This window comes from Lichenostomus cassidix, chromosome 2 (genome assembly GCF_008360975.1).
Source record: "Lichenostomus cassidix isolate B80296 chromosome 2, HeHo_3.0, whole genome shotgun sequence".
Classification (NCBI taxonomy): Eukaryota; Metazoa; Chordata; class Aves; order Passeriformes; family Meliphagidae; genus Lichenostomus; species Lichenostomus cassidix.
In genome coordinates, this window is record NC_139482.1 from 67,756,155 (window position 1) to 67,817,102 (window position 60,948).

The 60,948-nt window shown below is 39.0% G+C and overlaps 1 protein-coding gene across 5 annotated transcripts; it reads left to right on the top strand.

The window, feature by feature from the left end:
- Positions 1 to 32,784: 32,784 nt before the first annotated feature.
- Positions 32,785 to 59,950, top strand: ECI2 (enoyl-CoA delta isomerase 2). Of its 5 annotated transcripts, none has more exons than XM_085051983.1 (11): positions 32,839 to 32,934; positions 44,283 to 44,462; positions 48,131 to 48,293; positions 49,567 to 49,665; positions 51,339 to 51,530; positions 52,260 to 52,329; positions 53,669 to 53,771; positions 55,337 to 55,457; positions 57,530 to 57,619; positions 58,450 to 58,593; positions 59,400 to 59,950. In XM_085051983.1, the coding sequence occupies exons 3-11, from the start codon at positions 48,171 to 48,173 to the stop codon at positions 59,553 to 59,555; spliced, it is 1,098 nt and encodes a 365-aa protein (XP_084908109.1). In that variant the 5' UTR covers positions 32,839 to 32,934; positions 44,283 to 44,462; positions 48,131 to 48,170; the 3' UTR covers positions 59,556 to 59,950. The 5 variants fall into 5 exon arrangements, with proteins under 5 accessions (XP_084908108.1, XP_084908109.1, XP_084908111.1 ...); XM_085051985.1 differs by having other exon boundaries at positions 48,157 to 48,293; XM_085051982.1 differs by lacking the exon at positions 44,283 to 44,462 and having other exon boundaries at positions 32,785 to 32,934.
- Positions 59,951 to 60,948: the final 998 nt, after the last annotated feature.

A 60,948-nucleotide genomic window follows, 5' to 3' on the forward strand; every position in this document is an offset into this window, starting at 1 on the left:
GTTTTCACCATTACAGTCAGGACGAGGATTGTTTGTCAAACAGGGTTTTGTTCCCCCCACGCCCCAAGGGCACACGTTCCTGACACGCTGTGTTAGTTTGCTGAGGCGGTGAGGGCTCTTTCTCAGAGGCCGTGCATTTTCTGGATGAGGTAGGGAGGGGAAGGACATAGTTTCATTCCCACTGTGGGTTTCAGTCATTCTTTTTACCTGCTACGCCATCCATGTTGTTTGGGAGCAGAGACCCAAAATGACAGACGTGACTGAGGCAGCTGCTGGAGCCAGCACAGCCTCCTTCAAACCTCCCTGATCCGACACAACAACAGTGCAGCGTGCCGGCAGCCCTGGAGGATTACAGCATCACCGCTGGCTTGCTGTTAACCCTTTGGAGCCCACAGCCAGCCGAACTGTGGCATCAACTGGCCCGTGATAAATATCGCCAGCACCCTGCACCCGGAGGCAAAGTGTCTCTCCAGAGACATCACCTTAAATAGCAACACATTTGTACAATACCTGTTGCTGGTGTGGCACAGCCAGCTCTACCTGCCTTAAACCAGTAACAAAACAGGAAATTGTCATCCAAAATTTTGCAAATGGAAAGAAAAAACACAAACAGGTCATGCCAAGACATTTTGTGGAGGTAAGAGCAGTAAATTCAAAGGTTATCAATTGAGGAGTAGAATTAACATAAATTATTTGTGCATCCACAAAGGGAAGTAGCATGGGCATGTTCTGGGCAATGTCATTTAGACTGAATACAAAACATTCGAGTGTAATGTGTTTGACTGCTGAGGAGACTTCACAAACTAGCGGTTGCCACATTGAAAAAAAAGTAGTGTTTAAGAGAAGTGCTGAACTGAAACCCATAGATACTAAGAATAATCTCAAAATACATCTTTGGGACTGTGAGAAGTCTGGAGACTTCTGTGCCACAACCATGTCATGATTCCAGGCTGCTCTCCCAAAGTTAGGTGAATACTAATGGGAATCATTATGATACCTCCCAGTTAATGGCAATCACACCTCTGACTGCAATAATTTTGTACTCCAGAGCAAACACAGAGTGGCAGTGCTATGTCTACATTTTGCAGGGATTAACACCCCTCCCTGACAGTTCTTACAGGAGAACTCCACTGGCAGCCTGAACAAGGACCAGGAAGATGGACTTTTGCCCGCAGCAACCCTGAGCCGTTTTTGACCTTGACAGGATAGGCTGTTTTTCTCTTACTATATGTTAATTATTGTATCCCCTGTACTAGGTAGTGCAATAGAAAAACCATGGACGTTTGTTACAGGCTGCCCCTGTAACAATCTGCAATTCACGATTGGAAAAAAAAAGGCTGTTCTCCATGAGTTTTCTGTTTTCTTAAACAACCCCTAGAGAGTTTACAGATAACTAACATGAAAAGTCAAGACTATCCTACTGTCAGTCCTAGAACCTGTTTGGTTTCAGAAAGTGACATGTGATATAACTGATACCTTTACCCTTGTTTATTTGCTCTTCATCCTCTTTCTTCCTCCTTCAACACCTAAACATCACATAACAGCTGGTCCTTTTAAGTCTGTCATTCAACATCTTAACCCATCTTCCTTTTCTTTGAGAAATTGTCTCCTCTTCCCTTTCTATATGGATGATAACAAGGTTAATTCCCCCTACCAGATTTTTGTACTTTTTCTTTTCTACCTCTCATCTGAAACTCTAGTAAAGATGACACAAGTGATGTTGGATAATGCTGGTTGAACAATGCCACACTATTAATTAGCTATCTGACATGCAAAACTCCTTTATTCTTCTGTTTTTATTTTATTTTATTTTATTTTATTTTATTTTAATTTGAAAAAGAAGACCTTTTCCCCAAACTCCCAAATGCACTAGTCCATGAAGCATTCCAACAATAAAGAAATTAATATTTAATTACTTTAATTCTACTATCTTACTGAAAGCACACTTTCAAAGAAGTTCATTTTGTATGTGGCAATATTGAGGCAGTTGGTTTCAGTCCGCAGGTTTTGTCACAAGTGCTGAAGCCAAGAATAGATCTGGGTGCAGGTTGCATTGTTCCAATACATTGAAATTCTGACTGTGTCTAGTTAGCATTGTTCCTAACAAGTGAAAACCAAAGCTCATCCTGTCCCTTCTTTAAAAAAAAAAAAAGGAAGTGAAGGCTTTGCACATTTTTGTTGTGCATAAACTATATCGCAGTATATGCAGAGCACAGATACTGATTCTGTATTTTGTCCAACCAAAATAGGTCAGTTAGGAAGCACTCCAAAGTTGCACAGAAGTTGGCATTTCTGATTATTCGGGCTGAACAATTCCAACGGGCCAGTTGTCAAGCACAATTTGCAAAGGCTCCTGGCACTCTGGCCAGGGGGGAGTTCCCCAATTTATGTTATAACACAGACAACAGCAGTAACATTTTAATCAGATGGTGGAGCCTGCTGGGAAGCTCTGTTATAATCCATTGTTATGCCCAACAGGACTGCAGTTGGATATGGCTGGGGAGTCTACAGTGGGCTGTGGTTCCTTAGTGCAGCCACTGTGGATGTCAATGCAAAATTAAAGAAAAGATGTTTCCCTTTTCCCTTGATACTTACACACTACAGTAAGTGACTGTAGTAAATTATTTCTTCTGCACACTACTCTAAGCTATTTTAAGAGCTATCTGCTGTGCAATTAGATCAGGGAATACCTTGTATGTTAACAAGGGAAGTCAAAATTAGGAAGCAGAGACAGAGGTCTTAATCTGGAGGACTCACAAGACATGGATGAAATATGGATCCTGAGAGCTTACTTTGGGCACTCACATGCATGTTAAGCCTGAGTTCTTCATCTATACCAAACTTCTAAGATATGGTAGTCAACACATTTTTGCAATCAAGTCTTTAAAAACAAAAGTAGAATTTCTGATTGGCTTTGAAGTCAAAACCATTCTGTCTTTTAAAGGTACTGAGGAATGGAAAGGCAGCAATTTCAGCCTTCATCTCATGGTCTAGTTGAGGAGGCCTCAGTATAAAACCAAAAAGACTTCAAGGAAAAAAGAGGAGAGGCAAGAAGAAAGAGCCATGGAATTATGGATTTAGCAGAAAAAGAAGTAGTGTATTTTAAAAAAGCCAAACAACAAAACACTGTTCAAATGGAATAAAAAATATATAACCTTGAAATTTATATACTATAAGTACCATAGTTCCTAAGTTTAATTACATGAACTAGTATCTTTCTTGAAGCAATTATAGTATCCCTAATTATATTGTGGGTCTTTTACAGTTATATCAATTAGCTCTTTAAAAACCGCATTATTAATTTATCAAGAAGACAACTTGATAATATAGTGAAGGCAATGAAATAGATCAGTCTGTAATGCCCACTGCTAGAGGGAACAGACTTCACTCAAAAGTAAAGGGACGGTGAATCTCCACTAACTTCTGAGAAGCTCCACAGATTCCCCCCTCTCAGGATGGGAACTGCATTCTTAACATTAAAACTTTCTTCTTTATCTATTTTTTTTTGCCTGTTTTATATCCACAAAACCATGAAGAAAATCATATTGTCATGGAGTATGACCTGTAATGAAGCCACATTAGAGTGGTTTTTTCTCTGATGTGAAATGCATCTTAGTGTGTTTGGGAAGAAAAGGGCATAAAACAAGTTTGGAGGGACAATAAGAACTGAAATTAAAACAAACAAACCAAAACATAATAACAACTTTTTCATTGAAAGGTACTTTAGAGACTGACAATGAAGTTTGCAGATGCTCCAGAAAAGAAAGTTGCGGGAGTGCGTTATCACGACTCACAAATGGCCACCCCACGCTGCAATGTGGAGGGAGTCGCCCGTGGCCAGAACACGCCAGGCAGACACGTGGCTGTAGCAGGCAGTGGAGCTGCGGGGGACACGAGACTCCGTGAAGGTGTGGCGATGGGAGAAATGCAGGATCACCATCTGGAGTTTCCAGGGATTTATTAAGGTCCACAGTTGATGGTCAGAGAAGGATGGAGAAGGGCAGAGAGGAGGGTGGAGAAGGGCGGAGAGGCGGGGGAGCATTTGGGATGCTGGAAAGCCAAGATGGTGAACCCTGAGTTCCGCTTTCTCAGCAGGTTATCAGGAGAGGGAACAGAGGCGTGGTTACTCAGAAGAGCCAACTAGGGGAAGCCAGAGGGGAGGAGCCAGGGAGGAGAAAGGGGTAAACCAGTAAGATTACAGCATGGGATGGTACAGGTTTCTGCTAGGGAGAAGTCTCTAGAACAGCATAAGCACACTACAGCAGAAAGTAATATGGGAATACCTCTGGAAAGTATTTCTGAACAGCAAACAGATGGTTGGGATGGGTTGTGTGTGTTTGACAGCAGCTATTCTATGGAGTAATAACCGAATACTAGACAACTGTTTGATCTGCTGGTGGGTTTGGATGGCAGAGATCCGTCTGCACTCAATGTGGCACTACTTCATGGGAAGGAAAACATACAAATCCTCTGAAGAAGAGGAATACAAACAAACAGTGCAGAGGGAGAAGTATGGCAAGCTTCCCCTGGTGCCACAGAATCATGCAGCTCCTTGTTTACCAAGTTATTACACTGGCAACTGTGTTAAGATAGAGATAGAAATGTTAGTATTTCTCTCAGTTCTGTTTGTTACATCTCATAAATTTCATTATTCCTTTGTGTTTTTTCTTTCAACCTTATTTCTAACATCATTTCCTCTAAGCATTTTTCTAGAGATAGTTTCTTCATCAGGGCCCCATAAATATCTTCCTGATTTGTGAAAGTGTCATCTATATTTGCATACATGTTTGTGGGTCAAAAACCAAGCTCCAAACCACTTCAGCATGTGCCTGCAAAGACTTGCTGATGTTGACCTACACCTGGTTTGGGCCATGCAGAGAAAGTGTAATGTAGAGCTCCATCTGCTGCTGGAGGGGCCTCTTACTTGGATCATCACCACACAGATCCCTGCAAATGCATTTAGGGACAACACAAAGTTTGTGCCACTGAATGGTCTACACAGAGTAGTTCTACACAGTCTGCCGTTCATGTAAGCTTCCACATGAGCCTTTCTGCTTTGCTCCTATGCCCAGGATACTTCAGCATCATTAAAAATATTGTAGATGAACCCAGTCTCTAACAAATGAAATCTTTGGAGTCACAGAATTGGTATTTTCTGAGGGAAATAACTGCACAACTGGAAAATTTCTCATTCATTTAAACCAAAAATTCAGGGTGTTTGGTGACAAAAGTCACCTGAATCTTCTGTAATGTGATGTAGGAAAGTGGTTCCCTCCCTTCCAAATATCTTTGAAAGAAATAGGGGTAGGCAAAAGGGTGCAGGCAAAAGTTAAAGTGGTAACTAGATATAAGAGACACACAAACTGTTGCTGCAGGAGCATGAATAATGCATCAAGAAAAAACTAGACGGAAATTTAAAAGATAATCTTGCTTTGTTAAAAGTTTCTTCAGGAAAATTGTCTTTCCTTACAAGGAATCTCCTACCTTGCAAGACTATTCCCATTCTATTATGGTTACCTGAAGAGAAATGAAAATAAAGCTATAAAAGTTGAAACTACATATTTGGAAGTGAGGGTTTTGTATGCTAATTGGTCAAAGCAATGGTATTGAGGAATCTAGATAAAAATTTTCAAGGACAACAGGATTTTTGCAAGACTTATCAAGAATTGTGCTTTCTAAACAATAGTAATAATAAAGAAATACACCATGCCAAGGTAGAAAATTGTTTTCCTGCTTTAAATTTGAAAATAATCTCAATGTAGAACAATTACTTCAATAAAGCTGAAACAATCTTTTGTCATCCATGACAGCATTCCAGATAAACAGATAAACTTCCAATACTTCCAGGTTTGGATGAAAACTAACATTTCTGGCAGGTTTGACCCTATATAGAATGCATAAAACTCTGTATCTTTAACCCACATATTGAAAATTATGCATTTAAGCTATCTTGTTTTGCAGTTTAGTTCCCAAACATGACTTCTCACACAACAGGATCCAACAGGATCAGGAGGTGTTAAGACTGTGAAAGACCTCTCAAGTAGCACATGGCCAGTCACTATCACAGCGCCTGGGATTGCAACAGAAACTTATGCAATACACCAAGAAGGGGGATAAAAAGAGGAGAAAGACCTACTAAGCTGAAATAAATGGGATAAGTACATAAATCAAATGCTCATTGCCAAACCGTTTTGACCAAATCCAGGAAAGATGGAAACAATTTTGCAAATGGCAGACCTCCAAAACAGTGATACCTTACATATGCTTCAGGGAATGTTTCCTTTGAAGTTAAAAGGCAGCCAAGTGTGAAATCTGTGATCAATATAGGAAGCAGAAGGAAAAAGCTAACCAGACACAAACAAAAATTCCTGATGGCATTTTAATTCTAAATGCGTTAGACAGCTCCCAGGGAAAAGACCAATAGCTCTATATACTTTAAATAAACTGCATGCAAAATCTGTAGTGTTCATCCTTAATAGCATACCTGTTTCCCTTATCAGTTAGGAATGCCTTCATTTCCATTTTCTTTTTATTCTCTGAAGTTTTGAAAGAATGAGATTTTATAAAATTAAATAAATTTACTCTTCTTTGCTAAGGAGTATTGCTGGTATTTTTTAAGCACATTCAGGAACTTCATGTAACTACAAATATTCAGGAACTTCATGTAACTACAAATATTTGCTCTTGAAGCATTTTGCAACTTCTAAGAAGTATCAGCAATTAGAAGAAGAATGCATTAAATCTGGAATTAGACAACATAAAACTATTCCGACTGAAATCTCTCATGGTGAAATATTGGCTTCATGATTTCAAGAAGGCGTGGATCCCACTGATACAAATAATCCAGTTAGGGAAAGCTTGGTGGATTGTCTGAAACTGCCTAAAACTAATTTTCCTTTTGCTTATCTTTCAGAAATGAAGTATTCCCAGCCTTGACTACAGATCTAAGAAACAAAGTCTGGCTCAATGTTCCTCAAAATATGGCAAACTTTTGGGCTTGTTTTTCTGATTTGTTTTTGGAAAATGAGATACAAAATTAGATGTTTGAATGTGATATCTTCTAGCTAATACCTGTTGTGTTGCCATTTAAAATGGGAGTGCTTCAGCATCTCAACTGAACACATATTTAATATCCTGTCCATTTTTCAACAGGCGAACAGACTCATTGATTTCAATAGTATCTCATATGTCTTTTAACGAGATAGAGAACAGAAGAATGGCTGACCTTCCAGGGCAAGTTCAAAACATCGACAGCAGTCCTTTCCAATGTGCACTAAGCTGAGTGGGCATGGCAGGAGGCTGCTTTGGCCAATGTCACTCCCCTTTGATGAAGAGAAATCTGGGAACATACAGGCTGGTCACCCTTGTCTCAGTTCCTAAAAAGAAAATGTAGCCAACTTTCCTGAACATCATTTTTGGACAAATGAAGGAGACAAAGGTGATGAGATGTCTGGTTCAATAAATAGGAGTATGAAAGTGTATGTCATTTACCTTGACTTTAGTAAGGCTCTTGACACAGTCCCCCAGAGACATTCCTATCTGGAAAGGTGTGGCTTATGTGCATGGAAGACAAGCTGGACTGCCCACTTCAAAGAGCTCAAACTCAAAGGGTAGTCAGTTACTAGAAAAGTTTCTTAGTGTTGATCTGGGTACTGGTATTGCTTAACATCTGCCTTAAGAAGCAGTGCACAACCAATCACTGTCTGCCACCAGCACACTACTGGCAGTAGGAGTAGTCTTGGCCACAGAGCCTCAAGGCTCCATGGAGTTGGACACCATTCTACTAAAATGCTGTTGACTGGCACCACTAGAAGGCCTATACAATAAGTGCATAAAGAAACATAACAACACACATGCAATACATATAACTTACTTCACACTGACCTAAATTAATTTGCTTTTCATCTGCCTAGACAGGTCAAAGCAGGGAAAAAATTGACTTTTTTGGGTTTTTTTTTAAACCAGTAGCAAGTGTCTGTTGTGACTGGGATCTTGGGGAACTATCAGATGGAGCATGTGAAAGTACTAACAGCCACAAAGTAGGAACCCTTTCTCATTTTCAGAAAATGGCCTCCTTGATTTAAGATTAGAAATCCAGGGTGGGATTTTTTTTTATGCCTAGGAAGACTCATCAAAAATGTTTCAGATCTCTCAAATTTATAATATGCCATTTAATTTTCATGGATTTAATGCACGGTTTTGACATGTTTCTGTTGCAGAAGTAAATCCTAAATAAGCTAGATGAAAATTATCACTTTTCCTTTGTCTTCCTTCCTCTGTTCCAGTCTTTTGGGTAACTGTAAGTGTCCTGAACATTTTCTAAATATGAGTTGGCACTGTGCTGTGCAAGTCAGGGCATCATATTTAGTTCGTGTAACTTCTCTATGCCCAAGTGACCAAGTATATTTGTTTATGAATGTATTTTGTGCATATGAAAATACATATGAAAATATGAAGGATTTATTGCTATTTTTCCATTTCTTTAAATATGTGAATAGTAGCCTAAGATATTCTATCAAATGTTAATGGAAATGTAAGGAAGGAAATCTCTTTAGCAAAGTTCTTTTTTTAAAAACCAGAAAATAATTGGTCTGGGAATACTCTTTATTACTCTTGGGGAAGAACAAAGTACTCATAAAAAACCAACCAAACAATCCTAAAAGAGACTTCATGCCTCCTGGTAGTGTCTGCTGTGACTGAATAGAAGTTGTATGAGACATTGCTGCATGACAGATGGTGTTGGGCACCCCTCTTGACACATACCTCTTCAGCCTCTGAGAACTGTAAGAGACCTACAAGGGCTGGTAGCAAATTAATTTGTGTAGGTCTGTTTGGTGGTGCAGGAGCCCTGCAATTTTTGCTTGCTCCCTTTGTTTCTGCCCTAAGCCCCTAAGAAAAACACATTGTGGGCATTGGATCAGCAGTTCCTCAATGCTACAAGTATCCAGCCAGCCTTGAGGTGTATGCAGCTCATCCTAAAGACCTCCTTAAAGCCAAATAGAGTCATCTGCAATGACACTTACAACAAATACATTTTGAGACTGACAGGAGACTACTGTGGAGGACACTGTGGATGAGAAGTATGGCATTCATATCCAGTTTTAGGTTTGCTTGCTGACTTTGTATCACTGGTATGCACTAATGCCCTTACTGAAGAGTAAAAAACATGGACACAAATCACAAAGCATCTGCTGCTGGATTCTACTGGAATGGAGTTCCCTTAAACTATAAAATAACAACCCTCCTAATTTTCCTATCTTGCTTTAATTTGAATTAATTCTTTCAGGAAGGAATTGAGTCCGATCATCGTTAATGCAAATAAAGGGCTCCTGCAACTAACCACTAACAGCAAAACCAAAGCAACAGAAAACTGCCCAGAAAAAGCAATTATACCAACCTTGTGGTCCACTGAGTAATACATATACTGTAAACTACAGATTACGAAGCTTGTGCAACAAATTTCCAGATCCATCCTAAGGACTGTCAAAAGCAGTTGCAAACACCACTATCATCCATTTACTTCAGAAGAAGTGTACTCAGGGCAAAAAGAAGCACCTCTAAGCAAGTGTATGTTGTCTTTTAAGAGCATGACTACATCAAGACCAGAAACAATGCACTGAACTTCAAATCCAAACAAATGAAAGTATAATTTGTTCCTGTTTTGTTCTTTTCTAAGTACATATTAAGTAGAAATACAGATGGCTAAACAACAATATATACAGCAAGATATTAACAAAACAGTTTTCAAGAATTCCCCTTAAAATATAACTATACAATTTTATCCATGAAAACAATATCTTATGACAAACCTTATTCTTTTAAGTGAGGTTCCTTCAAAAAGAACACCTAGACTTCATCAGGCAGAGGAAAATTTCCAGTAAAACAGAGGAGTATCAAATTTTCAATCCTGTACAAGGCTGTGGCTTTGTCTTTACAAAATACTCTACACTCTATACTCTTTACAAAATACTTTACAAAATATCTTTACAAAATGACTGAAGTCACCTCCTTATTAAGGAACATCAATTTTTGAAATTACAGGTGGGAGATTTCTTTCAGCCTCTGAAGTTTGTTTTCAGAACAATCTCCTCTCAAATTAGTCCTGTGGTTTACAAAACATTAGTACACTTGACTTTTAGTGACTGAAGTTCACTGTGGTTTTCTTAAAGGCATTGACTGCCAGCTAGTGATTGGGGAGACAAAATAACTTGCATTTACCATACTTTAAATAGTTGACTTAAGGGAAGGCACAAATACCTCAACATCTGCAATATTCCATTTCTTGCTTTCTCAAAAATGATGCAAGGGCACAAGTTCATTTATGATTTGTTCATAAAGCTATTCATATAAAATACAGTTATTAGAGGTTTCAATAGCTGAGCTGAGTACAAGCTGTTCTATTTAGCTGCATTTATATAATCCTTATGGAGGGACAGTCAAAGAACTGGGGAAGCCAAAGAATTTGGCATTAAATTTATCAAAAATATTAATACTCCTGGAAAGAAAACAATAATCTGATTGCAACCATGGGGCCATCTACAATAAAGTCTTCTGGCTCTCAAGGTCTGGGCCCTGATAACACATCTACCAGCAATAATGACATGTAATTCAATTGGAGGTAGTGTAAAATGCGTAGGTGAGACCACAATCATGCCTTTTGAGTCCAGTATCAACCTCTTCACATTTTTATTTGAAACAAGTTTTTTCCTGTGGATTAATGTTACACTTTTCTTCCTCAATATCCTGGCAGAAAACCACTCTCTCTTGTTTTTCTCTCTCCTTCACTTTTTTTTCTCAGAGGTACAGGGAAATTACACAGCACTTAGAGAAGCTGCCAAGGACAGTTCAGCTCTAAGTGTCATAACAAGAATCATATTTCACACATTTTTAACCAGCCTTGATGTAATGCAGGAATGATCAAATGATCTTTGGCATGTGCGAGTGAAGGACACACCAATATACCATGTCAAAGCTACAGCAGGAGGAAGCTGGTGTGAATGCAAGGAGTTTACTTTCTGGGAAATATTTCAGCCTTGAGGCTCACCAAAACCCATCAGAAAGAGTTTCAAATCTTAGAAAACTAGACAGGGAGATGAATACTTATATCTTTTGCACCTTCTGAATCTCTCTGTGGGCAGTGTCCCTTCCAACCTTAACCATTCAGTGATTCTGTGGGATTTACTTCCAAACGTGCACTGACTGGGTTACTACACCTCAGACTGACTCCTCATTTCTGCCTCCTGCCTTCTCATGTACAGGCTGTGGAGTAAAAGAAGAGCCTCCAGGAATCAGTAGACCCACAAAGAGGACAAGTCTATTAGAGGCCAGGCTGGTGCAAATCTAGGCAGGGACAACAGAGAACCATGGTCTGTAACAAAAAGGAAACTGGGAAATGCCTGTGACTTACAATCTAGACCTTCAATCTCCATAATGGTGCATTACTGGCAGGCAAAGGTGAGCAGGACCATTTGGAGAAATACTGATTAAAATAAAATACAAACTATCTGAGCCCAGTCTTTTGTCTCATCACCACTCATAAATCTGGATTCCCTACCCCATTTCTTCCTTTGTGCCTGTCAGAGACAGCTCCATCATCATAGTGTACCTGCTGTAAAAGTGGATTCATTCCACATTTAAGAACAGCATCGGTTTGCATTGGTGTGTTTAGGGGACTGCCTTGTCATTCCAGGAAGTGGCAAATACTACTCTCATGAGAACAGCCTCAACAATTTTGCAGAAAATTTTGAAAGACAGTGAATAAATTAAGAAAGGAAATTTTTGATTTTGTTCTGTAAAAACCTGAGCCAAAACCCGCCAAAGACAGCAGGAAAACCTGGTGCAGAACCTCAGCTGGTACAGCTACACAGCTAATATGTGTACTCTAGCTGCAGACTGAAGACAAGAGTGGCTCAAGGGACTAATTTGGAGGTTGCTGTGTTGTTGTCTGTGATATCAGCAAGCTACATATACAGATGGATTTTGAAACAGTGTTTTTACCACAGTGGTAGTCAGTTGACAACAGCAGTTTTTTTCCAGGAAACTTTATGAGAATTCAGGAGAAAATAGGACTGTCCTTACATTCATCTATTTCCAACACATGTCCCACAGCTTTTTTAGCATCTCCTCCCACTATAGATCTTACTTATTCATGTATCCAGCTTCATTTTACTGCATCTCAGACTTGTATAAAGGCTTTTGCATCTTCTTAACTTTCATAATTCTAAAAACAGCTTTTAGGAAAAATCAGGTTTTAGTCTGCTTTCAAGTGCCTTCCTACATGAAATAAGATGTTTAAAGTACTAAAAGTCCTGCAAATTTTATTTAAATAAAATGTTGAGCCATCCACAATGAGTTCAGAGGTAGCCAGTTTCTACTGTGATTTACTCCTTTGCACAAGACAGGAAGGGCAAGCTCTTACTGCACCAGCTAGGGCAGCAGAGAGGCTTCAGGGCACACACGAAGGAAGGGAGGGAAGGAAATTAAGAGGGAGGAGCATTGTTTTTCAAGATGGAAAAAGGATAATATACTCTCATCTCCTTTAGGAGAGAAACACAGGACCAGAAGGAACATCATAAGTTAATGTGTTCAAGTGCACTGCTGAGGCATTCCTGCCAACCTCAAGGTTATTATACTGATGGCCAATTTATGCTCATTTGTTCATGGGGCGAGACTGGAAAGATGCACTGCCTCTCCCTTATTTAAAGCTCAGTGATTGCTTGTTGATAATAAAGGCAGATAAAAAAAGATCTCTGTTTCATTCGCATTTAAGCAACACTTTCATCTAATTAAATCCAGTTCATGTACTTTCCTTCCTCCCTCCCCCAAAATCTTCAGACAAAACCAACATAGTGAAGATCTTCTTTTTACTTTCACTTTGTTAAAAATGTTGATTAAAAAAAAATACAGAATTTCATTCAAATGTCACTGAAAGTTAAAAATAGGAAGGTACCAGAAAAGCCTTTTATAGTGCAATCATAACAGCACCACATCACTGTTGAGCACCACAATTAAAATGATCCGTTATGACAGTGATGTGATACATCTCTGCATTTGGTCTTTCAGGACATGGGAAAAAAAACCAGTGCAATTTTTGTTCTGTCTGTCAACCAATTTTTCAAATGGGGTACTTTGAAATGGTAAAGTATTCTTTCCTTTAGATGTTGATACGGGTATTTTTAAAACACATTTTTGAGGTGTTAAAGTAATATTATTATATAGCCACCAAATGCACTAAGACAAGAAAAGGAATACTAAGACTCTAAGGTATGTAATACTTGTAGCTGGATCCAAGAGCCACAGTTTGTTTGGAATACTGTGGCCAGGATAGTTATGTTGCCTTTTGCAAATTAGCTAAGAGTTGCAGGTGGGAAATTACTTTTGATATTTAGATAATTAAATTAATTTAGGAGACAAATTCGTGGTGACATTTATGAATGTGGATGCTGCTACAGTTCAGACTGAAAATGAAATGTGAAAACCCTTTAAAGCTGAAGCATCTAAAGAAGCATTTCTGAATTATATGAATACTGTGTTTTCTTTACAGTGAAGTGCCATCAGAAGAGAAGTGTTTTCTTCAAAAAACAATCCTGTTACATAATGCATTAATGAATATAAGGGTCCACAATACACTAAAATTTAAGTAAGTTAATCTTAATTTATAATCAGCTTTGATAAGATATTCATGAATACTTTGTTCCTTTATTCTATGTGAATAAAGATCAAGGAAAATTGCAAAGTTAAAGGAATTTGCAGATGCATTTATTAAGTAGATAAAAGGAAAAAAAATTACCATTGCACCAAATCTTGAATATGCAATGAATTACACTAATGAATACAAACCTAAGTTCAAGCACTTACAGGTATTTGAAGTACTGTGTTAAAAATTGGGGAGAGCCCGGTGGCCAGCCTATAAGAGCCATTCTCTTGAAGCTCCATTCCAAGCTGACTTGGACATAGAACCATCTCTTTGTGATATGAATATTACAGACTCTAAAACATTTGGTCAGTACTTCTTTGTAGAGAGGAATTTGAGAAACTGCAGCTTCTTTTCTAGCAGTTCTTTCTGCCAATACAGATGGCACAAACTTGCCTTTAACAAGATTAAGGTGTGTACCTCAGTAGTATGGCACCAGTGAAGAAAATGGTGCAGGGAAAAACTAACCTCAGGAGGTAAGAATTTAATCACTGCTTAATAAACACAGCAGTTCATAAAAGAACATGCTACCAATGTGTTGCATTAATCAATACTGAGTGGAGCCAGAGTATATAATAATAACATTTTACTCAGAAAGAAGGCAACAAGGGGAAAAAACCCAACAAAAAACCATAGCTATCTATGTTAAGTGAGACAGGGAGTAAGGAGGGATGACTTGTTTTCCCGGGCAGAGTAGTCTACTTCATATCATTACATTTGAAACAGAACATTTAGAGAATAACAAAATTCTGATGTTAATTGTAGAGGTAGGAATAAATGGAATATGGGATAGTATAAAGGCCATTTGCAGGGGGTGTAATACTGGAAATACCCAAAAATTGACTAAAGAATTAACTGAAACCCCTAGAATTTTCAGTTTTTCTACCACCTAGACTATAACACCCTGACCTGGACAGAAGAGTGCTGTGCAAGACTTTGTCATCCTGCTAAAGTCAAAGCTGACAACATTCATTGCTCCTTCCCCGTCCATAGATCTAGTAATTTCATTATAACATGCATTGGGTTGGTCAAGCATATCACCCTTGGCAAATCCACGTTGTGTGTTCGCAGTGTCCTTCTCCTCCTTCATGTGCTGAGAATTGGATTCCAAGGGGACATGAGACATATTTTCCAAAAGATGTAGGTGAGGTTGGCCCATCTAGTCCCATGTATTTGTATGGGTTGAGATTTCTCAAGTGAACCCTGATGTGACCATCCAACACTACTTCTCCTATTTGAACATGTCTCTGGGCACAAAGGCTTGGGAAATGCTGATAAAGACAGATGCATTTTTAAATCTTCTGCCACTAATTTACCCAGCACATTCAGGCACAGGCCTACATTTTCATCATTTGTTCTTTTTGCTGCTAAAGTAGCAGTAAGCGTGCACTTGATGTTTATTGTCTGTTTCAGTTCTAGCTGAACTTTCATTTTCCTACTGCCACCCATGCCATCGTGTGCAGCTTCTATATTCTTTCTCTGTAGTCTGATTCTGCCTCTGGCATATGTTCTTTTTGCATTGGAGCTGAGCCACATATTCTCTGTTTTGTCAAGCCAGGCTTGTGATACATATACTCATTTTCTCGAGTCCTGGCATGGACAACATTTTGCTCCTTATGAATAAGATCTTGACCTGCCTTGCTCTTCAGTGATGCCTTTTACAGGATCTCATCTACCAGCTCCCTGTGAATAAGCCAAAGTCTTCTCTGCTGGAGTTGAGTCTGTCCCTTGTTATTTGCCTACCTCACGCCACTCAGGACCTCACTCATAGAACTTTCCTGCTCTATAGTCACTGGGGACAAGGCTACCACAGACCCCATCAAGAAACTACATCATCTCAGATCACAGTATTCAAAGGGCTGAGATACTCAGTCCTACTACACAGGTAGTAAAGATCACTCCACTAAGGCTGAAGCCCCAGGGCCCAGGATGCTTGTAGAGGAAGACTCACTGTGCAGTAGGAAATGTGTTTGCTTTCTTTTCCTTCTTAAAACCTGGAAGAAATATCAAAGTCTGTACAGCATGTGTGTATGGATTTGATTATTTAAGGGAATTTATATCAGCTTTTGCAAGATACAGTTATCAATGCTGAAATGTCACATAAATACATTTATTCTTTATAGAATAGGGCACTGGGGGATTTTGAAGCTGTGCTCTTATCCACTTTGCTTTAAATGCCTAGCAATGACAACTGTACCAGTCTCCCATGAATTCACTGGCAGCTGTTTATTTCTTTATGCCTCACTGTCTTTCTCCACCCTGTTGTCTCTTAAATTGTAAGCTCTTTGTGACAGAAAAGCCTTTTGTTCATTGTTCTGTGGTGGGTTTTTTGGACAGCACCCAGAACACAAGGAATGAGCTTCCTAAGCTTTACCATAATACTAAGCAACACATGTTCATTACTTTTTCTATTTTTGTATCTTTATAGGTGACATTTTAGATCCTTTTTACCCAGCTCAGCTAGACTCCAGGAGCTGCTCCATTCACATCTTCACAATGATAGTGGTTTCAGCTGCAAGTGAGAAGATTTATCCAAATAATCTTCTTCAAATATATGCAATGTAAATACTGCCCAGTATGTCATCTACAGATATAATCAGCTTTCTGAAAAGAGACAGAGGCACAAAAAGATGACCATGTTATTGGCTGCTTTTGCCACAGAAAGCAAAATGGTCTTTGTTACACTGAGTGGTTTTGTTAAAAAATAACAGAAAAACAAATCAGAAAGAGCATCATATTGTTCTTCATGATAGAGGAAGACAGTTCTTACTAACTTCCACTGAAGAACTGACATATTTTTACTTTGGGTTTTACAGTATGCACTTGGAGCCAGAGAAAGGCCACTTTTGATTTTTGAAAGCTTTGAAACACCAGAACACTGGTCTCTCATCATACCTTCAGTGACACACAGTCATGTAGAATCAACTTCATCTTTAAAAAAATCACACACTCCCCACAAACATAGGTGCACAATTTCATGGATGAAGAAAGCAAAACCAGTTTGTCTCTAAAGGTCTTATTTCCTCTTCTCATAGGTTTCCACAAATTGTTTCTTCTACAATTATTTGGTAAATTGAGTTACTTCCAAAGCTCAGCAAGTGCTACCTAAAATGCCACTACATTTAGTGGCATTTTCAAAGAGAAGTAACAAAATAACTCTTGCCTCTGGAGATGACACTACTCAGGTCACCAGACAGGTGGTCCAAGAGTATGGACAGTCACTCTTATCCCAAATGCTACAGTGTTTAAGAAAATTCTCTATAGCTATGTAGTCTATTCAAGCATAATCAAAACAGCCCAGGATTACAGGAACAGTGATAAAGATTCTATATTCTCATCTGTGTCTAGAGGTCAGACCCATTTTGTTGGGGGGGTACTTTGAATGGAACATCTCTTTTGTTCCAGCAGTGACTATTCTGAGCAAGATTTGAATAAATTAGTCTGTCCTTTTACCTATGTGAATAAATTTGCCAACACTTTTAAGCATCTGCAAATAATGAAAAATATAACCTTTCATGAAGTCTGACTTGCATAATATTTTGTACTTTGTGTGTATTCTTCTTAAGAGAATCTCTTATGGTCTGAAACCTGGATGTATGAAATACAACTGTCAAAATTTAAACTATTTAGTCCTGTAAAGTGTATTAAAAATGTCTGTAATAAACTCCTGAAGCAAATTCACCATATTCACCTTATACCATGATATTCTATCAAAGATCTAAGAATTAAGAAACAAGTATTATGTCTGAAAAGCAGCTATAAAGCTCTTGTAGCCTGCACATGCAAAACATTTAAGGTGCGCCTCTCATAATTTATTTTCATCATTTAATATTTTGTGCCCACGTCTGCTAGTTTTTCTGAGATGCTCATAGAAACTACTTTAAGACATTATTTCTTTTCAATGCATGTGAAAAAGAAATAGCTGGAAAACTTGAGTTCATTTTTAGGAGATTCTGCAAATAGCAAAGGATTCTTATGGATCATCTTACAAAGATGTCTTTTCATGTTTGTTTTGTACTGAGAATAGAGTCCCTCACATCTCTACTACCTTGCAGTACTCTGGCTATTTCAGCTGAGGACTCACATGGGGGAAGAAACTAATGGAGCAACAATTTTCTACCTCACCCCATCAGTCCTGGCTGTACCAGGACATCATGTGACACAGAAGACTATGCTGCCTTTTCACAGTGAAGATCAAGTCCCTTAAAGTGATAAAAATCACCAGTGGTGACAAGTCTGTTTATAGGGGTGACAAGAGGCTTATGGTGCACAGATGGGCTTTTCCATATGAGCAGCTTCTCCGAGATGAGCACCAAAATTGGTAAAGTCAGTGTTTTTCTTGCACGTACTGGTATTACAATTATTTCCATAATACTAACTGGCAATCAATGCTGTTTACAATAGTACTGAATGCAGCTTTGAAGGGTGAGTGCCAAAGGTATGGAAACAGCAATGAAGGAAGACCTAGTGTATGCCATTCTAAATGGGAACATGTAACATAAAATTCACACAGCTTCAGAAGATCCAGGTGTCCACCTAGTGTTTCCCCAAAGCATTAATTTATGGAACACTCTCCCAAGAGCTCACAGAGCTTCAATCACATTACAAATCCACATGTTGCCTGAACATCTGAACTAGACCTAAATAAAACAGATTCAATAAAGTGCCACTCTCCTGTTCTCAGTGAAAAGATGTTCAAATATTATTGTGCCAAAAGAGCAAGGCAGCTACAATTCCAGCTAAGAATAAATTTCTAGGAAGTGACAAATTTCATGTTAAACAACAGCATAGAGACAGAATGTTTCTTTTGTCAGACAAGAAACAAAAGCTTCAAGGCACAAAGGAATCATGAAGGATTAATTACTTCACCAATACTGTCTTTCCGAAGTGGGCACTTCAGCGAATCAGCAGTACTTATGATGACATCTACCAAGAAAGATGTAATACCATCTTTCAGAATTATTCATTTTCACAGACCACATGTTTACTGAAGCATTCTTTGTTTACTCGTGAGATTGTGGCAAGGAAACCTAATATTTGTGGATGTTTCTTCTTGCTATAATGCCCATCATGACTGTATGAGTAGAGGCATCTAATAAAAGGAACTTGATGCTACAAGTGTAATTACTGAGAGGGCCAGACAAGGTGAACTATCCTGGTTATCTGTTTGTCTACAATGTGCATTAAATAGCTTTGTCAGCTAGCCATCCAGCTGCCTTCATGCACTGAAATAGAAGATTTTGGTTCAGACTGTATTTCAAAGCCCTTTGGAAAGTATTCCCTTAGTCCAGGTGGTAAATAATGTTTCTTAGACTTTAGGGGTTTTAAAAGGACATAGTTTTACAAGAGGATAAGCATCACAGAATTGCTAACACCAGAGTAGTTGAAAATAGAAATTTGTATAAACACAATGCAATTGAATAATTATTCTGAACTCTTGCAGATGAAACTATTCCTGCCATGAAGACAGCTTCCAGATCTGCCTAGAAAGAGAAATGTCATGGTAAAACACCTGCTGGAACTTTACGTAGGTTTGGACTTCATCTGAAAAAAAAGGGTGCTTGATTCTCAGGAAATAATGCTGTGGTGGAACAAGACAGACTGGTTTGGACCATGCTAAGTGTTGCTCTACTGTCCATTTTATTGCGTCAAGAACTGCCCTCCTCCTCCCATAGTAGGCTCAATTTCTATAGATTGTGATTAAAGGCCCAGAATGAAGCAGCCTCAGGAAAAGGAGCAGCAAAGAATGCAAGTTGTGCTAAAACAGCCCCTGGCCAGGTTGGTATTATTGCTGGCATAAGTTTGAGCCAAAGAACAAACATTGTTAATAGTAAATCACAGTGTTTGTGGAAAGGGCCTAGTCATTGGCAAACCAAACCAGTGCAAAACCCTAGAATTGATGTGGCAATCCATACATGCTGGGGCACAGGAATAAAATGTGCTGACAGGTACAACAGAGACTTACGAAAATGTTTGTTTTAAGAACACATCTGCAGATCACAATATGATAGATGAACACTTTTTTTGCAGAGTTTCATCAATAAATTTCATTTCATGAAATGCTTGACACAAAAGGACAATTAAGAAGATATTACAAGCATAAACATTACAAAAGTACCTGTAACACTTCTACAATACTTAAAGCAGTTCCTCTGCTTTATGCTAGCCAAAGATCACCATGAAGGAGCCTAACTCCTCAAATTATCTGTGGAGGAAAGATGTAGCCCTGTAATTTTGCTCTCAGTAGGTATAAAAAATCAGTAATTTCTGAAGACAGTCCAACAAGAGGAGCATAGGTATGAAATCTTGTATAAAATATGAAAAAAAATGGAACGAGGGGAAAACTAAACCAAAGTTTAACAAGAAAGCGTGCTTGCTTGTAGACCTGCAAAGCAATGCCCAGCCTTTGCAGGATTCCTGTTTACAAATTGCATGAGCAGTGCAAGTGAAAAAGGAAAACTCTGTAGTCTTGGTATGAAGGTGAATTTTTCAGCAGACCTCTTCTGGGCTCACACAAGTCTGGAGTTTTCCCAGCTCTGCCTCAGGATTTGCAGGAATTCTCATGGCATCTATATTGTTGGACCATAGAATAGTTTAGGTTAGAAGGGGCCTTGCAGATAATCTAGGTCCACCTGTCCTGCCATGGGCAGAGACACCTTCCACCAGGTAAGGTTGCTCAAAGCCCCTCCAACCTGGCCTTGAACACTTCAGGGATGAGGCACCCACAACTTCTCTGAGCAGCCTGTTTCAGTGCCTCACCACCCTCACAGTAAAGAATTTCTTCCTAATGTGTGATCTCAACACAGCCTGTTTCAGTTTAAACCCATTTCACTACAAGTGCAACAACTGATATTAGTAAAATCCATTAGCAATACTTCTGCTCCAGAAATTTTCCAGTTCACTCCAGACAGCTCCTGCCCTGAAAAAGCCATCTATATCAGCTTGCACCCCATGAAAAAGTAAAGCTGGACTTGGGTCATTTCTGCAGTATTGGCCCATGGTAAGTCTCAGACAACTGTCTGGGTTGCAGTAATTACCTAGAACATAGAGCTGTATTAGCTATAAACTTACACTGTTCAAATAAACAATGCAGTAAAGGGTGGTAAAGATCATTTCAAGGTGGACTGCTGGAAAGAAAATTAGTAGGTTTTCTCAAGTTTACATTTAATTCCTTATAATTAACCTGAGAGTACATCTAGTGGCCCTTCTCCAAGAAGACAGATACCGTGTTTGTTTATAAAACAATGGGTATGTGTTATATTTCTTATATTGTGTTAAGAATCTTTAGTTACAAAAGAAGCATGGCGTAAGCATTACAGCTTGTGTTTGGCAGTAGTGAGGAGGGGAATGATATTAAAAATACACATCAATACTGCTGTATTCCAGGTTACCAAAGACTACAAAGCTCTGGATATAGAGTTCTATTTTCAGAAAGCATCATTAGAGTTTATGCTTCAGATGTGACCAATTGCTAATGTTTCTGATCTTACTTCATTTACTTACTGGGATTGCACTACACCTTGCAATCTGAAAAGTAGTCCATATGAAAGCAAGCATATACAACACTCTTGTTTATCGATACTCGGTTTAATTACTTGACAGAGCATGAATCGTTTGATTAGGTTTGTTTGGTTTGGGTTTTATATTGTATTTGATTATCTGCGCTCCTCCAGTACAAAGGATGCCACTTTAACATCTTCCTTGTCCTCGTTTTCCAGCGCTTTACCACCAGGAGGAGCTTTAGGGAGCCTTGTAACTAGACAGAAAACTCCTGGAAAATTTATCTTTGAACACGCCGGCAGGAAGCATTTGCTCCAGACTTGGCCACTACCAGTACAAGTATTTCAGACAACTCCTTACAACAACTCTTATGATCAGGATAAAGCCTGCATTAGACTCTTGCCCTCTGAAATTATCCAGTGTGATTTCTATTCTTAAAAGAAACATCCCAACCATTTTAGGTCACTAATAAATAAATAGATTTAGCTATGTTTCCTAACTTTTACTCTTTCTCCCAAATGCAGGAGGAGTGGAACTAACTGCTAGTGCCAGGATTCATGCATAGTCACATGTGTGTGCATGCAAAGGTCCCTTCTGTATGAGAGGTGGGATTTTTTCCAAGCGGGAAAGTCTACCAGAAGCTGAAACCTATATTTGAACTGGCTGAGTTCTCTCCAGAGAAGAAGGAAAAAATGAATTAGCATATATTACACTCTAGTGTCTTCTAAAAATTTAGTGTAGACTTTATTTATAAATCCCAGAGGAGAAATTAGTAAAGAATTTAGTTTGAAGCCTATAGAATTTTATGTTATTTCCTGCTCAATTTTACAGCAGCTTTACTATTTAGTTATAGAGATGTAAAACACCAATAGCATACTGTGAACATGCTTTTCAATGCAATAGCCATGACAAATATTTTAAATGCCAACAATGTTCTGAAATGTTTCAACTTTTATTCCTAACCCAGATTAATGGCACATTTCTTTATGAAGCAAAAAAGGATAAGAAAATTACCACAAATTTTTCACCCATTAACAGGAAACAAATATATAAATTAAATAATATATCCTTCTTCTTTTCATTCTATTTTCTCTGTTTCAGCATCTAGCCTTCTCTTTCATAGAATAAGATACTTCAGTCATTTCCTGATATTTCTTCTCTCCCTACCTTTACTTTTCATGCTCTTTTTCTCAATATATGAGCAGTAGAAACCATCTCACTCCACTCTTCATGTCTTCTCATCCTTTTGCTTCTCTGCTGCATGCTGTTGTCTACCAGCATGACAACTGGTACCAGTGACTGGTATGAGCTGGATACCTACTTGCTAGGAATGAGAAGTGAGCTTGGTACAATTCCATAGCATGCCTCTTTAGGATTGCATTTAACTTTGCAAAACAAATCCCTATTTCCAAAACTAACATGTTTTTCAAATACAACATCCCAGGATATTCAGTCAAAAAAAAAGTTTTATTTTAATTGCAAGAACTTTAGAATTTTGCTTTCAGTGATATAATGAATGGGATAATTTGGAGCACTGAGATGTTTTACTAACTGCTTTCATCACTGAAAGCAATGAATCATTTTCATTGCTGTGGGTCTCTAGGCCACCAGAGGAATTGGAGCTACACATAAAAAAGCTGCTGGCATGACCATAACTGCCTATATCAGGTACCCTCAGAAGAAACTAACACTATTTTCTTTGTGTACTGCCAAAACAGATCCAAAGTCAACGACAGACATATTTAGAGTCTTCAAAGATAAACCAGTTCAAATCTTCTTTGAGAGGCAAAGTATGGCACCTTCCAAGTCAATAATAGTTCAGTGTTAAGTCAAATATCTGCAACGTGCTCTCCACACATGACCAAAAGCATGGCTTAGTGCTGGACAATTAACGGGTACTCATTGCATACTGGAGGAAGAGGACCATTATCCTTTCCTCAGCCAAGCATTTCCACCACAACGGAGAGAATAAAATCATACTGACTCACTGCAGCAACACAAAATTCTTTGTCAGGCGTGGTTTGCCCCTTTCAGCATGAGGCAGCACTTGTGGCTCACAGTGTTCATAGCACTGTTGGGATGCACAGATTAAGCATATATGTGCAGGAAGGAGGCATCCAGTTTTTCAATGTACTTCACCTTGTTCAAGAAACAATTTTACTTATTGGTACAGAATGGGTTCCATTAGACTGAAGGATGATAACAATTTCTGCACTTGGCTATGCCAAATCCATTTTAAGCAGCTTGGGTTTCTTTTTTGAGCAGAAACAGTCTTGATTTTGATTTCAGCTACAATTCAAGGCTATTCACTGGTGATGCTCAGGTTCTCTCTGTGGAAAGTACAGAGCCCCAGGACTGCCCAATTCATTCTGTAATCAAGCCAGAGCCCAAGTTCTCACTTAATTCATAGTCATATGATTCCTGATCTCCTTAGTGGTGATTCCATGCAATGGAAATGAAAAATGCCTTGGCCTCCATCACAGCTACATGATTTAAAGGTTTTCTACCTGATCTTAATACCTAGGGACTTGCATGAAAACCAAAACATTCCAAAATCTAACTGGGAAAAGCATTTCCATAAACACTCTCCTTTAGGAGAAACATCTCAACTATGTGGATTAACCTGCCATACACAAATATTGAATGAAATTATTTAAAACAACAGAGGAGCAAGTCTGAGGTTGGGTTGGTGGGGAGCAAGGGAGAAGCAGGAGAATATAGACTGAGAGGGTAATTTGAGAAAAGGAAATAAGAGATGGAGAAAAAAAAAAGACAGGAAAAAAACAGATAATTTACTTGAGAAAAAACAAGGGACACTAGATTTTAAATATCAAGATTTTAAAATTTTGACCAAGTACAATAAATAAGTTTTTACTTAAACTGACTCTCAAGTTACAGAACTCCTCAAGGGGTGTGTGTGGAGGTGTGTGTGTGTGTGTGTGTGTGTGTGTGCATGATTTTCCTTAGGAAAGTACTTCTAATATTCTAATGATTAATAGATTTCTTTTTATGACCTGTTTATCAACCCAGTTCAAAACAGAAATGATAACTTTAAAACAAATGAAATAAATCAGTCAGGCTAGTTTCACCTCATTTCAAAGTAATATGCCTCTAGTATCAAAACATCTAGGTAGCAGGTTTACTTCCTTAACCTCATAAGATTCATATGATATAGAGGCATTTCATTCCAATTAATACAATGTGGATAAAGATGCAAAGAGTCAGCTCTGTTTTAATTGCTATTCAGCACAAAACTGATGTAATCACAGAAGTATTATAGCTCAATACTTCAGTATATCTATTCAAAATAGAATGGATATCATGTAAAATGTTCTAGATCTAATTCATCTGACTTTTTATCATCCTGTCACTCAAGATCATGATTTCTTTATGCACATGTTTGCCATTGGCATGTATAATTCCTGCTGTGTTCCTACTGTTCCTACTCCATCAAGAGTTGTTAGGCCAGTGGATGAGGAAAGAGCAGTGCATGAAATATATTGTCCTGGTTTCAACTGGGATAGATGTGATTTTCTTCCTTGGAACTGGCTGTGGTTTGGATTTAGTATGAGAATAATTTTGATAACACATTGATGTTTGTTGCTAAGCAGTACTTAGCTAAAATTAAGGACTTTTCAGTTTCCCATGTTCTGCTAACGAGGAGGTGCACAAGAAGCTGTGAGGGAGCACGACCAGGACAGCTGATCTGAGGTGGCCAAAGGGATATTCCACACCACAGACATCATGCTGAGTATATAAACTGGGGGAATTGTCCAGGAGAGGCCAATTGCTGCATGGGGCTGGGTATTGGTCAGTAGGTGGTGAGCAAATGTGTTCTGTGCTGGTTCTTGGGTTTTACCTTGCTTTTTGTTTTCTCCCTTATCATCATCATCATCATCATCATCATTATGGGATTCAGTTATTAAGCTGTTCTTACCTCAACCTGAGGGCTCTACCTTTTTTCCAGTTCTCCCCATCCCATCAGTTTCTGTCTGTGTGTGTGCTGAGTGAGAGGCTGTCTGTTACCTGCTCCAGCCAGGGTTAAACCGAGACATACAAACCAACTGAAATTGACTACAGTTTCAAAATTAAACATGCCTTAAAGCAGAGAGAAAGTGCAAATAAGAATTACAAAGGAAAAATGTTATGCATTAGGGTAGCTTCCAAGAACACCATCAACACCCTACAAAATCACTAGCTCAAATTTCAAGAGGAATGACCAGCCTCTGACACCTGAGCTGTGCAAGCAGTTCAAGCACAGCTCCTGACATGGAGCTACACCATACCATTGTCAGCAGATTTGTGGTGGCCTGGAGTCTGCTAGGTCATCCAAGCCCTGGGCTGTGGGAGGCAATGAATTAGCAGGACACAGTCTCCAAATTACCCTGGCTACTAGCAGAATGCCCTGCTGCAGTTATCTTCAACCCAGCTGTGATTTACTGCTAAAATTCCTTCACTGAGTCTGGTCACCATGTGGAAAGTGAGACACACTAGTCAAGGAGGTTTAGTCTCACTAAACCTAGGGATGCAGTCCAAATGTAAATGTTTCAGCAATCATGCCGTCTCAAAGAATGACTATGCTCTGAGCTGTGTCAGCTCCACTATTTTCGCGGAGAAAGTAGATCAAAATGGGAAACTTGTCCAGCTGATGGGTTTTCTCATGTGAGTTATTTTTTTACTGCATCAGTTCTCTGATCTGGTTCACTGAATGCCCACACAAATACCAGTGTCAGCACTGCACAATGCACTGTGCAAGGGTGATCACAAACAAACAGGAGTAGAGAATGCTGCCGCTTACAACACATCAAGGTCCAGAGAATCTCACACATGAGAAAAATGTTTATTACAACAATTGTTTGATAGATGATGAAGCTTGTAATGCACTCTTTTGCTTATGGGACCAATAGTTTCACTTTTCCCTGTCAACAAAAAAAAATATGTAGGAATTTAATATCTTCCTCTACCTCTCTGTCAACTTTCATTTTTAAATGCTAATTGATGCAGATAACTGTCACTTTATAATATGTTTCCTAGAGGAGCCAGGTAACAGCCCCATTTATACCTACTTAAAGGTATACTGCTTTCTGCAAAATACAACATTTTAGCAATATAAACAGCCCAAGACAGAAAACATACCAAATCCCTCAAGGCTGTGAGAGAAACCAAAACAAATCCTCCAGAAGCAGTACATTAATGCTTTAATGTCATAAACTGATGTAACTGATGCTGAAAGAAGCAATCCTACCGCCTGTCAGGCCCCCTCACATCTCCATCCTTGGCACCAGAAGAGCATGCATTTCATCTGCGTGATGAAAAGGGTAAAGTGTTTGATTTGGGTCACCATTAACCTTATTTATTTACTTACTTGAGTTTTGCCTGGTTAATTGTAACTCAGATCAATCCCCTGAACTGGGTCAATGCCTGCCCATGAAAACAGCCAAGTCAGCGGAAAACAAGGCATGGGAGTGAACTGGGAGGGGCCTGAGAAAAATAGAAAAACTGCTCCTTTCAGAAGCAGTGTTTGCTTATTTTGGTTTAAAGTTTAACTGTGAAATGATGGCCCAAAATACTTTTTTTTTTTTTTTTTTTTTTTTAATTTCAAGTGCAAGCACAAGAATAGCAGTGCCAGATTTTGGCAAAAGGTTGTGACAAGCCCACAGCTGGCGCCTGCATAATTTAAGGGTTCAGGAAACTAAAAGGGACTCTATCTTAAGAAGATTTCAATTCCTTTAATTAACAACAATTCTGCCATTTGTTGATTCATATGCAAAATAAGACTACCTCTAACTACATCTCCTGATTGAATTCCAGGCAATAATGTTTCTTTACCAGGTGCTTTTAGTGTGAAAAACCAATGGAACCCCACATATCACTTTAGATGCATTCAAACACGATTTTCTCATTTCCTGCATTTGCAGATTATTTTTAATGGATGTCTTGCCAAAGTACTGACAAATGAGATATGATATGCAACCTTTCACGAATAGTTGTAGCAAGAGGATAAGAACATACATATCCCACAGATTGTGAATAGGGGTTGCAAATCTACAACATATTTGAAAACATACAGGTGTTTCAAAAGCTAAATACACAGATTTGCTGGTTACCATGTAAATATTCTACAAAATATCTTTGAGATTGCTTTGTACGTTATTTCCAAAAAAAAAACCCCACATTATTTACAATTGCACTTTTGTTTCTGTTCTAGTTAAGCATCTTTAGAGTAATATTCCTGCACAGTTAAAATGTTCTTTCAATAAACCAAGCAAGCTGATGAGGAAAGTGCAGCAATCTCTGAACACTAATACGCTGGTTACAGAGAGAGGCCTCAAAACAAGATTGCCAAGTAGTTTATTAAAACCTGCAACTCTGACTTGTAAGAGCAGCTACATGCTGGTGATAAGAAGTACAAAAGTTATTATGATGACTACAGAGTAAACAGCCTTCTCCAGTGTCTGAATATTGTAAGTAAATAGTGGATGAACAAAGTAAATAGGACTCTGCCCACATTTTACCTACGGAAGGTTGCACTAGACCCTGCACAACACAGGCACCTTCTGCAACTGTATTGTAAAGGGATCAGAAAGACTGTACAGTAAAATTCTGGAAGAAAATATTGAGAGACATTACAGCATACAGAGAGAAGAACTAAGCTATAAAAATACAATGTGACAGCTAACTTTACGTCACACTTGAGGCAAGTCCTTCAATAGCAATATAGTGCCTAAATAAGTGCAGTAGTTTCCAGACAGGAGGCTTAGCTCATCAGATCCTCATTTGTGAAAATATTTCAGCGAGATAGGCCTAAGCTTATAGTCTAGTATATAGGATCTTTGTGTATTGTCCAACCTTACTGAATGCTGAGAGTTTTGGAAAAATTCATAATTCAAGATAGAAGAGATTGTATTTTTATTAGATGAGGATAATCTGCAGCTAGATGGGATACGATAATTTGCACTCATGGGAAAAGAACTGCAATGGTTTGGAGTAACAGGGATGTTTTTGGATGGAACATTAGCACAAAGTGTGAGAAGACAGACACAGCTCAAGATGTGTACCAGGTGGTCAGTGGAGGTGACTACTGAGAATTGTGGACCAAGAATTTGGTGGTTTAGATCCAAAGTAAGCACAACATTGCAAAAAGGCTATTCTTCCAGAACTACTGATTGCCTGAGAATGAACAAGCAGACCAGCCAAGAAAAGTGGAGTATCATTTGTTAGCTCCTGATTAAGGCTCATGTTTATATTTCCCTGTTGGTAAAAATCTCAGTTTAAGTAAAGAGATTCAAGTCTAATTTCTTCTTGAGTATCAGGAACTGAGCATACTTTTCATGCTGAGGAAAGAAGAGGGCCCATGTAAACAGGAGGTCCAAAGCCAGGCTTACAAAGATGTCAGTGGTTAATGCCCTTTGCTAATATTGCAGTTTTCCAGTTTGTAGCAGCAAAACAATGAAAATCCCTATCCCACATGTCCAAAATGGCTTGTCATTATCAATGCAAAAACCATGTTAATATCATCATAAAGTAAGTCCTGCAGGATTTATTGGACTGGCTTTCAAGGGGAAGGTGAACAAATAATCAAAAAATTGTTCTGTTAAATAAGTATTAAAGTCCCCTGTAGTGATAATGAAAAACCATTTGTCATGGAAATCACATTCTGAAAAATAAAGTACACAACACATCTGCGTCCTGCATAAACAATTCTTTCAAAGAGAGAACAACTGCCTTGTCATGGTAAAGAATGGCAAATATTCAACTCCTTAATAATGACTTCAGTACAGTAACATTACAAAAAGCATATTTTAGAAAATCTACAGGAAAAACAAACACCCAACACAAACATTACAAAAATTATTGCAAAGATGCAAGAATTATCATCACAGAAAAAAAAAAAAGATTGTGCTGGTCAGACTGTAGAATATTGCACAACAGAAGAAGAAACTGGTGATGCAAATTTCTTTAAGAAACTGGTGATGCAAATGCTAGAGTGATCACCTCAGTGTATCAAAATCAGCTTTGATTGTGTCAACACCGTTCCTCCCTTCCACCACAAAGTTACACAAAACACTTTTTGTTCAGGCTTGTATCAACATGTCAGAGAACCTGCAATTATGCTGAAACACATAGCACATAAGTATAGATTACAACACGTAATCATTCTGCAAACAAAACATCAGGATCTGGTGGTCTGAAAACTTAGTGCATGATTTGGTGCTTCATAATAAGGGCCCAATGTTTTCTCTAGTATACCCTCATATTTATTATGACAGGACATAGCTGGTAAAATGCACCTGTGCCCATGTATAAAGGGACAGAACAAAAGTGCATAGCTTTGAGCCATGCTGAAAGCTGTAAGATTTGTGGCTTTTCTCCCCCAAGATCATGCTTCCAGAAATAAGAATACATTACAAAGAAGAAACTGTCAAAAACATGGTAAGAAAATAAACCATTTCACATATGTCAGGAAAAGATAACATCACCTATAGGATAGAAAGAGGTTTATGTGACAAGCTATTCACAAAATGGAAGGAGGGAGGGTTGTGTTTTAGCTCACCTGAGCAGTGAGATGAATGCTAGGAAGTTGAGAGGAAGACAAGAGAAGAAAAGAGAAAAGAGAAAAAAAGAGAAAACGAAAAAAGAGAAAAGAGAAAAGAGAAAAGAGAAAAGAGAAAAGAGAAAAAAAGAGAAAACGAAAAAAGAGAAAAGAGAAAAGAGAAAAGAGAAAAGAGAAAAGAGAAAAGAGAAAAGAGAAAAAAAGAGAAAAGAGAAAAGGCAGACATCTGGAGGCATAGGTTTCTAGAGACACACATACAGCAAATTGCACTCTCGGAGACATAATGCAAGCACTGTGATCTGTATCTTAGAGGGATGATGAGAAAAAGTCACTGAGGTTACTATTTCTCTATTTCCCTCTCTCAGACCACTGAATACAGCTGGTGTCTGTATTGTATCCTATAGTATACAATCCATCTTTGAATGCAAAGATGCCTTTTTGCTGTCTTCAGGCAAAACTGAAAAATGTTCATGCATTCTCAGAAGTTCCAGTGTGACTTTATTAAAAAGACTGGCCTATTTAAATTGACATATATTCAGCCTCAAAAAATTAAGCATGATAAATTCTAAATTATTTAATCACATATATTCAACAGCAAAAGCTTTCTGCAAGTGATATTGGGTGAGAAGGAAGCTCCCAAATAAAGCACAGCTGCTGTGCTTTGCATTCACCTGCACAAAGCCAATGGAGAACATGCTCCAGGAGACTATTTTACCTTGGAATTTAAATGGGTGAGCCAGTTCTAAAGGGTTGTTTTCATTATTGTTAGTTGTATTCTACTAAGTAAATATATAAAAGGCTTTTATGAGGGTAATAATTAATTAAAGTGTATCAATTTAAAGGCAAAGGGAATTCAGGAGAAGTGCACTTTTTTCCCTTCTCTTGTAGCTTCTAGACACAGAAGCACAAAATGTGAAGCTGAACTAAAAGAAAGAACATGAGAATTTTACCCGAGGATAAAAATGCAGCCAGGAAGAAACCTTCATCTTACCATTAATAATAAAATGCCAGACAGGGCATTGCCATGAAGGCCTTGTTTGTCAAACAATAAATTTGAAGCAACTTACTAAATGAGTCCTCCAGGGAGCCCTCTCTAGATTCATTACTATAGTGCTAACAATACTACTACAGTAAACTTTCAACTGATACTCATTACATTATATTTCTGTAGTGGTTTTTCTGGCCTTTACATATAACAAGATTAAAACTGTTGTGTGCATAAGGTTTTGGTTAAAAAAAAGTGTTGCTATCACTTGACAAAACCAATGCCAGCATTTTAGACCCAAATTCTCCTCTTATTCACATAATAAGCTTTGTTTTTATATCTCAGAGCAAATTTTAGCCCATACTTGATGGCTCTATGTTCAAAATACTGTCTCTTACAAATTACATACTTGTAAGCTGTGAGTTTTGCTTGATTAGGGGAAAATAAGGATATAGATCAACAAGAACATTTACTACACCTTCAGGAGGGTGCTTTTGAAGTCTTATACAAATGTGAAATAATTTCACCTCACAGCCCTGTGTAGCAGAGATGGAAATTTTTACTGAGAGGCTAAAACACAAATAAATACCTGCTTTAAGTAGGTCTGGTAGAACTGTAAGCCAGTAAAGGTTGTGTCTGAAATTGGGAAATGCTAGGCTTTTGGATCGGTAATCATGAGCGAGATTGAAGGTGTCATCAGGTTCAAAGAGGAACACCAGTACTTGAAACCCAAGGCTATGTCAGAAAAAGTTAGCTATGTGCAATTTGACCAGGGTCACACATCATGACCTTCACAGTATGAGGGGAATAAAATTTGCCATCCTGATTGTTAGTCTCTAACAGTTATATACTATTTGGAAAGCTGTAATCACACATTTAAGGAGGGAGACCCCCACAGGTCATTAGCAGATTCGAAATATTTATCCTTGGGGAGAGTCTTAAATGCATTTACTTTTGGGGAGGGGGGAAAGCCCCAGGACTAAAAGGTGATTTTATTGGATGTATTTTGAAAGGAAACTAAGAGAGCTGAGTACCTGAATTGCGAGGATGTTCAGAGCACCAAAGCAAACACAGAAACATCTTTCACAGGAGAGGTAACATTGGCAAGGAAAACTTCAGAAGGTTAAGAAACAAAAGCTGAGAAAAATAGTGATATCTTTTAAATTAGATGGAGCAGACACTAGTGTTTATTCTGCCCTTACACAGTGCCAGTGCCATCAAGGTACAGACAGTAGTCCAACCAGCGACCACCAGGTGAACTGAGTGTGCAAACAACAAAGCAAACATTTTAGGAACCACCTAAATAGAAAGGCAGTACAATTAGTGGCTCTAACTAACGACGCAATGCCCATTACAAGCTGCTTTTGGGGAGACTCAGACAAGTCCATGACTTTTGCCCATGAAAGTGTTCTGGTTTCACATCAATTCGTTTTCCATTAACCACTCAGGTGACCTTGGCCACCCAGCAGGTTTGCATCACAGCTGGTTCCATTTCTGACCCAGTGGAACTTGCAGCGTGTGGAACTGCCTGGTCTTTTTGTTATCCTTGCTGTGAGGGAGCTTAGGGTCCTGAGCAGCTCCTAGTGCACCTTTAGACACCCACAAGTTACAGGGGCTGGATGGGATTCACAGAATGGTATTGAGCTGGTGGAAGAGCTCACTAAGCTGCTTTCCGGTATTTATTATCAGTACTGAGGGAGCTGGAGGTGTTTAGCCTGGAGGACACTCAGAGGTGACCTTATCACTCACTACAACTACCTGAAAGGAGGTTGAAGCCAGGTGGGATTGGCCTCTGCCCCCAGGAGACAAGTGACAGGGTAAGAGGACATAGCCTCAAGCTGCATCAGGGAAAGCTCAGGCTGGACATTAAGAAGAATATCTTCACGGAAAAAAGTTCATAAACATTGGAATGGGCCGTCTAACGAGGTGTTTGGTCACAGGTTGGACTCGGTGATCCCAGAGGTCTTTTCCAACCTAAATGACTGCGATTCTCTGCCTTTGCTCCGGAGAGCTGCCACACACCGCAGTGCCGGCAGGACAGCAGCTCTGCCCCCGGCACAGCCCCGCCCTCAGGCCGCGATCCACCCCCGGGGCGGGCTTTGCCGTCTCCTCCCCGCTCCCGCCTTCCCTTCCCTTGGTTATGGCGGCCCCGGCCCTGACCTTCGTCCGGAGGCTGTGCTGGCGCTCGCTCTGCGGGACGAGGTGAGTCCCGATCGCGCCGGGGCTGTCCGAGCCGGGCTGGCCGTGCCGGGGCTGGGCAGACTGAGCTCCGGTCGGGGCTCTGCATACAGAGCCGGAGCTGCCCTGGCCGTGCCGGGATGAGCCGGGCTGGCGTTCCCGGGCTGGCGTTCCCGGGCTGGCGTTCCCGGGCTGGCCCTGCCTTAGAGCTCTCATCCTGAACGCGGCGAGGTCGCTTTGTGCTGGAGCTGGGGACACCTCGGGCCGTGCCGACCACCTTTAAGTGTTCGAACACAGCGTGGGAGGGCGAAACTTGTGTTTGATGCCTTCCTGAGGCGAATGGTTTACTACCAAAAAAATTGTTGCTTAGGCTGGGGGTGAGGCATCCAAAACCGTACTGAAATGTGTGGAAGAGTGTGTGTTTCGGCTTTTTCTTGTTTCCTATAGTTTATTTTACTTTCTTTTCCTTCATCAGTCCCATGGAGCATATGGTCATAGAATAGTTTGGGTTGGAAGCGACCTTAAATTTCATCTAGTTCCACCCCCCTGCCAGGGACAGGACACTTCCCCTGGACCAGATTGCTCAGAGCCCCATCCAGCCTGGCCTTGAGAAAACCAAGCTAATTGTGTCAACAGCTAATTAGGCCTTTTTGCTAACACTGTTCTGGCTTTCCAGACAGTCATTCAGTATATTGTGCACACTTATTTATTGCCTATTGCCTTTAAGCTGTTTCCAGATAAAGTGTCATGTGCAGGAGAGTGCACTGCAGCAGCTGTGTACCTTCCGTGTTAGCTGGGCAGTGGAAAGCAGAAGGCATGGCTTGAGTTGCAATTAGACTTGGAATTGTATGATTTACATTTTTATTGAAAATGGCTAAATTGGAAATTCCGCTGTAAAATTGCTTGTATATGAATAAGAATCACAAAGTATATGTCAAAGAGTTTCCTCTTCCCATTAAAAAATAGCTTAATATTGACGGAAAAACATGCATTTTGTGTTAAGTATACTTGCGAAACAAGTTCCTAAGTAGAATAGTGAAGCGGATGTTGTCATACCAATAGATTTAAAGATATGTGATACTCTGATTGTGAACAGCATTCAAATTTGACTGTTATAATGCACCCTTTTATAAGTGAGATGATTTTACTTAAGTATCCAAGTGTCTCCATTAGGCCTGAGTGCATCTTGACCAGAAGACTGTAAGACATTCATACATTAAATTGTAATATTTTTCACCGAAAGTTTGTAAGAATTTATTTGAAGTAAGTACATGAACATTACATAAGATAGAGTGAGAAACAAAGAGAATTGTGTGACTTCTGCCCTCATTTAAAAAAAAAAAAACTCACTAGGCAAGTCCTTTCGGTATAATAATATTAATTTAGTGTAGCTAGGTTGTTACAATGAGAGAGAGTGAAAGCAGTCCTAAACTGGGAAAACACATAAAAGACTGGCAGGCTGATCATCATTAGGCTGGTGGAGTCAGATGTTTTTGAAATGGTAAGGTTCTGTATGTGACATAAGTTCATAGATTATTATCAATAATGGATTCATATTTTTAGTGTTTAATAGGATATAATACAGAAAAATGGTGCATTTTTTCCAATGTTGGAGCACCACACAGGTGGGCTTTATTTTCTGTATTAGCAGTATGCAAACAGAATTATATCAAGGACACAGGCGACATTGCTGTGCCAGTGAATTTGGAAAGCAGTCTGAACTTGGAAAAAGAGTTATATCATTGGAATACTGAAAGAGAAATACTTGTACAAATATAAAGCCAAAGAGCAGTAATTCTTCTTACTTTGTTGTTTTGGTTTGTTTTTCTAAGCAAGACATTCATAATCCTTTCAGACGTGGAACTGTGAGTTCCGCAGGCTCTTCTTGCCCTGCCCTGTTTCAATCTGTAATATTTCAAGTTTAAATTTGTCTAAAGAGGGGAGATGCTGACACAAATGCACATTTGGAAGAGTCTTACTGGGGCAGTACACATTTGGCACTGCTTGCTCTCAGCTGCTTGAGGTTGGATGCCCCACAACACTGCTGCTGTGGGACTGTATCTGCACTTAGGGCATGTCAGATCACTGGGCTCTGAATGCTTGCTGCTGGGAAACCTGCATCCATGCAATCCTTGTTTTGGGGGTTTCCTTCAGGCTAGCTGTAGTGTGATTCCAGCACTGAATGCCTGTCAGTGGCCAGAAGACATCTCCCAATTTTCTAGAAGTCTAGAAGGGATCTAAGTTGTATGTGCTAAGACAGCTCTGCAGCACAACGCAGGGAAATGGAGTTGGCAACAGCTCACAGTCTTTCTCCAAGAGCACTCTCCTGGCCAAGCTGAGACAGTAACACAGTCACACCCACAATTCCTAGTGTGTTCCTTGGTACAGGTATTTCAGCAACTCCAGAAGAAGTCAGATCTTGTCAAAGACCAGTTTTCCATGATGTACTCTTTTATTTCTCAGAAAAGCCTTTGTCAGAGGAGTGCTGTTAAATGCTGGTCTTTAAGTAAAGTGAATTGAAAACCAGTTAATTTTTTTCTCTTACACTGTTGGCTTCTCCTTGCTTCTGTAGCCTTGTTGGTCTTTCCCTGTGCCTGGAGTACTTCCTGCTTACAGTTAATCTCTCTTTACTGTAGTATCTGCTTTTGAGTTTGAGAGGCAAGCAGTTGTAGGAGTTGAAGTTCACTTCCATCTCTCTCTTGAGCAGCGTTCCAAATCTCTTCTTGGCATCCTCTCATCATCTCATGACAAAACATCTGGATGTTTACAGCCCACCCGCATAGCAGGAGCTCAGGTGCTGGTAAGTTCCAGCACCACACACAACAGTCCTTATTCAGTCTCTGCAGCCCTTTTGTCCTTCTGCCTGGGAGTTAATTGATCTTGCTGCCTGAATTGCTTACCCTTTACTTGGTAGTTCAGTTGCATTTGTGGGTCATTATATCAAGGGCCGTTTGATACATTTATGGCAAAGCAGAATATTATAATCCTTCTACCTTCTCTTTTATCTCACTGCAGCCCTATAGACCCACAGAAAAGAGCTATAGCTCTTTTCTGCCTTGCTTCCCACTAAGCCAGTCAGATGTAAGCCCTGGGTCTTTAGGGCACGGAGGGTTTGTCTTTGCCCTGAAATTGTGCTTTTATGATGAAGCTGCTCTGCTGAGGATGGAGGAAGAACTGATCTCTTGCAGCTGAGAGATTATTTCTTGCTTCATCAAATGACTGTGCTCAGGGGCCTCTTTCAGTGAGAAGCAGTTCAGTATTCCAGGTCATTCCCTGAAAAGACTTCTTGATTTCTGTTAATGGTGTATCACCTGCATCACAGGTTTTTGTTTGCTTCTTTTTAATATGTGAGGAGCATGTAAATAGTCTTCCACTGCTAGAGACGTGCAATAGGGTTTCCTTCATTTGGGGAAAGTTGTGGGTGCCAGCACACCCAGAGGATATGTAAGTCTTGCCTTGTGGAAAACCTCTTTAAGGCTGCTGTCATCGTGGAGGTGACCAGTAAGTCTGGTGGTATCCCCTTTTCTGTTCTGCTTTTTTTTTCCCAAGTTTGGCCATGAGGACCTACTGGCCTCAGAGAGAGTCTGCTTTGTATCCCTGTAATGGAAAATGTCTAGTCCTTGTTGTCACTCCTATTCAGATAGCTGTGGCTGGGTATGGACATACAAATTTTAGGAGCTTTGTTGTGACATTCTTATGCTGGCTGAGTGTAAAGGACACTATTGCCTCGTCATTTTTCACCCACTTTTCCCTTACCAGCCCCTATTTCTGTATTGCAGTAGCTGCTTTCCTTTCCTACTGTCTGCAGTCATCCATAATCCAATCCCCTTTTACAAGGAGGAAGACTGGGTTTTTGTAGCGTTGCTCTCAAGTAATAGATCAGACTATAGTCTAAAAACCCCTGTTTGCAAACGTTCCTCAGTCTCCTGTGGGTCTGTCCTAAAACCTCTGGTGCTAGCAGTAGAAGTTGCTTTTATGCCTGAAACCTTTCCCCAGATGTCAGCAAGTTGGGTCTCATTTCCCAAAGATCTCAGTGTGGTGTAGGCAGCAGATGTCCTGCAGCCTCCTGAACATCTGCCTACCAACTTTCCCACCTGCTAGCAGTTTTCCTGGGTTACTGACATGGGAAATGTGTCTCATGTACAAGGGTGGTGTCTTATCCATAGTACAAAACACATACCCTGATCCTACACCAGGGAAGCCCTGAGTAGTATGTTTTTTACTCCCTGTTGCTGTCTTACCCAGGCTCTTGTGTTTTGGTTTCTGACTCTAAAAGTTGTGCCTCTTGGTGCTGCATTTCAGGCTGCACTAGTGTGCCTTGCTTAGCTCTTTGCTATTCCCTATCAACCAATGTCTTTTTCTGTGACAGATTTCCATTTATCAGCTCTCCTTGGCTCGTGCTCGATTCTGTAGTGCTCAAGTACTCTGCTCTGCTCCTCCTGCTGGAGATAACCATGCTCATCTTTGCAAACTTCCCTTTGGTAGGTTGGGTCTCTAGTTCTAATTGATGTTTGTGATCTAAGTTATGTGGGTCACAGACCCTTGCCTGGCCACCAGAAAAAAAAGCAGAGCACATAACTGCCTCAATTCTAAACTTCCCCCCCCCAAGTTTAGTATTTTCTGTCTCGGTGCAGGTCAATTGAAAGTTTAGAGAGCTCATCCTACTTTCCTTACCTTTTAAGTAGTAATATTTTTTTTGTTTTATATACTAAGGAAACCACCTTCTTTCCTTTCTTGACACCTTGTGCAATTTGACTTTTGCAGTACGTTTTTGCAAAATACTGGTAAAATCAGCTTCCCCTAACATTTGTAAGGTGTCTTTCAGAAAGGGTCTTCACGGTTCTTGCATTTCCCTTTAAGGGCCAGGATACTGAAGCATAGAATAAACTATTGGAATAAACTAATCCACTGTGTTTTGAATTTTGGACTTAGCTAGTCAAAGGAAAATTAACAACTAAATCTCTTAATGGGAGGCTCTTTCTACAAACACTCAAGTTAATTACAGGGGTTTGCACATGCTGGTTTACCAATACATCTTAAAAGGCAAAATGTAGTGGTGAGATGATTGGATAGTTTTCCAGAAAAATGTCTTGATAAGCTTATGACCTTATTTAAGCTCCTTTTTAAACTGTTTTGAATGGAAATACACACAGCAGTTAAAATCAACAAAATGTAATCCAGAGCAGCAAGCTGTAATTGAGCTGGATTTCACAGTTCATAGCTAATATCAAGGCAAGGTGTCTGGAAGTCTTGGAGCACAGTTTCTGAACAATCCCAGTTCTCTAGGACTCTCTTCATATGTGAGATGCTCCAGATGTTTAATGATCTTCATTGTTCTTTTCTGGTCTCTTTCTAATATGACCTTATTTCTTTTGTACTGAGGAACTCAGGACTGGACACAGTAGTCCAGGTGTGGCCTCACCGGTGTTGAGTAAAAGGGATTCCATTCTTAATTGGGAATAAAAATGATTTATTGAGTAATAGAAATGTGTTGTATGGATTCTTTGCTGATTCTTTGGCCCTCCAAAAGAGTGGCTACTCTTTTTCTGGTAAGGTGTTCTGATAATATTTATTCTGTTGTAAGGTCTGGTGTAAGAGGTATATAGCTTATAGAATGGCCAATAATTCTTGAATAATTTGGTCCTTAAAAGCTAACCATTAAATGGTAAATTTTTAATTTCAAATATGCTGTCATTTCATACCATGATACACATGCTTGTAAAATGCTTACTGCTTCAAACATGTCGGTATAGTCAGCCTGTTTCTGAAACAAAAGAGTCTTTGGTTTTGTGTTGTTTTTCCTAATTGCCAGAAAGATGCCAGATAAAATTCAGAGGAAGAACTGCCAAGTTATATGGGTTGTCTGCCACTTTCCCAAACCAATAGTTCTTCATAATCTCTGCAATGATAGCAGAAGCCAATATGACTCTGCCCATGTTGCATCTCCTCTAATGACTAGCACAGTTTAACATGATCCTCTGACCTGTGTCTTGGGAGCTGCTGCTTTAGGTGCAGCCTTCTAAATGCTAGAATTTAAGCTTTTTTACACTGTCTTAGTAAGACATGAAATGAAGTACCTTGGAATGTGTATAATTTCCATTTCAGATTATCAGATTTTTGTTGAGTAAATTGCCCCAGGTCCTTAAAGACAACCTGTTGGTTTGTTTGATTGTTGGTGCAGGAAATACGGACAAAACCAAGAGCAGTGTGCTGCTTTATGCTTAGATCTAAAGTGTTTAATTCTGAGCTGTCTGAAAGAGCTCTGGATTTGGACAGGATAAGCCATTGGCACATACCTCTTTGCTACTGTCTTGTTCACTGTTCTTTGTGTCCACCCACATTGTATCTAGGTGTCATGGAGTCAGGAGTTAAAGTAAGCTTCAGACAAAATTTTTCCTTTCCCTGATTCAGTTGCACTGAATCAGGAGGAGTGGCAGTGGGTGTTCTCATGTGGGTGGAAGCTCCAGCAGCTGGTTGTATCCTTGTCAAGAAACATATCTACATTTTCCATAAGCCTTTAACATTAAAGTACATGTTTCCTTACTCTCCATATAGCAAACAAGTTTTGTCCCTGCAGGCCAAATCAAAATGGCTTTTTCCCTTCTCCATTAGCAGCAAAATTATTTTGAGTATTTGTTCATAAGTTTTTGTTAAGTCACCTTGGATAAGGATGTGTAAGGAACCTATTTGAGTTTGCTGCTCTCCAAATGCTGCAATAAACTGTCAGTGATTCTCAGCAAATGTCACATATATGAGTATTGCAGCTGTATATTTTTTCTGCTAATATTCTTACTTTTAACTTTGGAATTGTTTCAGATGATATCTGTTTGTAAATCTTCCTGCTTGTAGAGATGTCTTACTCACACTGAGGATATACAGAAGGTTCTCTCATGCTTTAGTCATTCACCATATCCAGTCAACTTAAGTCTGCTGGAAAGAGAGAGTTCTTGTGGAGATTTCAGGAAGTTATCCTGGTTTTCCTCCCAGCATCTGTGATGAGAGAATAAATGAAATAAAACTCTGCCTGTATAGAGTGCAAAGATCAGACCATTTCATATCTGAATGAATGGTGTTCTAGAGCCTTCATTCTTAGCTATTCTTGAATATTGAAAAAGAAACTATCAAGCACAGCTGAATCACTTGCACTAAACAACAGTGATTCAGCATTTCAGTCTGCCAACAGACACATAATTATCCTCTAGATTTTATATGTCAAAATAGTGTAGGAGTGTAAAATAGTAAAAGCTGATAAGGATTTATACACCAAACTTGTGTTTAGAACAACTCTTGTAACATTCTAAAGTAAAGGAGGAAATAATTTGACTTCCATTTCTTTCTGTTTATTAAAGTAGCAGTAAGTAAATTGGCTATAGAGTATTTGAACTGGTCTTTTCTGCTGGTTAGATACATTGGAAATATGAGAACACTAGAAACATTCTTTTTGCCTTATAGCAATAAATTTTAGTTCCTCCATGCTGCAGTATAGTGGGGTATTGCCAGGGACTATGATGGTGGAACAGGAAGTGTTAGTTGTTGCCCTACAGCTTTTTAGGAAGGCTGGAGTTCTGTCTACTGAATCATCAACTCCTTCATGGTGTTGCCATGGTTAGCAAAACTTTGTATTTCCCCAAATGAACCAAATGCATTGATTTCTGATGCTGATAAGACCCCGCGAATGAAACAGGGACTGTGAGCACATATGCAGGAACTCTGAGCAAAGAGAATAGCATTGTAACCAGGAACTTTAAACTAATTTATAAATGCTTTTAACAAATTTGTTCTAACATGCTCTGGACTAATCTGTTGTTATCTCAACCCTTTGTGCTCCACATTGGGCATCAAAAAGGACTGCTTTGGTTTAACCCCAGCCAGGGTACCATGCAGCCACTCACTACCTCCCTTCTCCTGGTGAGGAGGAGAATCAGAAAGAATAGCTAGCTAAACTTTGTGGCTTGAGATAAGAACAGTTCAATAATTGAAACAAGACATAATAATGATAATACCACTACTACTAATATTAATTGTAATGAAAATGGGAGAGAGAAAAGAATAAAACCCAATGGAAACAAGTGATACACAGTGAAATTGCTCACCACCTGCTGACTGATACCCAGCTGGACCCAAGGAGCAATCAGCAGCCTCCAGCCATCTGCATCCGGTTTATACACTGGGCATAACATTGCAATGTATGGAATATGACTGACCACTTGAGGTCAGCTGTCCTGGCTCTGCTCCCTCCTATCTTCTGAATGGTCTATTTGACAAGGTGGTGTTAGGTTACAGGTTGGACTCTGTGATCTCAAAGCTCTTTTCCAATGTAGTTAATTCTGTGATTCTGTGACATTTCATCCGTGTTCTGAATTGTTTTAGTTTTAACTAAAGGCAGAGGCTCTTGAAAGCAGTGTATACAAATGGGGAGAAGTTTCCACTTGAGATGGTTGTGGAAGTAGACACAGGCTCTTTAATGATGACAGAAGTTGCAAAGGAAGGTATTCATGTGGTTTCGCCACATTTCCCAGTATAAGAGAAGAAAATTGAAAGGACAGACCTAGAAATAAAAGCCTGAAGTAATTTGCCTTTATTAGTGTAAAAATTGTCAAGTTGAGGTTTCTTTTAATATTGTAATGTCACTGCCTACTACACAACTCCTATTTGTAAGAAAATCTGTGTGTACAACTTAGAGGAAGAGTGCTTTGCAGCTAAAAGTCTAACAGCAGCAACAGGCATCGTATTGATTTAATAGGCATACACAAAAACCAAAATAATTCAGTAGCAATAACAACAACAACAAAAAAAAACCTTGAAAAGAGTATATGGTGAGAAAAAGTGTATTTAGGCAAATGATCTGAATTTCTTCAGGAGCAGCCTGTAATAAGATGGCATAAAGAAAGAAAGGGTTGCTTTTCTTCTACAGCCAGAAGAAACTACCCTGAACTTTTGTCTGTAAATTTACCATTTGTGCTCTCCATACCTCTCCTTTTTTTATTTTCCAACAGCAAAAGAGCAATGAGTGTTCCAAACATGCCACTGGACATTCAGTTTGCTTTAGCATTGTCAGGTGCCTCTTCTTTTTCCTAGTTCAGGTCTTGGTAGCTTGTATGGGGAGAATAACTGGAGAGAAATGGCAGAAATGAGCCTGCTCCACTTCAAACTGTATGGGGAAAGCTCTTATATTGCTGTATAAATTCTCGGGCTGCGTAAAAAATTTATGAGTCCTTAATGTTACATTATTATCTGTTTGGATTCAGTAGAATACAACCAATGGCATGATGAATGATAACTTGGGGAACCTGCAGATTAAAATTTTCTTACCATTTTTATGTTAACAGCATAGGCAATAGCTTCCTCTTGTCAGCAAAATAAGGTGAAGTACAACTTTAAATTTACTGTATGGAGAAAATACTGAAAGGCAATATGGAAAAACAATAACATTATTTTCCTGGTCATCAAGGAAGTATGGTACTGCTGATGCTTTGCTCATTGTCATTATTTGGTAATCAAACTTCCTTTTTTTTAATCTTGGTAGAGATTCTGATATGAAGGCTTGGGGGGGGAATGAGAGAAGTTGGTGTGTCAGGTTAAAGTTCTTTTTTCAGATGGTCCACTCATTTTCTCAGAGTTACAGTTTAAATACAGGTTTCTATTCCTCTCACACACCTCATTTCCTAACAATTGCTGCAACTACCAGTAGGGGCAAGTTTTCCCACCAGCTCTGCTCCTGCACCCCTTGAAGTAGCTGAACTAGTGATCCAAAGTTGCTATTCCTTCTCCAGATCCCTTTTCCCCTCTGGGGAGGAAAATCAGGATAATTTTAAGGGAGCATCAAAATGAGAGAAGTGCTACTGAAAGAGGGGGAATGAAGCCTGAAACTGGTTGGAGTGGTACTGTTCAGGCACCAGCAGGCAAGGACTGCCCCAGTCACACTGGCAGGGAGCATGCATGGTTCCTTGCTGGGACTGTGGATGGATGTGTTCCAAGAGAAGGAGGAAAGGGAGGGAGCAAGGAGGTCTCATTTGCTTGCTCTCCTGTGTGACTTTGCAGTACCCTTAAGAGCAGTACTTGCTGGTGCTGAAGCAGGTGAAACTTTTGGGATAAGTTTTAGGCTCCTGAACCTTGTAGAACAGTTGAAGGTCTGGCTGGTGCCTGCAAATCAGTTGTGGACTGGGCTGGGAAGTGTGTGTTGCCTCTTCTTTGCAGAGACTCTGGAGAGGGTTGCAATCAGAAGCTTGTTTTAGGTTGTAACTACGTAGCACCTTGAGGCTTGTGGGAATTGATTGCTTTGTGTCATAATTAAAAAAACCCAACAAAATTCAACCCATACAACTCTTTAAACAATAGTGGCAGAAAACCAGTATTTCATTTAATTTTCTCTTAAGACAGAAAGAACATGAGCAGAAATAATGCCACTTTATGATGCTGTAATACCATTTGTGTTTGCGAAATGGCAAGGGGTGGCTACCATGCCCTTCACTGTTCTGCATGAGGAACGTGTGGAAAGAGCAATGGAAAGGATGACAGCACCTCAAGATAGTGATCATGGCAAAGAAGAGATGTTGTACACATTATCTGAAGGATTACACATAATGGACAAAAGATGTTCCAGGATTCATCCAAGTGACAGCTTAATGTACTTCTTGCTTCTGTCTAACAACACTTCCTGTTCTTTTCCTACCTTGTCTCTCTAAAGCTACTTAAAATAATGTAAAGGGAGCATTTTCCATTTCTGTCAGGAGTTTTAAACCCACATGTATCTAGCACCACCCGCTGCTTTAATCCTAATAGGATTTTTAACTGCTTTTCTATGTGCTTAATTTCCCCAGGATCTACTAACGTTTAAAGGAAAACTTTTACTAAGTAAATGGAAGATGGATTTCAGGTATATCCATCCCTTTCTTTTGCTGAGTGTGTCTGATGTTTCCTGTGCAAAGACATCTTTTGACTTCTGTTTAACCTTTATGAGGAAACTGCTATGTTGCCTTGAATGTTAGAAAGTGAACATTCAGTATTTTACAAAATGTTGGTGTTTTTAACTCTTAAAAAAAGTCCTTCTGCAAGTGACAGAGCTCCAGAGAAATGAGAGGCCTGCCTTCAACAGGCTTTTCAGTCTTTTTGTGAATTGTATAAAGAGTGAGAAATTACTTTCAGTGTAATTGAAATAGTAAATTTAATTTTTACATTTGAATGTCTGTTGAGATAAGAGATATTTAAGTGAACAGGTAGAGTGAATAGATGAATGGTGATCCACCAAGATATCCTGAATGACTGAATGGCAACAAAGAGATGTCTGAAGCAAGGGAATAAATATGAAATTACTGTCAGCCTGGATGTTTCAAGTTCAGGCAGTGATGCCCAGGATTTATTTCTTTTTTCAGAGTGTACAACTTGCGAAGTACCCAGTGACTGATCTTGCACAGGCTTTTGTCATGGACTCTGACTGCTCTGCCAAGTCGTGACTCCTCTTGCTTCTCTCTCTGGTGGGAGTTGGCTTTTTACCCACCTGGGGGAGGTTGCCAAGCCCTCACCACTCTTCTGTGGGTGCCACTACAGCAAAGGTAATTTGTAGCAGTGGGGCAGTGGCAGCTAACTGGGCGCAGGGCAATAAACAGGAAGCTTTGTGAAGGAAATTATTTCGCTTTGTTGCAGTGAGTAGATGAGAAAGGGAAGTACAGAGGGTTTTTTGATTGCCTTTCCTAGGCTTCTTTTTCTGCTTGGATTACAAGCTTGTAGGTCGGGTTCCAGGCTCTCTGCCTTCCTTGAGTGGTTTCTGCAAAGTCTTGTGTGGCTGCTAAAATGGGGCATGGATTTGCTCAGTGAGTGACTAAAAAGGGCTCAGTGTCACAGAGAGGAAGCAAGTTGTCCCACAGTGTACTGCAGCAGCCTCTCCTGCTTCTCCATCCTTGTGCTGCAGCAGCCTCTCCTGCTCCTCTGTCCTTGGGACTGTGGCATGGCACCACTATGCAGTGCCAGAGGTGGCAGCGCTGTTGTGTGTGCTGAGAGGTGTAGGGTCATCTCCTCACTTTGGTTTACCGGCTTGGTGTGGAGGAGCTCTGTTCCTCCTGCTTGTGTGTGCCTCTGAAGAGTAAGGCCCTACCCAAAATGAATTAATTGTGAAATAACTTAATTCTTCCCTTGTGTTTTCATTCTTTGTTGTTATTTTAATAGAGAAATCATAGTAATCAGCTTAACCTTAGCATGTCAAGAATTGATGAGAATCTCTGATGAGTAGGAAATGTCTGGAGATCAGAAGGCAGAAGGAATGGAGTGAATCATTAATATCCTGTGGTGAATTGAGCTACAAGAAGCAAGGAAGAATGAAAAATAAAAGGCCTTTTCTTATAAATAGACTTTAATAAACACCTGGGTTGCACAATCTCCTATTACAAATCAGTAGGTAAGGAGGAAAAGAAGAATAAAAGATGGGAGTATTTGTAGTGGATAGATAACTATTTTAACCAAACATTTTGCAACTAAGAAGCAAAAGTGAATATAACCAAGCAGCAAAGTTCCTCTGAGTTTAGACTTACTCAAAGATCATTCAGCTTTTCCCCAGCCAGATTTTTTTTACTCAACCAATTGTTTTCTCATCCTCTTAGAACTTGTCTATTTTGCATCCTTAATAAGGAAGAGAACTGTGTCCTGTTACATGCAAAAAAACACCCCAAAACAATCTTTACCATAAATATATGTGTGTACATATCCTCAGACTGGCTGCTATGGCATTCTCTTCTCCCCAGCTGCTCATCCTCAATCTTGTTAATTTATGATTATTATCAAATTGTATGTAAAAGAGATTCTTAAAACCTTTTTATGATACTGGCCCCAGCCAGGCTGGAGTGAAATCCAGATTGTCAACCATGGTGTAAACCCAAATCTCCAATTTTAAACATGATCTGCCTCAGTCACTGCCTAGACTGACAAGAAAATTTGTAGCAGATGCACAGATCATCTTGGGGACAGTAGCATGCAAGTAGTTTCAAAGATGGCTAACAAAATTGGAGGGGAAAAACAAGCCAAACCAAAACTACTGTTCCTGCACTCTCATTTCTTCTTCCTGTAAATGTGGCTTCAAGAACATGTTTGGGAGGAGGGTCTGAAAGTGTTGTGTTCTGGGACTCCAGGACAGACTAATCAAAGATGCAGTATTTAAAACCTTGTATCTATATCTGTTTAGGTGCACTTTTTCCTGTTGATAGTCTTTTATTAATGCTGGAAATGAAGTCCACAAGTTGGCAAAATAACCTCCCGACTGTTAAAGGAATGAATTTGTTGAACTCTGACAGAGTCTTCTGAACACACCAGCTTGAATGTTGGTTACAGTGACAGTTGTTTACTCTGTGTTTGTCTGGGTGTGCTGCCTTATCAGCCTAAGTAAAAGGACTTTCTGTTCCTTTCTTTTCTGATAACCTATTAAATTTTGTATTGTTCAGATAAGTTTCTTTCTACTGGCATAAGATTTTGAAGCCGATTCTGACATTCTTTCATTTTGAAAGAATTTCTATGTATAACTGAAAATATTATTTCCACGTCTGTTATTCAGACTTGGTATCTCCAAAATACCAGAACTTAGCTTTTACTGACACAGAAGGACTGTAATAGGATATAAACCCAATACAAACATTTTTACAAGGTAGCTAAACCACCTAACTGCATAAAAGGAAAGAGGAGTGAAATTAATGGGACACAGTTGGCATTCTTCACATTTTCTGCCAGCAACTTTTAGGCTTGCAATTTCTTTAAGAAATAAGAGCTATGAGGATAATTTTGAGGTAGGCAGTAGAATTTCTTTAAAATTCTCTTTAGGTCCATATAAAAAAAGGCAGAATTTCCATGATTTTAAAATTATTGTTCTGTAACTGAAATATTAACATTAAATTGATTTAGCATTCTGTCAGTCTCCATCTGAGATACTCATTAATTTTTGAAATTACACTGATTATGAAATTTAGCATATATGATATTCTAACATGGCAGGTGTGTCTGTAAGTTAGAATGGGGAAAGTTGGGCTTTTTTTCTTTTGCTAGAGTAGAGAAGGAAGTTTCATACATAAACTGCAAACATTTTAAAAATAGTGACCACATGCTTTTGCCCTCTTGAAATAAGCCAAAATTATTAGACTTCTTGGCTTTTGATTCCAAACTTGACTGAAGTAAATCTGCTTTTGCAAAGCATTATAGAGTTGGGTTAGGTTTGGTATTTTGGGGAAGGTTTTGATGGAATTAATATTTTCTGGTGGAAAGTTGTTCTCCCAGAATATTTTGACTGCTTTTTTTTTTCCTCAAGTTTCTACAAGCTAGTTTATAGATTGTACTATTTTGTACTATACTTTTCCAAAGTATATTTTGAAATTACTCTTCACTTGTGCTGCCCTGATTGGAGAACCAGACTTCCAAACTGAAGTGTTTCTAGCTAGAAGCACACTCACTTGAAAAGATTACAAAGAGCAGACAGGCTGCATATTCTTCTTAATTTGTGGACATATAAAGCTGCTAATCATATTTAGGTTGGAAAGGGCCTTTGAGATCATCAAGTCCACCACTGAACCATGTCCCCAGATGCCACGTAGACACATCTTTTAAATACCTTCAGGCATGGTGATGCCAGCACTTCCCTGGGCAGAGTCTTCCAGTGCCTGACCACCCATCTGGATATTAGGAAAATTCTCTTTGCCAATCTAAACTTCCACTGGCGCAACTTGAAGCTGTTCCCTCTGATCCTGTCAGTTGTTACTTGTGAGAAGAGACCACTTCCTACCTGGCTACAGCCTCCTTTCAGGCAGCTGTAGAGAGTGGGAAGATCCCCCTGAACCTCCTTTTCTCTAGGCTAAACAACCCCAGTCCCTCAGCTGCTCCTCACAGGACTTGTGTTCCAGACACTTCACCAGCTTTGTTCCCTTCTCTGGACACATTCCAGCACCAAAATGTTGTCTTGTAGCAAGGGGCCCAGAACTGAATGCATTATTCAAGGTGCTGAGTACAAGGGGATGAGATTTAAATAATTAATAAAAATAAATAATTTCCAAAGGTTAATTATATTGCAGCAAAAGCAAACTTCTACAGCAACTTGCTTGTGACTTTTAATATCCTTCTTCTTGTTGTTTTGATTAGTGTAGTGTAAATGTTTCACATTTATTTTAAATGTCTTAAAAAGCAGCATATTTGTTTCTTCTCTAGTCTTTCACAAAAATCAATTAATGGGATTTTTCCCCCCACTTACTGCCAGGTCAACACAAGCTGTTTGCATTCCAGCGATTCACCTGCACATGACTGCAGCCACCATGCAGGTCAGCCAGAAGGACTTCCAAAAGGCTCAAGAGCAGCTGAAGCTTTTGAAAAAGGATCCTGGGAATGAAACTAAGTTGAAACTCTATGCTCTGTTTAAACAGGTAGGCCTGACTTGACTTATTTTGTTTGGTAAGGAGCATTTTTAACCTGAGGGGATGGACCTGTAACATTTATTTAAAATACAGGCTGTTCAAATGTATTGTGTTTTAACAGGCTCTTCATTTTAAGTGCTCAAATTCTGTTCTTGTAACGTCGACCCCTTGAAATATCTAAATTCTGAGAGAAGCCAAACCTGTTTTTTCATGCTTTGCATAGAAACCTTTATTCAAAGAAATAGAGCAAAATTACATCCATTTTGTGATGCCTTCCATATAATAATATTGATTCAGCTTTGGAAAATGGCTTATGCCTAGGAAAAAGGGAGGGTGCTGTATGCTGCCTGTTAAATTTATTATATCTACAGTCAGCTGGGCCTGTAATATAATGGTGTTGACATTTGAAGTTGATTTTTGGGTTTTTTTTCTTTTTTTTTTTTTTTCCCAGTATGATCATTGTAGGTTTTTTTTGTTTGTTTATTTTGAATTCAAGGAAGTGTTCCTCCACAGTTTGAGCGAAGGTTGTTCTTTACCACAGCATGAAAGGAGACCTTTGTAGAAATAGCTTTATGTCCACAGCAGGGCTTGTATTGGTATTTGGGGAAGTATTTTTGAATCAGGATTGACTGCAGGGTCAGTACAGGCTTGTTATATTGAGAAAGGCAATCAGTAGCTCATTTAAATAAAAACTTAAAGGCAGCCGATTGTTCCAGGTAGCTTTATTAATTAATAATGATGAGCTCATAAATGTATTCTTCCTTTCTTTCCTGCCTCCCACTTGAAATATTTCTTTCCAATAGTTTATTTTTCTTTAGGAGAATTGATCATAGAATACTTCAGGATAGCTCAGACTCTTGTAGCTCAACTGGTCCAATGCCCTTGCTCATGGCAGGACCAACTTTGAAGTAAGATCCAAATTAAGAGATCCTATTCAACAGTCTCTTCACACAGCTAATAAGTCTTTAACATTATTTTTAAGTATAAAATTTGCAGAGTTTTTGAGCCAGGAGAACTTCATCTACATGGGTGTTTTGGAAACCAGTGTCTAGTGGTTAGGTGCTTCTGGAAGCCCCACATTATATTAGGAAATAGCAGACACTGAAAATGCCATGGTATATGAACTGTCAGAATATTTTCAAACCAGTAGGTATCCCTTTTGTCTCAGAGTTGAATTCTGTATCCCAATCAGATAAGTATTCAGAGCAGTCATCATCTTTTCTACCAAATAATCTGTACTTTAATCAAAGGTTTAAATAAGTTTGTTTTACACTCTTTTCAGGCTACTGAAGGTCCCTGCAATGCTCCAAAGCCAGGTATGCTGGACTTCGTCAAGAAAGCCAAGTGGGATGCGTGGAACTCTCTTGGCAATTTGTCTCAGGTGACAAATCCTATAATTTCACTTAGATACTTTGTAGATTACTCTATCTTGAAGTGCCTGGTCTTTAAGTGAGTGACTGATGACTAAAAACACTACACGCTAGTTGAGCAATTCTGCTTCAGCCATCAAAATGTTTTGTACTGTATTCCTCACTCTGCTTCAGTGTTTGGATGTTTGGAGATTTTTTTTAGTGTGGTTTTTTTTAGCCTCATTTACATTATTACTACCAGCTTGTATCTGTGTAAGAGATCTTATGTGGTGACTTCCAATAAAAGTAGTAGTTTTTGCATTATGGTCTATTCTGCTGTTTTCTTTGAGAAAGATGGATTGAGCTTCTCAGTTCTTACAACAAAACCCAAATCTCTGAATTCAGCATATTCATAACTTTGTAATTTTAAAAAGTCAGTCTTTTATGCTGTTGAGTAAAAGACTAGAAAAAATTGGTGTATTGAGAGCCTCTCTTCATTCTTTCTTTCTCAATATATCTTGACATTTTTAATATCTTTCATAACCTTTAGAGAAGTCAAGTGAAGCAAGCAGGAAGAATGAAGATGCAGAGATACATAAGCATTCCTTTTTCAGGCAGGCTTTAGTAAGTCTGCATACAGCTACCACAGTTTCCTCAGCTGCTATTAAATTAAAGAAACAAACTTTTCAAATGAGCTGTGGCAGTGCTGCATCAGGCCTGCTGCTCACTAGTACTTGGTGAGCTCAGTCAAAAAGATTCTTTAATATAGAGGGGGCTTTTTGTATTTTTTTTTTAAGAAAACACAGTTGCATAATTTCATGAATGTAACATATTGTTCTGCTTTGGGGTTTTCAGGGTTTTGCATTTTGATCTTTTGTTTAGTTTGGGTTTTTGAGGTTATTTTTGAGATGGCCCTGCAGCTTTTCGGAGTAGTCAAGAAACACTTAAGGAAAAGAGTTAGGTCTTCAAGTTGGAGTGGAGAGTGGATAGACAATTTCTTGTGCTACTCCATAATTATGGATTATAGAATTGTTCAAAGTATATTATCCTTTCAAGCCAATAGGTTGTAACAACCAAGTACTTAAAATTCTTTTAAATCACTGCTTGCTTTAGAAATAGAGAGACATGATTCTTTAGGCTCCTGTGTGTCATGTTAGTGCTAAATGAAAACTATCGTCTTCAAGCAGTTTTAAAATGCTGTAGGATACATTTCAGTGCTCTTATTTTCAGCAACACATATTCTAAAATAAAAATTTTTTTGAAAATTGTCTGACTGGAAAGCAGAAACAAAAGATCCATAGAAATGTGTAAATGCTGGGAATATGACAGAGGTCTCTGATAATCTTAGGCATGGATGGGGGCACTCTTCCAGCAAAATAAATGTCATCATTCCAGCATATATGCATTTTTATTTTGTGAAGCTATTGCTGCTGCTTTTAAGGTGACTTGAAGCATGTTCTGCAGTGTTCAAATACAACGTGTTCCCCTCCTCATACCCCTAATTGGAATATATTATTGTGCAGACTTTTCTTTTGTCCTGAAGCATTCACCTGCCCCTCCACCCATTTTATTAATACTGTAACAGATTTAAATTTTAGCTTTTCATGATCTTGTGTGTGTTATTTTCTTCTTCCTTTTTTTTAAAGGGTTTTTTTTCCCCTCTTTTTTTCTTCCCTATTTTTTAATTTCTTTTCTTTTATTGCAGGATAACGCCAGACAGAAATATGCTGAACTTGTCTCAAGTCTGGTCTCTGCAGAATCTGCTAGCCAGAAGAAAGAGGCTTCTCCAGAAGAGGGCAGACATGATGGCTATGAAACATTAATAGTTACTACCAAAAACAATATCACAAAGATAATGTTTAACCGACCAGATAGGAAAAATGCCATCAACCATCAGGTGAGGAAATGAACTTGGGAGGACTAAAGCTTTTTTTTTTTCTTTCTGGATAAGCTATTTAAATGTTTAAAGAGTCCTTACTACTGCTTTAGCAGAACTGACTGAAGCATGGTGGTCTGAAAGAATTTGATGAGGGATTAGTATTTTGACTCCAACGACAACCTAAGGAATAAATATCCAGTTCAAAATGAAATCATTCAGCTAAAATTTTACAGAATAGGTTTTTTTGTGTCTCTTGATTTCTTTCAAACTTCATGTAGGATTATGGTCTACACAAAATTAGGATGGCAAACTGCAGAAAGACTGGCCTGTGTTTTGGATGCAAGATTTGACTGCAGTCTTGAGTATAACAAAGCATTTGTGCAGCCTTTATCTCAGCACTGCTGCATGTATGTGTAGGTGATCCTGTGTTTCCCCCACAGTTACCTTCATGAGTCAGTCCCTCCTTTGGAAGCATCATGATAATCCTGATTCACAACTGCAGAGATACCAGAGCAGGGTCTTCACCCCACTGCTGCTAATTCTTTAGTATGTTACTTTGTTCACTTAAATAGCTGTATCAAAATTAGCTGTTTCAAGTCAGTGTTTGTTTTTCCAAAGGATCTTATTTTGTCCTTTAGATTTGCACTAGTAATCTGTCTCTTGAGTTCCATGTTGTCAGTGTCAATCTCATTTTTATGTTCTTTTGCAGCATCACATTTGTACTTTGTTGATTTTCCTTTTATGCAGATGTACAGAGAAATTATCAAAGCTCTTGAAGAAGCTGGAAAAAATGATTCTACCATAGCAGTTATTACTGGTATGTTTTATGTTATACCAAAGTATAGTACTGACATGAAATACCTACCTGTGTTTAGACTAAGATAAAATTAAGTGAGGAAATTCTTTCCTCTATTATAGACCAAAGATTTTCCAAAGTGTTTTTGCGAATTTTCTTCAAGCTGGTGTTTCAAATTCTTAAGCAAGCTTGCTGTTCCATCAAAACATCTTTCTCAGCTGAGAAGATGGACATGCAATACTCCTAAGAGCTTTACTACTTTTGAGTAGCTGCCTGTCTGGCCCATCCTCATTGCAGGAAAGTGTCTTTTTAAGAAATAAGACAAAACTTGAGTTTTAGCTGGCAACTTAGTGTGAATTCAAGGTGAATTTGGACTTAAACCTGTTTACTCTGAGGTAATTGGCATGCAAATTCTCCTGCACCTGGTTCCCATTCCCAGGATGCTGAATTGCCTTTTGGTAGCAATGAGTGGGCACCAGAGCCCTTACAAGATAAGCAGGGTGATTCACAGAACTGGAGCAGGAATGTCTGACAGGTACAGCTGTGAACCAATAGCAAACACCTCTGCACAAACCTTTCTGTTCCTTTTCACACAGTGAATAAGAGCACTGCAGTGTAAAGTAAGTCTCATCCTGTCAATGTTCTCATGGAACATAGGGTGATTTAGTCAATTAGGTCATGCAGTCTAGCTTTTAAATGCTTCTTGCTTTTTTGATGGTGCCTCAAACTGACTTATACGTTGAGTACCAGCTTATCTGTTTGTTACTGAAGAACCCATTTTCCAGTACAATGATGTCAATGCAGTGCTGTCAAGTCTTATCCTTAAACTGCTATGCCTCTTTCTAAATAGATCATAAAAAATGTGAAACTCTACCACATATTTAATATGTTTTTCTGTCTACTTTTGATTCATTCATCAGTTTGCAGGTGGGTGAAGGGAGATGCAACTTACATTTCCATAGTCCTGTTTAAAAAAACGGTTTCTCACATCTAAGTGTTTGAATGGTGGCAAACTGACAGAAAAAAGCAAACTCTGAGGAAATATGCAGGGAAAGAAATAAAATATTTTTTCCATCTGACACTGTTACAGAAAAAGAAGAAAAGTAATTTTCCCTATCACAGTAAATATTCTTTGGCCTTATACTGATTTTTTTTTTTCCAACAAATTGACAGTCAAAACTTACTTTTAAACCATGGATGTCCTTTAAGATACTGTGTATTCTTTGTGAAAATCGCTCTAATTACTTAATATTAGACACTCAGGATTAAATTATTTTATAAATGTAATAAATGAAAGCTTCTCTTCTGTTTCCTACTCAGAAACCATTGGTGCATTTACTCCTCTATGTGTTCTCTGCAGGAAATGGAGACTACTATAGTAGTGGAAATGATCTGAATAATTTCGCTAATGTCCAGCCTGGTGAAATGGAGAAGATGGCAAAAGATGGAGCAGTATTACTCAAGTAGAACATCTTGGTTTCATATATGCATAAGTTACTGTAAAGGGTAAAATAGAATTTGCAGGCATTGTTAGCAAACACAACAGCAGGGACCCAGTTATGCTAGGATTCATTTATTTAGGTGACTTTGTCTAAGGGCTCTCCATGTGCATAAACACAAAGATCATGTAGGAAGAAGTGGTACAAATTCTATGAAATAAATAGATTAATATAAGTCTTTAAGTACTGTGATTACAGCTAAAGACTTGATTTCATTGTTTAGTCCCCAGAGTACATGCAGATATAATGACAAAAACATTGTTTTAACTGTATATGAAAAAATTGTGGGGTTTTTGGTATCCAACAGTGTCTACATTAGCAGGAAATGCCAAAAAACCTTCACTGTCAGACTTCTTTGAATGGAGACACATGTAATGAACTTGTTCAAAATTGCCCAGTAATTCTGAGATCTTGGTTCTGCCTTTTAAGTTTGAATTTACCTGTTAAATGAATTTATTTTCTAAGGCCAAGAAGATCAGGGCTATCATCTGACACAAGGGGCTGGTTTTTTTTTTCCCTCTACTTAAGCAGATATTGTCTTCTCTTTTACTTCTGTATGATTACATCTGAGAGTTGCTTGCAAGTTGGATTGTTCCCTCAGGCACTTGCAATTGGTGGAAAAGCTAAAATACACAGAAAAAGCAGTGGTTTTGATTTATGTTTTAAAGACGAACTGCAAGTACAGTACTCAGTTTTGCAGCTTTTGCTTAGGTGAGCTGTCTGTGGGTCACAGTTGCCCCTCAAAGTGATAAAGATGCAGTATGAGCCTATTGTGAAGACGTTATTCAGTGGTACCTGGCAAGTGTTACAGCCTGCAGTGTTTTGTTGGGTGTTCAGCACAATGCAGAGTCTCATGTGCTTTATGGTCCTTCATTTTGCTCTTGTGTTTGCTGTGTTGTTACTATTACACAAGCACAGTGCTTCACTGCAACCAGTGCGCAGAGATGCCAGAGAAATGGACTTCTTACAACACTGTTCGCTTTTGGAAAATGTTTTATTTTGAGAATGCATTTTGCACCTCTTGGATGGAGAAGCAGCTGTCAGATGGAACCAAATGCTGTTTCTTGAACCTTTGCAGAAAAGCACCAGGGAAATCTGTGTTGTGGTAACATCACAGTGTTGGTGCCTGTTGGGGCTTCACTGCAGAACAGAATCTGTGAAGGGAATAGCTATCCCATGGGTGGAGTTGGGATGGATGTATAGGCAGAAGACTCTTGTCAGTGAGCTGTATTCAGCAACTGTAGCTGAAGAAGAAAACACTTCCATAACTTGATAACAGGAACTAGGAAAGCTCTGCTGACATGTGCATGTTTGATTCTTAGTTGCTGAGGAAATGCAGCTGTTTCAAATAGTTCTTATTTTGTCAGAATTCAGTTCTGAAAGGTTTAAAAGCCATACACTACATAGTTTCTGTCTAACCCTTGGGTTTTGTTATGCAGTGTCTAATGACATGTTTTGAAATTTGTTTATATTGGATGAAAACCACTTGAGATGTGTCTCTTACATCTTCTGTTTTCCCTTCTCTCTAGAGACTTTGTGGGTCATTTTATTGATTTTCCTAAACCACTGATTGCAGTCGTAAATGGCCCAGCTATTGGAATCTGTGTGACAGTCCTTGGGTTGTGTGACCTTGTCTATGCTTCTGACAGAGTAAGTACCCAAGACAGTCTTTAAGTTTCTTCCTGTATCAAATATTATTTGATCTGGGGTAATCTGTGAGAAAAAATAACTTCAGAAAAGTCTAAGGACTTTTAATATCAGGTCAAGGAACACCTGCCTGTATTAATTACCAGCACAGGGGTGCATCAGCCAGTGGTTCACATGCATGGAATTTCCTGTGCTGTAGTTACGCTTATCAAGTTTCTGACTCCAGCATAGAGGCTCTTTTCTAAGAGCCTCTCTTCTAAGCTGATGTGAAATGATGTTTGTAAGGCCCCTTTTAGGTGTGAAAGGGAGAACAAAAGTTTATTATGTAATGGAAGTTCAGAACTGGCTGAAGTAATTCATACCAGATCACTTACAACTGTGTCACTCCTGACGTGCTTGTCTAATGTGTGTGATTTGTTCAGTCAATTATGGTCCATAGATCTTTTACTAGAACAGTATCGGATTCTCCCTCTTTCGCCCCTCATATGATCTGTTTTTGCTACAGGGTGAACCTATTGTTTCTTGTTCCTCAGTTTAAAGAACAGACTATTGTCATCCTCCCTTAAAATAACCTTAGCCATCGGTGTACTTAGACTGTTTGATATATCTCAAATTTACCTTCTCTCTCTCAGGCTTTTCCTTTCTTGAGCTAAACAGCTGCTATTTGTTCAGCTTTTCATCATGTGGCCTGCAGTCACATTCCTCTGGACTCCTTCCAGTTGCTCTGTGTCTCTTTAAGCATAGTGGTACAAGCTGGACACATCACTCCAGCTCATGTCTTACTGATGTGAAGTGGAGCAGAAGAACTTCTCCACATTCTGCAGGCTGTATTTCTGATGTGACATCCCACTGTGCTGCTTGATTTGCATCCTTGTGATCTGAGCTAACCCCTGATCGCTTACTGTAAAGGTGCCAGTAGAAGAGTTTTCCCTGTCATATGCTACATACCAAGTTATTCCTGACAAAAACTTCAACTTCTCCGTATTCAATACTATCTTCTTACTCATATCTCTTCATTTTATTAAGGCTATTTGGAAGTCTACTCACTTCCCCTCAGCATATCATCTCCTTACAGCCATGAGTTAGTATAGACTTAGTTGAAGTTTAAGCCAAATAAGCATGAAATGTTTTGTCTTGTTAATATTTTCCTTCTTTCCTGAATGGCTTGAAATTCATACTTGAACTTCCTTTTACTGGCTGTAAATATAGTGCATCTTATTTTTGCCTTGTGGTTTTTGTTTGGTTTTTTTTAAAATCTCTGCATACTTATGTTAGTTTCATACTTGTTGTCTGACATAGTTTTCACTCTCTCTGTATTTGTGTTTAAAGTCCATGACAAGCTCTTTATTTGGAGTCTGTTAGTACCTTCCTACCTGCACTGGGGCTTGTAACCTTAGTAACAGTTCTTGGATGATTTCTATAGGATCTAACCTAGCCTTTCACTGAGGTTGTCCTTCATGAGAATTTTCCTATTACCTTCTAGTTTACTGAAACCTTCTCAAAGTTGATTGTTCTCTGTTATAACAGATTATTCGGTGTTCAGTTCTAACTTGCAATTATGGTGTTATTTTGTATGACTCCTTGCGTTTCTGCCACAGGCTCTTACTAGATTTGCTTAAAAATTGGGGAAAGAACATTCAGTGACTTGAATTTTTCAGGAGAAGAATAAACTTGGTGTGCCTTCAGAAAGGTGAAAATGCTTTTTGCCTACACACTTATTTGGAATATGTATTTAATAACTTTTCAGGCAGATGTGCGTGAACATCCTTTCTGTAAAGATTTGGCATATACACTTTAGTTTCTCTAAGTGCTGTATTCAAATAATACAACTTCATCAATAGGGTTGTTGGATTTGTTGGATAAGGGAATGGAATTATATGAAGTCAGCTCTTGGGTGCATTGAGAGGGTGAAACAATGTTACCAGATGGCATTTGAAACCTATTGTGGTAACTGTTCAGATGTGTTTGGTGAACTCTGTCTCAGTACAAGCTTTAAAATGAAAATTAAATCCTAGTACTTTAATTGCATGCTCTGATGTAAGGTTTCCTATATTTTGTCCTTTTTTCTTTTCCAGGCTACGTTTCACAGCCCATTTAGTCAACTTGGGCAGAGCCCAGAGGGATGTTCCTCTTACCTCTTTCCAAAAATCATGGGCTTAGCCAAGGTGAGATTGTATATGCTGCCTGTGGGATCATCTGACCTTTGTGTGGTGGTCTTCTCTGACTGTGAGAGCAAGTGTGGTCTGTCCATACTCTTATTTTCTCTGTCTGCTCTAGAAATAAGGAAACTAAATAATAGTGACTTAAAAAAAAAAAAAAAAGAGAAAGAAAATGAAGAGGCAGAATCCAAATTGAACAACATAAATCCTTTCTGCTTCTTTTGATATCCCACAGAAAAATACCTGGGTAGTTTTAAAAACTTAGCTGATATTTCATGCATTAATGTAGTGTATTTTTTTGAGCAGGGTTTAAATCTGTAAAGAGTAGAGCAAGTGCTTCATAGACATCCAGGTATCAAGAGTAGTCTGTTCAGTGAGACACAGCCTGCCAGTGCATGTTGTAGAAATCTTGGAGTCACTGCAAAAGTGAACAAACACATTAATGATGAGGTAATTTCAGATTGCAACCTTGGAGCTCTGCTCAAAAAGACATGTACAGTCCTAGTGAACAGGAGGAATGAGGAACTGAAGCCCAGTCCCTAGTGATGAAGCCCAGGGGTTAAAACTGGGTGTAATACTTGCTTAACCTCCTCATTATGGCCTGGATGATGGGACTGAGTACCCTGCTCAAGCAGGGGCTTTGAAGTAGGCAGTATCTGGAGGTCCTTAATAACAATAATAATAATAAATCTGTTCTATGTTTCTGTGTTGTTTTCAGAGGGCAGATATTAACAAGCAAGAGAGTAAGATGAATGTGATACGGAAGCATGCAGCTTCCCTGTCAGGTTACTTAAGTCTTGTGTCTTGTTGAATCACTCTTTCTTTTTTTTACATAGGCAAGTGAGATGTTGCTTTTCAATAAAAAGCTGACTGCAGAAGAAGCCTGTGCCCAGGGACTTGTGACTGAAGTCTTCCCTGACAGCAGTTTCCAGAAGGAAGTTTGGGCAAGATTAGAAGCTTATGCAAGCCTCCCCAAAAATGTCAGTATTTTAAATTTTTCTCCACCTTCTAAGCCTTGTAGCATTCCCAGTTCTTCTGTCAAACCTATCCTGTCACTTGGTTTCACTTCATCCTTAATTGAAATAATGAGGCTTTCCTTCAAGCACAGCTCTGTCCCTCTGCTGCTGGGAAACAGATCCCTCTCTTCTGTGTCTGCATCTAAGACGATGCACTGTCCACAGAGATGCAGTGGCTGTAAAGCCTTACAAATTAACTGATTAATCCACTTGTGCAGTGTCTCTGTGAGTGCCTTGGGTGGCTTCTCTTAGGTTTTTATTTTGGCAATTGTTTATATTGAAGAGCCTTACCACTGGTTCTGCAATATTAAGTGCACTGTGTGCACTCTGGGTGCTCAAGATGATGCTGGGTGGATTTAATTTTTGCTGAATCCAGTGATCTTGCTCCCTAGTGTAGGTTTTGCAAGACTACTGAAGTCACAGTGGTTTTATGTTACGTTGGACAGGAGGAGACACCTGTGTGAGCTGCTGATTATGTGGATTGCATTGACACTGCAGACAGTTGAATGGGTTTCACTTCTTATGCCCATCTACTCTGATTATGAGCACTTAGAGGACTGCTGGTTTGCTTCCCATGAGCCTTCTCCACCTTATTAGCAGTCTTGGGAATTAAATGCAATAAATACTTCCAGTGAAAAGGTTGACTAAAAGCTAAGAGATGCGGTGTTAATACAGTTGGATTAGGATTCCAGTGTGGGTTTTGTGTTAATTCCTGAAGCAATAAAGTATGGAACACTTACCTTCCTAATGCTCCTCTCTTTCTCCTGCAGTCCTTGGCAGTGTCCAAGCAGTTGTTACGAAGTATGGAAAAGGAGAAGCTCCATGCAGTCAACAGCAGAGAGTGTGAAGTCCTGACGGAGAGGTGGTTGTCTGATGAATGTGTAAATGCTATTGTCAGCTTCTTCCAGAAGAAATCAAAACTCTAATCTTCACCAGTAGAATAATTCAGCATCTGGCAGTATCCTAATCTGCCCTCATCATTAATAAACTTTCTCTTCAAATAATAATTCTTACACGTTTTCATGTGGTATATTTCTGTTCTGAGTACTGGGTTAAACCTGGTTCATGAAATTAATATATTGTTATGTGCCTTGGATCCATCACGGATATTTACACTGGGGAGAAAAAAGATTCATTTTTCTGTAGGAATCAGTGATGTTTCTGAATTATACTAAAGCAGATTGTCTTCCAAAAGAAGCAACTGATTCTATAGCACCCTATTTTGATAGCTCTTTGATAAATACCTTATCAGTGATTCTTTTTATTCATCTGTGGGGAATGAAATACTGTATTAATGAAAAAAATAAATAGAAGTATTTAATTACTGTTGTGATGATTATTCTTTCTGTGAAACACCCTCAGTGAGAGGGTAGGTAGCTACTGGGAGGCCTATAAATATAACGGTCTGACAAAAAAGCTTTTACTTGACTTCACATTCATCTCAAAAGATGTTTGTTTTGAGCTTTGTGAGTCTATCTCCAATGTATTTTTCCATTAATTGCTTCATGTGACCCCGTTTCTGTGGAAAAGTGTTGAGTGTTTGCTTTCCTCAAGCAAAACTGTAGCCCCTGATAGCCTGTTGGTGGATGAAATAGCAGAAACAGGGATTCCTTGATCAGTAGATGCCAGCATACCTCTTACAGCAATGGGAGATAAACCACTGCTCTCTGTGTGTAATGAGAATAAATCAACATTACCTCTAGGGAATGGAAGTCTTGTGTGGTTTTGGTTAGCTTTTGGAAAAGTTAAATCATTGTCTCAGATCTCTTAGAAAGCTCATAATGTTAATGTTCACAAAATGTTTGTTTTGAATTAGCATCTTGAGTAATTTATACACATTTCATAGGTGTCTGGTATTAAGAACAACAAAGTCTGATGAAATCTCTTCAGACACTTTCTATTTACTCCATAAAGCAAAGCAACAACTTTGGATAATTTCTTATGAAATACATCACTTATTAATTATATCTATTTTTAATTATCTTGTGAGAATTACATCAGTGTTCCTGAACATGCCCTTCTAAGGTATCACTGCTGGGTGGTGCCCATTTTCCTTATGGGGGTGCAATGTACAATAGGATTCAGGTCCTGCTTGGCACAGCTATACACACACCTAATATCTGCCTCTCTGTTAGTATAGAATCACAGGTAAACAATCAGACAGATCACACGAATACCAGTGGCAAGATACCTGCACCAAGTTTCAGAAAATAAGGTGTACTAAGATTACACTGATTAGACCTGCAACCTTCATTGATTACATTCAATATAGTTATGGCTAATATAACACCTGTTTGACTAAAAGCACATTTGAGACCA

Excerpts from the sequence above, each read along its gene's own strand:
- ECI2 (XM_085051982.1), top strand. The coding sequence starts at position 32,873 with ATGGCGGCCCCGGCCCTGACCTTCGTCCGGAGGCTGTGCTGGCGCTCG. Across the intron at positions 48,294-49,566 it reads TCTATGCTCTGTTTAAACAG|GCTACTGAAGGTCCCTGCAA; the intron begins GTAGGCCTGACT and ends CACTCTTTTCAG. Across the intron at positions 52,330-53,668 it reads TACCATAGCAGTTATTACTG|GAAATGGAGACTACTATAGT; the intron begins GTATGTTTTATG and ends TGTTCTCTGCAG.